General features: G+C 41.4%; 1 protein-coding gene across 1 annotated transcript; it reads right to left on the reverse strand.

The window, feature by feature from the left end:
- Positions 1–6,037: 6,037 nt before the first annotated feature.
- On the reverse strand, positions 6,038–55,393 carry LOC136866877 (calaxin-like). The gene is made up of 3 exons (XM_067143972.2): positions 55,034–55,393; positions 20,692–20,802; positions 6,038–6,244 (listed from the first exon to the last, which is right to left on the reverse strand). Exons 1-3 carry the CDS (start codon positions 55,391–55,393, stop codon positions 6,038–6,040), a joined length of 678 nt encoding a protein of 225 aa, XP_067000073.2.
- Between the last annotated feature and the right edge of the window lie 16,696 nt (positions 55,394–72,089).

The raw sequence follows: 72,089 nt of genomic DNA on the forward strand, positions 1-72,089 counted from the left end.
TGTAACGTTTACTTGTGTTTGAACAAAGATTTAATTGTTTAAAGTTATTCCCCACTGTAAAATAGAACATTTGATCGTGTACATATGTATATTCAAATGCAAGGAGGTAATTTTTCCTTTTTGCAAGTAGTGAATTAAGTCCTGACATGCACAATTGTGCGGATGCTGTTTTTCAGATGTTAATTTTTATTTTGTAGAATAAACTAAAAATATATGTATTTAAAAGCATTTTAGTCAGTTTTTGACGTACAAACAAAAATTCACACCGCCAGTTTTCTTTGAGGTACATCTTTCTGGACAGGTTAGATTGCGACACAATGCGCGCGAACTCACTTGAGGTGACAGTAGTGTGTTCCCAACTTTATACTCACACCACACGACGTTCAAGCCTAGTCGTTAAATGTTGCATTTACTATGAAAGAGAGTTCAGCACAGCCAACAAGTTTCAAATCTTCAAATCTTCTTGGTAAGAAGAGTATTTGATACTTCAAGAAAATAACACACACGTTTTAATATGTAATAAAATACTGAATCACATTAAAAATTTAATCTGCAGCGGCCATGTTCCTTATGCCATTTCAACAAGTCTGATAAATATGAAGGCACAGCGTTACTAGAAAACTTTAAAATAACACATATGAGGATGTACGTACAATTCATATTATTCTCTTCAACTATACTTATAATGTTTGATAATTCCTCAGAGATGATTTATTTAAGCACCGGTTTGTATTTAACGCTATTGTTCATATCGTAACATTTCCGAGCGGCAAGGAGAATACCGGAACGGTATGCAACCCGCCTGTCTGCTGCTCTCTTGTCATGTGACTGACAGCCGTCCCGAGCGGAGCAAGTAACACCGGCTCCCTAGAGCAACTGAGGGATGACGTCTGGTCTAAACGGTCTGACATTGCGGTCAGCCGGGTCGAGTCCCGTTGATCGAAAACATTTTCACCATCAGAATATTGGCCGGCAGGGTAGGGGAGGTGGTGGTATAACTTATGGTCTAATCACTACTTTCCATGTCAAAGTCCTGGATTCATTTCCAAACCTCTCCGTAGTGCTCATATGACGCTGTTGATTTTGATTCGTCCGTCGGATGGGGACGTAAAGCCTTGAGTAGCCCCCCTGGTGATATTCGACAGGAGTAGTCTATGTGCCCCCACCGAGTTTCACCCTCTCCCTTCCTACTACCGGCGCGGCCTTATGTCTACGGGCATGGATAGATTCCCTGCTGTGACTGTGGTGCTCAAGTGCAGTCTATCAAGCACATAGTACCCCCTACATTCATTTCCTGGTTCCGTGGATGAATTCTATGAAGTAACACTGGAAATGATTACGTGGATGAGGTATTTGGACACTAAAATATAAAAGCGAAGTCCTGATCCTGTTACAAACTTGTATATTTGTATAATTTGTACTATTTTTGTATTGTGATAAGCCTACGCGAGGAAGAGTATCCGGTTTTAAAAACTCGCTACGAAGATCCATTTCATTTCATTCACGACCCCGTGAAGAATCCAGGCATAGTAAGGATGCAAAGGAGAGGGCGCGTAAGTCTCTGGTAAGACCTCTATTAGAGTGTGATTGCAATGTAGGAGACCCTCACCACGATTACTTGATTCGAGAACTGGTAAAGATCCAAAGTAAAGCAGCTCGATTTGTTCTGGGTGATCTCCAACAAACTTTGCGTTGAGAGGACTTAGGTGTAAAGAGACAAGCCTCTAATGATATCAACTCACCTGCGCCGCATTCTGCTATTTTCTTCCCGGCGTTTGAACTGCACAATCCACCCCATGGCACCTGAACGGGGGAGCGTGGGTTGGCGACCACGGAGCCATGACCTGACCCGTAGCATTGTTCCTACTTACTTGCGCCAGGCTCCTCACTTTCATCTATCCTATCCGACCTCTCTTGGTCAACTCTTGTTCTTTGTGACCCCGACGGTATTAGGTTTGCGAATCGTAGGGTGTCCCTCATTTTCACGCCCTTCGTTGCCATGTCTTTCTTTCACTGACACCTTCATTTTTCGAAGTGTCGGTCTTCTTCCATTTTTTCTCGCTGATCAGTGTTATATAGAGGATAGTTGCCTAGTTCTACTTCCTCTTAAAACAATAATCACCACCACCACACTCCGCTTCTACTACGGGAATACTATCAGCCGATCACCCGTGTCAGACTCTGATGACGTCATTGACTCTAGACTCTACTTCTTGGATATTATCTGCGTTTCTAGTGCCGTGCGTCATGATTCCCCTGTACCTCCCCTCTCCAACTTGCCTATATAACTAGCTCTGTTTGCCTTCTAGTTTGCGGCGTTCTTCAGCTGTTGGAGAGACGGAAAAGTCTTTGCGCTCCGCTGGTGTAAATTTTCACCTCAGTATGGTATTACAAACTTGACATATGTTAACTTCGCATTAATATCTTTTCGAGTAGTAACACTCGATCATTATCGATAAGAGAGCAGGTGGATCTCTAATTCCTTTAACTTATACGCTACTGGAATATATGTGAAGATGAGCATTATTTTATCAATTCGCTCGAAAACCTTTTGTACTCTTGTGCTGTAAATATTTCTCTACTTTGAAGATCTCTTTCTACTCAACTTGTGGACTGGTAACTTCATAATTACGGGCTATTTTCTTGAATATCTTACAGTCAGGTCGATTTCCATTTATGCCCGGACTTTCTAATTTAAAATGTTGTGCCTTGATTCATTCCCCAGTTACCGAGCAAGCTGGCGTGCGGTTAGGGGCGCGCAGCTGTGAGCTTGCATCCGGGAGATAGCGCTTAACTTGTAGGATTCCAGCAAGATATAGCAGATATCTTGGATTCAGGAGGTCAAATGGACTGTATCGCGATTGACCTGTCTAAGGCATTTGATAGGGTGGATAATGGGAGACTACTGGCAAAAATGATTGCAATTGGACTAGACAAAAGAGTGACTGAATGGGTTGCTATATTTCTAGAAAATAGATCTCAGAGAATTAGAGTAGGTGAAGCTTTATCTGACCCTGTAATAATTAAGAGGGGAATTCCTCAAGGCAGTACTATCGGACCTTCATGTTTTCTTATACATATAAATGATATGAGTAAAGGAGTGGAATCAGAGGTAAGGCTTTTTGCGGATGATGTTATTCTCTATAGAGTAATAAATAAGTTACAACTGCAACGTGACCTGAAAATGTTGTGAGATGGACAGCAGGCAATGGTATGTTGATAAACGGGGTTAAAAGTCAGGTTGTGAGTTTCACAAATAGGAAAAGTCCTCTCAGTTTTAATTACTGCATTGATGGGGTGAAAGTTCCTTTTGGGGATCATTGTAAGTATCTAGGTGTTAATATAAGGAAATACCTTCATTGGGGTAATCACATAAATGGGATTGTAAATAAAAGGTACAGATCTCTGCACATGGTTATGAGGGTGTTTAGGGGTTGTAGTAAGGATGTAAAGGAGAGGGCATATAAGTCTGTGGTGAGACCCCAACTCGAGTATGGTTCCAGTGTGTGAGACCCTCGCCAGGATTACCTGATTCAAGAACTAGAAAAAATCCAAAGAAAAGCAGCTCGATTTGTTCTGGGTGATTTCTGTCAAAAGAGTAGCGTTACAAATATGTTGCTAAGTTTGGGCTGGAAAGAATTGAGAGAGAAAGAAGAAGAGGTGCTCGATTAAGGGTATGTTCCGAGCTGTCAGCGGAGAGATGGTGTGGAATGACATTAGTAGACGAATAAGTTTGAGTGGTATTTATAAAAGTAGGGAAGATCACAATATGAAGTTGGAATTCAAGAGGACAAACTGGGGCAAATATTCATTTATAGGAAAGGGAGTAAGGGATTGGAATAACTTACCAAGGGAGATGTTCAATAAATTTCCAATTTCTTCTTTTTTTTTTTTTTTGCTAGGGGCTTTACGTCGCACCGACACAGATAGGTCTTATGGCGACGATTCCAATTTCTTTGAAATCATTTAGAAAAAGGCTAGGAAAACAACAGATAGGGAATCTGTCACCTGGGCGTATGCCCTAAATGCAGATCAGTATTGATTGATTGTGGGTTCGAACCCCACTGTCGGCAGCCCTGAAGATGGTTTTCCGTGGTTTCCCACTTTCACACCAGCCAAATGCAAGGGCTCTACCTGTAAGACATATCTGTGTCCGTGCGACGTAAAACCAATTGTAAAAAATAAAAATCCCCAATTTTATTTTTTCCTCTTATCCTACTAATTTCTTGTTACTTTTTGTACAGTTGGTTGGGAAACGTCTGTTCTGTTTAATGTATGTATTTGTTCATTTTATTTGGACAAAATCCAAGTCAAATTGCTGTTAAATTCCTTCCTCCTCTGCTGTGAAACGTGTCGTAATCTTTCTATTCTGTTCCGGTCTTTTACCTGCTAACTGCTTATATTTATAAGAGAATACACCTGTTTCTTTCACCCGAAGTTGGCGATTCTTGTTCATCCCCTAGTGTCCTTGTATTTTCCTACTTATTCGTACTTATTGCTGTTTTAATCTTTCCCCCTTTGTACCACCCACCGTTATACTCACGTTGCCCAGCATTTGAATGTGTCACTTCCACCGTATCTACTCTCTCTAATACACAGAGTGACCCAAAAGCCCGTTAACATTTTACTAGGCAAGACTTAACGGAATATTGGAGGTAGAGTGGTAATAATTGACACACATGATTGGCATGGGGTTTTATTAACACCAAAATAAAGTACACAAAATGGCCAGCAGGTGGCTCTGGACAGCAACACATCAGATACAAATGGTCACGCATTCTTGACATGGCAACGAGTGCACAAACAGGCCAACAGATGGCGCTGGACTGCAACACGTCAGTGATGCCGGATCAAACTTGTGTACGGTATAAAAAGAGCTGTCGTGAGAGAGGGCTTCAGATGTGCCTGCAATCGCGGCATATTGGCGTTACTAGAAAAGGCACTGTTGGTGAAACTTTATTTACTCTATTTTGGTGTCAATAAAACCCCCATGTCATGCCAGTCATGTGTGTCAATTATCACCTCTCGACTAAGCGGTATGTTCCGATCTGCCAATGGAGAGGTAGCGACGTATGACATTACTAGAGGCAGAGGTTATTCGTTTTAAGGAGAGGAATTAGCCATGGGAATAAGGCAGATTTTTTTAAAATTTCGAGCCTCTTTGAGATTATTTAAGAAAAGACTAGGTGAAGAACGAATAGGGTATCTGCCACCTGGACAACTGCCCTGTATGCAGATCAGTGATGATCGATGGTGATTGAACTAAAACGCAGACTAACGCAATACATTGACAGACCTTTATCAAGCATAACATGAGCACATATCTTAACAATTAACACAATAAGACACAACAATTCACTTTACACGATACCGACCTCAAATTACACCAGAAGAGCCACACAGTGTTTAGAAACCATTCTATTTATCTTTTAATTTTATAACCAGTGGCCTCAAATCAAAACTGTGTTCTCGATCAGAAGATGAAAGGGAATATGAGCAGCAATTTTCCTTCCCCGTTTATTACTGTCTTCCGTCTTGGAACGTCCTCTCTTCTTAGTAGCAGTTTCTATTCAGTTGACCAGGTTCCAGATTAGGTAAACAAAATTTCCTCTTTCAAGTGAGTTTCAGTGGACATCAAGAGGAATGAATACTGTAGAATTCATTTCGATTCATAATTTTCTCCACATTGAACATCTTCGGCAACAGAGTATATACTTCCGTGTTTAATTTCGGGGAAGAGGTTTGTGCGTTTCATCAGTCCTTTGTGTCCATTATGCCCCATTGTATCTTTGTGTATGAAGTGTAAGATACTTTACGAATATTTGGATTATTTTAAAATTATGTTGGAGTTTGAAGTATACCAGGCGCTGTCCGCACAATAGAAATCCGATGTGCAGATGGATTGCCACAACAGGGAAAGCTTAGTGAAGTTTAGCATTCGCTCCTTCCGGAGTAACTGTCGCAGGCTTCAAGTCACTTGGCTCATGCGATCATGAAGATGTTCACTCCCCAAGATCACTACAAACTGCTCCGTGTGCTATTCTTTGCCTGTGCAGGTTCGTAACACTCCGGTCTTGGGGTCGAAGGTGGTCAAGAAGGCCTGTACTGCCTTCTTGGACGGGAGACAGTCCCCCAAAGCTTCAAGCAACAAGGGCGATGCCAAACACGAGTTGCGGAAGTCGTTGAACGATATCCTACCGTCACGGTCCAAGTCCATCCTCTTCAGCATCATTTCAACCAGGTCCTGTAAGGAGAAACATAGGAGGTATGTAAAACTATGTTCCTTTAACGAAAAGTATTGTGAAATAATCCGAACTGGGCGAGTTGGCCGTGTGGTTAGGGGCGTGCAGCTGTGAGCTTGCATCCTGGATATAATGGGTTCGAACCCCACTGTTGGCAGCCCTGGAGGTGGTTTTCCGTGGTTCCCGTTTTCACACCATGCAAATGCTGGGGCTGTACCTTAAATAAGGCCACGGCCGCTTTCTTCCCACTCCTAGCTCTTTCCTATCCCATCGTCGCCATACGACCTATCTGTGTCGCTGAGACGTAAAACCAATTGTAAAAAATAAGAATACTCCGATGGTTGTGAGATAAGGTAGGGGGCCCATATTTTGTCCCTTTAGCAGATTTGGACTTGTAGAAATTCAGAAATATTATGGACAACGTTAGAAATGGGTATATATATTGTAACCGTTCAATACCATGCTAGGAGACATATCATGATGCCCAGCAAGGCATATGTGCCATTTTCCGCATCATTCTACGAAATATTTGGTTGCAACAAGTATTTTATGCCCGCTCCGGGATACGAGCGACGTTTCGCGAGCTCGGAGGTTGAAGCTCTAAATGCGCGTACCGAGAGAGCGAGAGAGAGAGAGAGAGAGAGAGAGAGAGAGAGAGAGAGAGCTCAGTACAGCGAGACCTTGCTTGGAACTGCGCTCTCTCTCGTGCAAGCGAGCGCGAAGTAGGACGCCACGCTCAACTACAGCCTACGTTAGGAGGCGGAGTTAAATTTACAGGATTATAACTTGAGAACTGTATATTCTCACCGATTTCCCTGTATATTCTTAGATACCAACCCAAAAATTTTGCACAACAAGTAATAATAATAATAATAATAATAATAATAATAATAATAATAATAATAATAATAATAATAATAATAATAATAATAATAAAAATTCGTCACGGGCCTAAGAAATTTACAAGTAAGGACTCAATAAATTCAGCATAATTTGCGGATTTTGATAATGTAAGAATGTGAATTACTTACCGAGCGTATTCTTAATGACGCACTTTGGACAGACGTGCGGTGATGGGAAACATATGTCTCTAGCACTTATCTTGACTCCGACTCGTTGGCTGAACGGTCAGCGCACTGGCCTTCGGTTCAGAGGGTCCCGGGTTCGATTCCCGGCCGGGTCGGGGATTTTAACCTTAATTGGTTAATTCCAATGGCACGGGGCCTGGGTGTATGTGTTGTCTTCATCATTTCATCCTCATCACGACGCGCAGGTCACCTACGGGTGTCAAATAGAAAGACCTGCACCTGGCGAGCCGAACCCGTCTTGGGATATCCCGGCACTAAAAGCCATACGACATTTCTATTTCTATCTTGACATAGATAGGGGTTCCCCATTCCCCACCTCTTCGCGGACTGAAATGCAAGAAGACGCTTGAGAGATTACCAGAAATCCTGCGATGCGATTTGAACTAAAGTAGATCAGTAAATAGAGGACGTTAAGGTCTACAAAATGAATATCTATACGGCTCTGAGAAACAATTATTAGCGGAGCGATTTTTACCATGGGGACGGAGTTTACCCTCTCCATAGTTGACGACCCATGTCTGCTATATACAGACAACCAGGACAACCCTCAGTTACTCAGTATATTCGGATTTGTTGTTAGCCAAAGGTTTACTCCATCCCAGTCTGACACACAGTCATAGTACACTTACATTTTCCTTGTGTGAAGTGATAGTTGTGGTGTGTGAGGATATGTAAAATACTAACCCCAGTACGCAATAAGGAAGTGCATACAAGTTGTTCTATTGAAGACTAAAATGAATAGGCTTATCGAAAACGCCATGACGTAGTGAGGTGCGGAAGATAGAAATCAGTAGTTATAGTAGTGTGATTAATGTATGTGCAGCCGTCAAAGACAACCAACATAACGAATAAACGTTGCCATTGTACCCAGGAAAGTATACCGTAAATGAATTGTGACGCTCACGTAGAAATAAATAAATCAATAGATGTTTCTCCCTATAACGAACGGAAGTAGAGTAGCGTCCTTCAGGGACAGTAATCGCTACTTGAGTACTCCATTCGAGTCTATGAGTGGATCTATCAATGTAATGTTATTTGAAGACATCTAAGCAGTGCTTCAAATAACCGATTCCTAATATGTTCGCATGTATATGAGTGCTCATCGAATCCAGGGTTCACCACTACAAGAACGCACCTATGTGCCTGCAAAATTCCTGTTTGAAGGCAACGCAGAACTTCCAGCAGTATGAGGTAGCAGATCAAGACACATATGATTTAACCCCGAAGAAGATGAAGCCAGGACTTCCTGCTAACGAGACGCCAGTTATGGATAACGAAGTCCATATGGTTACACGCAGATGACAGCAGGTTACACACAACAAATGAAAAGTACATTCCCGTAATGTTCTTAGCATGCAAGTAAGCCGTGTCGCATTAATATGTAAACTTAACTTTATAAATGTAATATATCCGTATGTATTTCGATTTTGATGTTTATCATAATGTGTAGGTGACGCAATATACGTCTTTCAATGGGGTGAAGTGTCTTTATTAATTTTAATTTGTGTCTTCTGTGATTATTGGTTAATCGCAAAGTTATTCCGTGGATTTTGCGTGAAGTAGTATATAAAGCCTTATAGTTTGATATATTTGAATGAAGCATTCGTAAGGATGGACTTAGATATTTTAGCGGACTTCATAATCCATTACAATTTCAGTCAGCTGATGTAGATTCTCTCAATTTTCAAATATAGATTATTCAGATGTTTCACAGCTTTAAGGCGTGGATACAGTTACTGTCCCTTTTAGTCTAAGGATGCTCACGACTGGAGAAAGGAAAGTTGACTCGAAGCGCGAAACATGACCTTAGATGGATACGCGAGTAAGTGATATGTTAAATCCCTGACGATTAGGATCATCTCATTGTGTGAATAACGTGGATACTAGGCACACGTGTGTGAAAATGAAGGGTGAATCGTATATGTGAAAATGTGCAAGGCGACGGGTTTATACTACTACTACTACTACTACTACTAATAATAATAATAATAATAATAATAATAATAATAATAATAATAATAATAATGTGGTGAACCAATATTGAAAGTGGGTGAAATATTGAGGTGAAATGATATGTGAAGAGTGTCCATAAATGGACATATGCCCGGCGGAATGAGATAGTTGAATTAAGAATTACGTTGTTTATGACAGGGTGAGATTGTATGTGTCTGCTCAGCTGGGGTTGTAGCCGAGGCTGTCGTCTAAGTGAGAGATTTATGACCGCAGAAGGAGAAGCAAGAGGGGTGAGAGCCCGACTCTCGGCTGCTTGTCCTGCTAACCGTCTGTCGACCGCCTGTACCAACTGCTTAAAATGTTTCCCATTTCACACTGTACTGAATGTTCACGTGTCAATAACTTGTCACCACGCTGTGTGCTTTCCATTGAACCAATAGGTGAAGTAATCCTCCAATTTATGTATTTAAATAAGACCGTAGTAGGGACTTTCAGATAGCACCTTGAAGTCAAGCTGGCGTGGTTCGACACCCAATTGTTATCGACGTCCTTGGATCGACACCAGGAGATCACAAAGGGGTCACAGGTTTTTCAGAAAGCTTTAAAGTGTGTGGATTATGTATTGTATTTATGTATTTACAGGGTAATGCTTCATTGTAATATGTGCATAGAGTGTTGTGTATTGTGTCAGTGTATGTTGATTTCTATGGAGTTACAGGCTAACCAGCGTCGTCTGTCCACTTTGTAAATATTAGAATAAGTGATAACCCAAGAGAAATGCGTATATTTGATAGTGTGCTGATTATTAATGTGATGATGTAGACCTTATTAGCGATAAGCAAAGACATGATTTTCATGTTTGGATAAATATGCGGAAATGATCTTTTATACTGTAAAACGTTATTGTTTCCTCACGAGAATGCCCCATCCTTTTCATTTCATTTCATTTTGTGGTGTTATATGATAATATAGTTGATACCCACGGGTATCAATGTTAAGGTAGAGGGACACAACCCTAGTGTTTAGTAATTAAAGTGTGTACATGCAGTGTTAATAAGTTGATTTGGGAATGCCAGAATGAGATTCAGGAGTGATCAGCGAAATGATACAAACATTTAAGGGCATTACGCATATGATAATTTTCATTGTTTAAAATTGCCACGCAGTAAAGTATATGGCATTTCTCGTGTATGTGTGTGTAAATATTTTCATGTGACTCTCTCAGTAATTAAAATTGTGTTTCTGAATTGGGAACAAACCATTCTTATCATTTAGTAGATTAGCGTATTCCTCTTGCTATACCACCCTACTTTCAATATGTTTAGACTGAGTGCCCACTTTTATTTAACGAACAATGATCCCTATGCTCTTGAGCGTAGCCGTTGCGCCAGTTGAAAGTAGGAGGATGGGACTTCGACGCCCGTTTTTGAATCTTCCGAAGTTCCTCATCCAAAAGATTTCCATCCAAATAGATATTTGCGAATTAAATATTATATTCAGCACTCTGTCGAGCCCGGGACTGTTGCAATATATATATATATCATAATTACTTGAATGCATATACATTCTATATATATATATATATTCCGCTTACGAGCAAGTTACAATGAAACTATTATAATGTAAGGTAGTCAATATTTGACATAAACATAAACACTACAAAAACTAAACTTCCAAAAATGTGTTCGTAATTTCCGCCCTCACCAAATTTATGGAAAGTGCCATAAATTTTAATATATTTTTCCTTTCTAACCTTACCAAACACTTTCCCTATAATGGATTACTTGAAGGCCATTTATGAACGTTTTATTTTTAGCATAGTCTTTCAGCGATGCTCATGGTATGTTAAACGCTTTACTTGCACGTTTGTAACCCATTATCTTGTCCCTCACTGCCTTAATAGCCTTTTTCATAGCTTCCTTATCGCACTGCTTCCGTTTTTCCATCTGAAAGTGATAATACACTTCATAAATAACAAATAAAACGAAAGGGGACGAAATTACGAACATTCCCTGATTTACCATAATGGCCGCTGCTGTAACTCACGCCAACCACCTCTCTGTAGGAATTACACTACAGGTACTACACCATACAACTGAAATGCAGTCCAGTATTTCATGCACATATCAGTGCTCACTCTAGGATTAACAGGCTCTTAATTGGAATGCTGCACTAACTCAGTTCAGCATGAGAAGTCAATCCTTCTTGAACACGGAATCGACACGTGATGCACACAACCAACTCTCACAAGAAGACAAATGCTGGGGCTGTACTGCACCCATCAGATGAGTCTGATTGGCGAATTAAATAAATTATAAAAAAGGAGTGGATAATAATTTCCGTAGGCGCTGTGATAATTATATTATTGGGACATTCAAGAGGCTGAGTGCGTGAGAACAAAGCCTTAGTAGAAACCCACGCTTCTTTTCTTTCTAGAACAAGTCGTTATCTAAAGAACACCTGGTGTTTCGTCAGCTTTGTAACTACGCAGTAACAGTGGAAAAATACCATGAAAGAGTGAGACAGAAAATGATGAGAGGAACTACCAGATTTCCCTTGATGTGAAATGGATTCGTCCATACAATTGAACATCGTATATATATGCTCCAATCAGGTCACAGTATTTGAATATTTTTTAATGTAGCGGGACGAAATTGTATGTAACTTATCAGCAATCCAGAACAATAATTAAAGAAGACTCTGTCACAGCAAGATGTCGGTATTTACAGAGAAAATTTTGGAACAAGCTAATGGCTTATTGAAAATGAACTGGAATAGTTACGTATTTAATCGTTGAGTAATGACGCGACTGTGAAGCCCCCGCCATCATGGATTGTGTTAGGCAGCGAACGACGAGATGTAATCCAGCTGACGCCACTGATTTTACTAAAGAAATTACGAACAATTTCGCGAGCACACTATTTTAATATGTTGGCGAGCAGTTATCGAAATGTTGTGTGGAAGCCACTTCCTTTATTAAGCAAATTTTATTTGGAAGCTGTTCCAGTGCAGCCAGTTGGGATTTTTAGGTGTCATAGTTTGTATCACTCCGCCAAGTAGTGCGCCAACTTCCCTGCAACTGCAGCTTTGAACCCTCAGTCATCATCGGGAGTGTCGTGTTGGGGACATAGTTCCTCAGTTTGAGCAGTGTTCTAACGAACAAAGAGCTTCATCATTATATTCAGGCAAAGTTAAGTTTATAAATGCTAGTTGCCTATGAAAGTGTTTTATAAGAACATCATCGAACTGAACAACAGTTTAAGGTACTGTGTAATGTCAGATTTACGTATTATTGAAGTATGACTTGGAACTACGCAATAGTTGAGTCTGTTGTACGCGACTTTAGTATGCCAGTCCGTACGAGAAGTTCAACGCTAAAAACAGTCAGTGAGACTACAGTAGATTTGGAATATTTTGTTTGCTACTGGCAATAGTTAGGCAGCTGTAAGAACGGTTCTCCAAGGGGGAGCATACTTTCCCTCTCTTCCAGTATTGAGGTCAGAGCCGCAGGCGAAACCCCAACACACAGCCGTTTCTTTGTGTAGATACAAGGGGGTGTTGAATATAACTTTCACTGCACGTGAAACAAACGTGGAAGAATGTCTAGGATGGTCAATTACATTTTCAATCTTTAGCATTTGAGCACTGTATAGGCTGTATAGACATCAGAAGTGTTTCGTGTTATAATAATCTTTGTATCAGTGTTATCGTGTAAAAAGGAAACCGTGTGCAAGTGTGCAAGTGACAGTGAGAATTAGTAATTAAGCGATTCGGGATATTACAAGGAGCAAGATGAAGATAAAATATTCTGCCATGGGTCTCTAAATTACCATGGCCGCTCTCTGTGACGATGACATCAGGTTGCTGGTAATGTGAGTACTGCCCTCATGTAATTTTTAGAATCTAAAACTTTCCTTTAATATAATCTAGATGTAATAATGCGCGAGTAGTTACTGTATAGTCCCAGGAACATAGCCAAGTAATTTAGGATATTTTATCACCATGACGTGCTTATATGGTATTTTTATTATTATTATTAGTCTTCGTAACGTATGCATGAAGCACGATTTTAACCACTTACCTTGTCACAAACATATTTACTTCGAGTTATTCAAGGGATCGTCGTTTGTGAAATTATTATTTATTATTATTATTCTTCTTGCTAGGGGCTTTACGTCGCACCGATACAGATAGGTCTTATGGCGACGATGGGATAGGAAAGGCCTAGAAGTTGGAAGGAAGCGGCCGTGGCCTTAATTAAGGTACAGCCCCAGCATTTGCCTGGTGTGAAAATGGGAAACCACGGAAAACCATCTTCAGGGCTGCCGATAGTGGGATTCGAACCTACTATCTCCCGGATGCAAGCTCACAGCCGCGCGCCTCTACGCGCACGGCCAACTCGCCCGGTATATTATTATTATTACTGGTAATTAAATATATATTGTTTTTGTAGGCAAAGTTACTATATTGTGGTGTAATGATGATAATATGGTTAATCTTGGAAATCATAATTTATGCGGTCACTATCAAAAAAAATTATGATGGACGATGGTGATAGTTATTTCTTTCATATAAATTAATTTTTTTTTGTGCTCGCAGCAAGCACCGTGTGAAATAATTGGGTGAGCAATATTGATAAATAATTTTTTGTTTGTGTAATTAAAGTGTTGTCGAGTAAATATGCACGATGTTGGGTGAAGATAATAATATAAAGCGATTTTTGGTAAGGTCTACATACAGGAGACATGTCGTTATTTGTACAGGAAAAATGAGATATCATTATAGTGTAGCAAGCTGACTGAAATGATAGTGGTCAGCGTGAAAGCTGAGAGATATTATTGAAATGATAGTGGTCAGCGTGATAGCTGAGAGATATTATTGAAATGATAGTGGTCAGCGTGATAGTGGAGAGATGATACCGGCAAAATGAAGCCGAAGGGATTAAATATGAGACAATCAAGGATTATTATGTGTGTGTAAGGGACCTAATAACGTGCATACGAGTAAATTGGAAGACAACATCGTTCATAGATATATATAAAATTTTCTAGGTACTTTTGTCTACTATTAAAAGGTTATGTTATTGCATAGAGAACACCCAATTAATTTAATATGTATGCTTGCTATAGCTCACTTTCTGGTACTACTTTTCTAGGACACCACGTAGTTATTATTATTATTATTAATCAGTTATTACTAATATTTTTTTTGGTTTACTACGATCCTTATTAACATAACGAGATGCACTTCAGATAGTCAGGATATTGTGTTATGTGTGAACCACAAGAAAAGTTGTCCGGGCTGTGGAATATGGTTATTTCAGCGAATTAATATTTATTTGGACGCTGGAATAACCAATAATCATTGAGACAACTTGTATAAATTGTGTGAAAACAAGGTATTCTTTTGGAAGAATTTGTGGAAGATGCCGAATTCTCATTGTATATTTTGTATATAATTAGCGTTAATTTACACGATAGGCTATTATTTTTGGCTGTGTTTTTCCTGCTTGGTGTAAATATTAGTATAAGTTAGGAGCTATTTTATTCATATGGGAGAGTACATTTCTCCGACATTTTTAAATTAAGATAGGGAAAATGCTCGCCCATAGTTTAAGGCAAAGTTTTAGATTCTAAAGCAACAACAACAAATATACAAGGAAATTATGAGGTTACTCTACTCGTATATTTAATTTAACATTTTTTCGCATTTGTAAGAGAACATGTTATGTAACACGAATTGCATATGGAAAGTACAGTAACGATGTGGTAAATGAATTTATTATTATTATTATTATTATTATTATTATTATTATTATTATTATTATTATTATTATTATTATTATTATTATTATTATTAATTTTGGGATACAGGTTTCAGGCAGCTAATGTTACCGTCTTTGCACAGTGAGCAAAATATATTTTCTACTAATTGTAACAATGTCATGGTAAAAGAAAAATGGTTGTAAGCAAAGAAATTAAATCAGTTCTGTAAACGAAAGTAAAATATATCGACCCAATGGAATAAATTGTTGAAATGTGAATGTTCTGAGTCAACAGACTACACATACACAATGGTATTAAGTTAGGGTGGATACTAGTGGCTACTTTTCTTTATTTTATAAATTATTATTATTATTATTATTATTATTATTATTATTATTATTATTATTATTATTATTATTATTATTATTATTATTATTATTATTATTATTATTATTATTTTATTAGTATTTCAGTACGTTACCAGTATATTTTACAGTTTGATTAGTAGGCCTAAATAATCATGATATCAAGTGTTTATGATGGTCGGTTATGTATTAAACGGATTAATTATATGGTAATTAAATTAATTAACTATTAATATTTATAATTTTATTGTAATTTCAATATATTTGGTAATCCATTTGTTGGATTGAGAGAAACATTATTAGTATTTCTGAATATTGGTTTATGAATATTTGTTACAATTTCATTTATTATTATTATTATTATTATTATTATTATTATTATTATTATTATTATTATTATTATTATTTTACTTGACTTTCATTGAGGCTTTCCAAGGATAAATATACAAATTTGAGATAGTGTGGAGGCATATTATCAATCTCTCAAGGTAGTTATATGTATATTTTATTAATATAATTATTTTTATTAATTAGTCATCATTATGATACATTTGCTTATTTACACATTTTATAAAATATTTCTATTGCAGTCTACATTCAATATTATAGATGACTACTGGTGTTTCAACAGTCTATTTGAGTTAGCCACTAAAATTTTTTTATTCAGATAATATTTATTATTATTATTATTATTATTATTATTATTATTATTATTATTATTATTATTATTATTATTATTATTATTATTATTATTATTATTGGGGTCCACCAATTATTTTATAGGAACACTGTTACCCTGTGAGTATGTATAAATACACTGGTATTTATTGAATCTTATGAGCTAATCTGGTAATTAATATTCCATCAGATTATTTTTTATAATTAATTAACGAAATGATTAGGTATTTTATTTGGTAATTATAATTTGGAACAATGTAATAATGTAACGACATGGTATTAATTTAAAATTTACTTCATATTAGTGGATATTTAGGGAGTTTTTCTTCATCTTCTTTGAGTTTGGTCAATAAATTTTCTTATTTCACACAAAATGAAAAATCAGTCTGTGTCATAATTTATATAGTGTGTAGACTATCCTTGATATGGTATCCCTATGCATCCTTATCTGACGACGGGGACTGAGCGCGCCTGAGATGGAGACCTCACATCTTCGGTGTGTATATTTTTTTTTTGGGGGGGGGGGCAGCCGTGGCAACGTTGGATAAGAGGTAAACACCGACGAGGCTCTGCAAGGGTGCAGTACCTTAATTAAGGCCACGGCCGCTTCCTTCCCACTCCTAGGCCTTTCCTATCCCAGTGTCGGTGGGACGTAAAACCAATTCAAAAAAGGACAAGGGGATGAGGCTACGTGTGTGTGTGTGCGGCTAAACATTAGGTACCAACCGTGCAAAGTGGAAATCCCTAGGGGACGAAATTAAGTGCGGGGACGGAAGATGGCCCCCTACCGTATTAGTATGTTCAGTGGTTCAGTGAACTCCCTAGAAATACTGTAGATAATTCTTAGTAAAATCATTCATCAAGAGCCCATTCCTTTAATTAGCTCTGTATTTTCGCGCACTTAGCACTAATTTTGGCACCAATACTCAGTCGTTATCCAGAACCCGCGAGGATATTCAATTTCAGGACTAGGGCGCGAGGCCGTGGGACGTCAGGAGGGTGCGCAAGGCGAGGGGCTATGAGGATGAAGAGCAAGGAGGACGTAGCCCAAGTGTCGTTGGAGAGTGGACTACCAACAGGCACGAGTTACAACGAGCACCCCCGAAATTAGCGAAAGCACTGTTTCAAAGCACGCGGATAAATTTTGCCGTAAGTGGTTTAAATATTCGTACCTGTCAAGAGCAATAATGGTCTTTCCTATGTAAATCAACAAATTGATATTTTTCTCAAATTTTGTACCTGATTTTTGGACTTCTAAGTCCCTGTTATTACTAGAGCTGACGAGCTCATTAATAATATTTTCTATTTGCTTTTTATTCGTTCAGATTCTCTATCAATTTTAAACTAGAAAGAAAAACAAAAGTAAAGAAATAAATTGTCCTTATCTGTTGTGTTAAGTTTTGATCTAGATAATTCCTTGTCCAGCCATTCAACCGAGACCCTTGTTATTCCTCTGTGAACCACGGTAACCCCATATTAATAAAAATATTAATAATAATAATAATTATTATGAGAAGAAGAAGAACCACTGGAAACTGGAAACCAACTCAACTCGGACGAAGAAAAGATGACATTAAAATCAGTTGCTTGGCTTACTCAGACGACCTTGTAATATTTGCGGACAGCAAAATTACAGCAATCAAACAGATATATGTTTTCAAGTAATATGCTGAAAATGTTGGGCTACACATTTCATATGGGAAAACTAATTCTATTTGTACTAGATTGAACATATAGAAACTAAACACAAAATACGGTCAGATAAAACGGGTTCCACACTTCAAATAACATATTACAATGAGGCATTACCCGGCAAATACATAAATGCAATACATAATCCACACACTTTAATGCTTTCTGAAAAATCTGTGACCCCTTTCAGGTCTCCTGGTGTCGATCCAAGAGCGTCGATAACAATTGGGTGTCGAACCACGCCACCTTGACTTCAAGGTGCTATCTGAAAGTCCCTACTACGGTCTTATTCAAATACATAAATTGGAGGATTACTTCACCTATTGGCTCAAATAACAGGTACTTAGAAGTCCAAAAATCAGGTACAAAACTTGAGAAAAATATCAATTTGTTCATTTACATAGGAAAGACCATTGCTCTTGACAGGTACGAATATTTAAACCACTTACGGCAAAATTTATCCGCGTGCTTTGAAACAGTGCTTTCGCTAATTTCGGGGCTGCTCGTTGTAACTCGTGTCTGTTGCTAGTCCACTCTCCAACGACACTTGGGCTACGTCCTTGTAGAACCAACAGAGTTAGAAAAGAAAGCACAGAAAGTTCGCCTACAGAAACTCGAGAGAGCGTTCTGGAGAACATGCAACATTTACAACATAAAGTGCATGTCTACACACACAAAGATCAGGCACTTCAATATTGGGATCAAACTTGAAGTTCAATACGTGAGAGAAACTCTGGTTGGCAGTAGAAAGGGGATCTAGAGAACATTCTTAAGAAAGGACGAAAGATTATGAATAACATTCTTATTCCAGAAAAAACTGGAGACGGATACAGACTGAAATTCCGTAAAGCAACAGAGAAACTGTCCAACCCGGCAGCACATATTAGAAAAATAAGATTGAAATTTTATGGACACATTCAAGGACTCAAGGCTTGCAAGCAAGATCATGACATACAGCAGAAAATTGAAGAGTCTGGCACGGATCCAAGAAGGCAAACAAGGAGAAATCCCAGATAAATATATCAGGAGTATTAGACAGAAATCTGTTCCTCAAAAAAGTAAACAGATGGGTAGAACAGCCAGAGAATGTTCCAAGGAGACCAGGAACGAAGTGGACTCAAGAAAGCCCACGGAGAAAAAATGAACACCGTATGGAAGACGAGAAATGCGAATCATAAAAGCACTATGTGATCGAACAGGGTTCATGGACAAATAATACTAATGTTGGTAATACTAACAACGACATTAATAATAACAATAATAATTGTAACGCAAGGGTACACTCGTCCCGTTCATTCAAATGAAGCGCCTTAAAAAACGCCATCTTCAATATAAAATTGCAACCACTTGCGCAAGAAGTTTGGACTTTTCTTCACAGATGTCTCTACCAAAAGGACGTATGTTATGCCTTCTAGTGTGAAAAGGAACTATTAAAATTCTAAAGTAACTTGTTATTTTAATGTTTCCTAAACTGAGTTGATTTGCCTTTGTTTTTTGGAGTAACACAGTTGTTAACACTTCGATCTCTTTCCGCCAACTTCAAAAATAATCAATAAGAAATTTTGTATGTATATTTTTTCCACTAATTAGCGTTTACTTCTACATATTTAATTATCGAGTAACATTTGGGATTGTGTCGGGTCTCAGTCTAGATCTCTCTCGAACTTTCCTCTCGGGTATAAAAGCTGGCAAGTTTTCGAGCTATCTTGTCTTCTTGATCGTCCAGTTACTGAGCGTGTGATAATAATGGAAGTAGGGTGTCTCGCCCTTTATCGAACAATCCAGCGCAATAAGGTAATGGCAGCCATTTAATAACTAGCTGATAGCCTCTGAAAGCTAACTCGAGTGGAAGGTTTCCTGTATTTAATTATGTAACCTTTAATTTCAAATCTTCAATAATGTAAACTTCATCTTCAAATGAAAATCTCAAAATTAAGCCTAGAAACTTAATCGAAATTCGGGAATAGAGAGTGTGACGTCCTCTCGAGTTCTCCATCAACTTTCTCCTACTATGTATTTAAACTACTGTACCTGAAAACTTAGCCAACGGCCGTAGCCGTGTTGAAACACCGGTTCCCGTGAGATCTCTCAAGTTAAGCAACATTGGGCGTGGTCAGGAGTTGGATGGGTTGCCACGCGCTGTTGGTGGGGGGTGAGGGAATGGAGGAGCGGAAAGGACCTGGCCACTCCACCGCACGTAAACTCCGGCTCAGGAGCACCTCTGCGGAGGTTCGGACCTGCCTTCGGGCAGAATAACCCTTACCTTACCTACCTGAAAACTTGTTCCGTCCCTGAACGATCTGTTTTGTTAATATTTTGCATTAAAGAAAAGAGAGACTAGAAAAGAAATAACTTTAAATTTAAAGCTTTTAATTAATCTTTTGATTGTAGTAGATAGACCCATTCATGCCCGCGCCTTCTTTTACCTCTGTCCACCATGGAATCTCCGCAATAATAATAATAATAATAATAATAATAATAATAATAATAATAATAATAATAATAATAATAATAATAATAATAATATAATAATAAATACTGGCTCGTGTTAAGAAATTCCAATCCTAAATAAGGCCTAATAATCAATCGCAGTGGAAGTGTTCCGTATTTTCATGCTTGTAACCTGGCCACCTCTTCTATCCTCCACTGATGAAGCCTGCAGTGGAAATTTTTGGATCTGCGTTTGTCTGTTATGTGTACGTTCGATAAATTTCCAAGTTCTTTGAAAATGTTTAGGGAAACAACTGATAGGGAATCTGCCACCTCTGTGGCAGCCCTAAATGCCGATCTGTGATGCCTGACTAATTCATATAGTATAAATGGATTTTCTGCGCATCCTGTATGTGAGTCTCCACCCGAAAAAATCCTGACGAGTGAGGGTGTTGTATTGACAATGGTAATCACTCACCCTAATACCTTCGTCTGCATCTTCATCCTGGGATTGTCTGATGAGCGACTTGTTCATCAGCACGAACATGATGTCCTTGGTGATCATCCCGTCGTGATGTACATCGTACACCTAACACACAGAACAACTACGTTAACAATAATCTTTCTTTCATAATCTGTTTGCACCTCAGGGTTGGGTTTCCCTTGGACAGACCGATGGATCTCACCTCTACCGCCTCAAGGCAGTGTCCTAGAGAGTGAGAATTTGGGTCGGGAATACAACTGGGGAGGAGGACCAGTACCTTGCCCAGGTCGCCTCACCTGCTATGCTGAACAAAGACCTCGTGGAGGGGATGAGAAGGTTGGAAGGGAAGCGGCCGTGGCCTTAAGTTAGGCACCATCCCGGTATTGGCCTGGAGCATAACTGGGAAACCACTTCGAGAATGGCTGGGCATCGAACCCCCCTCTACACAGTTGGCCTCCCGAGGCTGAGTGGACTCAGTTCCAGCCCTCGTACCACTTCTCAAATTTCATGACAGAGCCGGAAATCGAACCCGGGGCTCCGGGTGTGCCAGCTAATCACACTAGCCACTACACCACAGAGGCGTAATAATAATAATAATAATAATAATAATAATAATAATAATAATAATAATAATAATAATAATAATAATAATAATAAATAGTAGCCCATGGTTGATATTTCATCTGATTGAAATACAGTTTCTTTCACTCCCATGATCTTAATTTGATATTCTTTTAGTACTTTAACCAGTTCGGTTTGTTTGCTCATTCTAAGAAATGAATTTACGTCAAAGGTGCAAAAGAATTTGCGGGTTGATGGATACTCCGACCTATACAAGCATGATGGGTTAGGGCCCCCAGAATGCTGTGACCTAGACCGAGGTGATGTTAGACAAACGCCTTGGCCCTGGATTTTAATGGCTGGGGTACAAGTTTTTTTAACTTGAAATCAAGGAAGAAACTGTATGCGAAGTTCAAAAAAATCACAGCCGTTATGAAAATACGAAGGCCAACACTTTACGGTCATCTGAGGAGAATGAACCCGGAGCGTTGGGCGCACAAATTGCTCACATTCCAGAAAAATAGAAATATCAACCCCGCTGGCTGAAGGAGGTGCGGGTAAATGATGTAAGACCAGAGGACGCAATAGAGAGGACCGTCTTCAGAAAGCAAGTTACGGGATTGAGGGATGATCCAGAGAAAGAACCTGCTAAACCGAGGAAGATCTCGGCGGAAGATCGGCTGAAAGGAGCGTGAGGTTGTAAGCCTAAGGAAGAGAGGCAGATAGTTTGTATAACAGCAGTCCACAGTTGGCTGTGTCGGTGTGGATATGGTTCATGTTTTTGGGTTACTGTAGTCACGTCCTAGTTCGTGAGCCATGGGCAACGGCTGAGTGGCCTAGTAAGTGGTCCTGAGAGTCGGGATACCAGTTGCTACGGAATGGGATTGGACATCACGGACATATTCTGAGTCATGGCCTTCCTTGTGCTAGGACTATACAATCCACTGGAGGTCCCTAACCCGTTACAGGAGAGATCCTCACTTGGGCTATGTGTAAGTAGGGCAGCATCCTGCTTCAGAAATTTACCGAGCTCAGAAATTTTAAGCAAGCCTTGGACCTATGGTAGTAACGGAGTCCCACTCTCATTTGGCAGGCGAGAGACTCCTTGGAAACAACTTGGCGAACGAAATGGAATTCGATGGGGAGCTATCAATATTAATGGGGCTAATGGAAGAAATAAATTAGAACTGGCTACGTCAGCAAAGAGGATGCATCTGGATGTGCTAGGAGTGGGTGATACTCGGGTATGGGGAGATACCGAGGAAGAGATAGGAGATTATAAAGTGTACTTGACGGGTGTTAGAAAGGGAACGGCAGAGTATGGGGTAGGACTGTTCATCAGGAATACCATTGCACGCATCATAGTTTCTGTTAGGCACGTAAATGAGCGAATGATGTGGGTAGATTTGGCTGTTGGAAGAATTAGGACGAGAATTGTCTCAGTGCAATCACCATGTGAGGGTGCAGATGAGAATGAAGATGAAAAGTTTTATGAAGCATTGGGTGACATCGTATTCAGGATCAAAAGCAAGGATAGGATAGTGCTAATGGGCGATTTCAATGCGAGAGTTGGAAATAGAACTGAAAGATATGGCATGGTGATTGGTAAATGTGGTGAAGATATGGAAGCTAATGGGAATGGGAAGCGTTTGCTGGACTTCACTCCTACTATGGGTTCAGCATTTACGAATACATTATTCAAGTAGAAGGCTATCCATCGCTACCCATAGATCTATAATAGACTATATATTAACAGACTTTGAATTTAGCAAATCTGTGAGGATGTGCGGGTTTTTAGGGGATTTTTCAATGATACAGACCACTATCTGATCTGTAGTGAACTAGTATCTCTAGCCTTAGGATAGAGAAAGTGAAATCTGTCAGTAAAGGAATAAATGTAGAATATCTCCAGGACGAGGAAATTAGACAGAAATACATGGATATGATTAGTGAGAAGTTCCGAACAGTGGACAGTAAGCAGATACAGGATATATAAAGAGAATGGATGGCATACAGGGATGCTGTAGTGAAACAGCAAGGGAACGCCTAGGAACATCTGTGTGTAAAGATGGAAGAAAGCGAATATCTTGGTGGAACGACGAAGTGAGAGCAGCTTGTAAACGAAAAAAGAAGTTTTATCAGAAATGGCTCCAAACAAGGGCTGATGCGGACATGGAAAGATGAAAGAAACACAGCGAAACAAATAGTTGTCCAATCCAAAAAGAAGTCGTGGGAAAATTTTGGTAATAACCTGGAAAGGCTAGGTCAAGCAGCAAGGGAAACCTTTGTGGACAGTAATAAAGAATCCTAGGAAGCAAGGGAAAAAGGAAATGAATAGTGTTTTCGGTAATTCAGGTGAACTCATAATAGATCCTAGGAAATTACTGGACAGGTGGAGGGCATATTTTGAAAATCTTATCAACGTAAAAGGAAATGTTCATGGTAGTGTCGCGAACAACCAAGCTCATGGGGAGGAGGCAAATGATTATCGTGAAATTACGCTTGAAGAAGTGGAAAGGATGGTAAATAAACTTCATTGTCATAAAGAAGCAGGAATAGATGAAATTAGACCTGAAATGGTGAAGTATAGTAGGAAGGCAGGGATGAAATGGCTTCATTGAGTAGTAACATTAGCATGGAGTGTTAGTAAGGTACCTTCAGATTAGACAAAAGCAGTAATTGCACCTATCTATAAGCAAGGGAACAGGAAGGATTGCAACAACTACTACAAGTATTCACTACCATCTTGGAAGGGAGGGTGCGATACAGTGGTTGAGAGGAAGCTGGATGAAAACCAGTGGGGTTTCAGACCACAGAGGGGCTGTTAGGATCAGATTTTCAGTATGCGCCAGGTAATTGAAAAATGCTATGAGAGGAGTAGACAGTTGTGTTGATGTTTCGTAGATCTAAAGAAAGTATATGACAGGGTACCGGTACTGAGGGAAACAATGTTCGCCATACTGGGGGACTATGGGATTAAGGGTAGATTATTAAAATCAATTAAAGGCATTTATGTTGACGATTGGGCTGCAGTGAGAATTGATGGTAGAATGAGTTGTTGGTTCAGGGTACTTACAGGGGTTAGATAAGGCTATAATCTTTCACCTTTGCTGTTCGTAGTTTACATGGATCATCTGCTGAAAGATATAAAATGACAGGGAGGCATTCAGTTAGGTGGAAATGTAGTAAGCAGTCTGGCCTATGCTGACGACTTGGTCTTAATGGCAGATTGTGCCGAAAGCCTGCAAACTATTATCTTGGAACTTGAAAAATAGGTGCAATGAGTATGGTATGATGATTAGCCTTTCGAAGAATAAATTAATGTCAGTAGGTAAGAAATTCAACAGAATTGAATGTCAGATTGGTGATACAACACTGGAAAAGGTGGATGATTTCAAGTATTTGGGATGGGTGTTCTCCCAGGAGTGTAAGTGAGAATAATCAAGGTGTAGTGAAGCTAATGCAGTGAGCTCGCAGTTGCGATCAATAGTATTCTGTAAGAAGGAAGTCAGCTGCCGGGCAAAACTATCTTTACATCGGTCTGTTTTCAGACAAACTTTTCTTTACGGGAGCGAATGCCGGGTGGAGTCACGATATCTTATGAATAAGTTAAAAGTAACAGACATGAAAGTAGCGAGGATGATTCCCGGTAAAAGCAGGTGAGAGCATGGCAGGAGGGCACTCGGAATGAGGAGATAAACGCTAAGTTAGGAAGGAACTCGATGGATGAAGCTGTACCCATAAACCAGCTTCGGTGGTGGGGTCATGTGAGGCGAATGGAGAAGGATAGGTTACCTCGGAGAACAATGAACACTGTTAATGGAAGGTAAGATAAATAGAGGGAGTGTAAGGCGTAGATGGTTAGACTCAGTTTCTAACGATTTAAAGAGGCCACAGCACTAGTTGCAAATATAGGATTGTGGCGTCGTTTAGTAAATCCACAGAGGCTTGCAGACTGAACGCTGAAAGGCATAACGGTCTGTAATGATGATGATGTATGTAATAAATAAATAAATAAATAAATAAATAAATAAATAAATAAATAAATAAATAAATAAAATAGGTCCGCCTCTGTCGTGTAGTGGTTAGTGTGATTAGCTGCCCCCCACCCCCGAGGCTCGGGTTCGATTCCCGGCTCTGCCACGAAATTTGGAAAAGTGGTACGAGGGCTGGAACGGGATCCACTCAGCCTCGGGAGGTCAACTGAGTAGAGGTGGGTTCGATTCCCCCTCAGCCATCCTGGAACTGGTTTTCCGTGGTTTCCCACTTCTCCTCCAGGCAAATGTCGGGACGGTACCTAACTTATGGCCACGGCCGCTTCCTTCCCTCTTCCTTGTCTATCCCTTCCACACTTCCCATCCCCCACAAGGCCCTTGTGCAGCATAATAGGTCAGGCTACCTGGACGATGTACTGGTCCTCCTCCCCAGTTGTATCCTCTGACCCCAAGTCTCACGCTCTAGGACACTGCCCTTGAGGCGGTAGAGGTGGGATTCCTCGCTGAGTCCGAGGAAATACCAACCCTGGAGGGTAAACAGATCAAGAAGGAAAGCATGAATTAAATAAATAATACATACATACCGAAGTGTGACCCGCCCGGTGGCCAAGGTCTTTAAGGCGTTGAAACGGTCTGACACCGAGGTTAGCCGGTCCGAGTCCCGTTGGTCGAAGAAAGTTTCACCGTCAGAATGTTAGCCGGCAGGGTAGGGGAGGTGGTGGTATACACTAGATTGCGTGCGAAAAGCCTGAATTAAATTCCAAACCTCTCCGCAGTACTCATATGTTGATGGTGATTCATCCGTCGGATGGGGACCTAAAGCTTTGAACACACCCCTTGGTGCTATTCGACAGGAGTAGCCTACGTACCGGCACCGGGTTTCACCCTCTCTCTATCACGTCATTCATTTCATTAACTCCTCTAATGAGATTGACGTCACGAAGGGCAACCCGCCACGATAGATCCATCTCACCGAAACTCATACCCAAGTGACCCTGGTTGATGGAAATAAACTAAGATCTGCACGAACTGGGAGGAACAGAATGATACTTAGACCGGTCATCTTTCAAAAGGATGCTTAAACAAAAGCGATTGCAGCAAGGAGTAAGGCAGGTACCCTCTGGACTAAAGAGAGGAGAAACAACACTGCCAGGGCATGCGCAGTAACCGGACAAACGTCAAAACCCACCCAAAACGCAATACTTGAATATCGTGGTCCGGAGTCGGTCTATACAAAACAACAACAATACCGGGTGGTACACCTCCACGTCGCTAATTCGAACTTTGCGCCAGTTGAAACTCCTCTACTGGAGGAAGTCTGAACTTTATCTACTGTGTTAATTTTCAAGTTTCTCTGAAGATGTCACTACTTGGAAATTTTGAAGTTTTTGAACTGGGTCGTTTTCGATGTATTTTTGTTTTGTCTGTAGTAAGAAGTGTGGACATTCTCTTCCAGATGGCACTTCTGAAGAAATACAATTATGCACCCTAGTGCGAAGTGAAAGAACTATGTTTTTGAAGAAATTTTGTGTTCATAAGTTTGTTCTTTGTTAAATTTCTTTCATTTATTGTTTATGTTGGCAATATTAACCCCTTCTTTCCGCCAGGTTTGAATTTAGCCAATCCCGAATTTCTTTAATTAATTTATGACCAATCAGGGGTATCTTCTTCAACTTGGATATGTTGCTTAACCCTAGCCAATGAAATTCTTGTGGGAGGGTGTTCTCATTCCTGAAACGCCTCGAACTTTCCGCGAGAGTATATAAACTGCTGATTTTCGATTCTCCGCGCCACTTCAGTAACATCTTTCAGTGTGTAAAGTATGTAGCAGGGGACGGAAAGCGCCTCTTTCTTCGGGCAGCAATTCATCCACAAGGTAATGGCCGTTTAATAACTTCTTTTCTTGCTAGCTCAGCAGTTTAACTCTCGGGGCGGGTCCGAAGTTTTTCCATAATGTAACCTTCCTTAAAATGTAAAGACCCTTGGTATCTATTCTATCTTTAAACTGCATATCGGGATAGAGAGTGCTTAACCCTCTCGAGCTCCCACTCATATTGCTTTGAGGTGAACTTATTTTCTCAACCGTTTCTTCCAGTCTAGCGTAATGTAAATTGTCTTCTCATATAAGTCACCTCTTTAGGATGGGATTAGCCCTTGCATTAACGGCCTAGTGCCAAGTAGGTTTTAAACAAAATGTATTAGGAGTGCAAGAACGCCTCCTCTCAAGTTGATATTTTAGAGGCCATATAATTGACCTGTTTCCTTACATAATAGGCCTCAGTAGGTCGGGTATTTTTTTTACCCCTGTTTTCATGTCCTTCGAGGACAACTTGAAAGTGGAGTTTGGTGTGGCCTTTGATAGGCCCGAACTTAAGAACAGGTAGCTCTTTCTTAAATTTTGTTTCTGCGTGCCTCGAGAAGGCTTTACGGTGTAATTTGGAGCAAGTGCTCCTGGGCATGATTGGGGTCTTCTGCCCCTTTGTTGAATTGTGTATATTGTAAAGTTGGGCTTATAGCTCAAGAATTGTGTGTCTGGCTCTCGGAGCCCAAATGCTGTAATCATTGTAATTGTACATTTTCGAATTGTGATTCGGCTAGTGAGTACCTGTTCTATTTGTTATTTCTTAATCTTTAAAAGAAAATATAACCTTGTTAAATTTTATCTTAACTTTAATTTCGTATTTTGGGACCTGTTCACCCCCGCACCTTCTTTCACCTCTGCCGTTCCACAGGTACCTCGGAATAATAATAATAATAATAATAATAATAATAATAATAATAATAATAATAATAATAATAATAATAATAATAATAATAATACGTACATACACAATGGAACCGAATCACTAAAGGCAGTGTCACAGAATCATACTTTCCCAACATTCAAGACGGACTAAAACAAAAGTTAGATTTAAATCCATATTTAACCATTACGCTAACATGACATGGTCATATCTAGTCGTGTTTAATACACGTTCAAAATTATAGACAATTCAGTGTAACCAGGTGAACAAACTAGAGACCATATTGTTTTCGAATGTAAACGTAATAGATGAAGGAAAAGACATGTTAATCGGAGTAATACTGAAACAAGAAAACTGACCAGTGAATTGAAATATACTTATAAGTACCGGGCGAGTTGGCTGTGCGGTTAGGGACGCGCAGCTGTGAGCTTGCATCCGGGAGATAGTGGTTCGAACCCCACTGACGGCAGACCTGAATTTGGGTTTCCGTGGTTTCCCATTTTCACACCAGGAAAATGCTGGGGCTGCACCTTAATTAAGGCCACGGCTGCTTCCTTCGCACTCCTAGGCCTTTCCAATCCCGTCGTCGCCATTAGACGTATCTAGACATCTTGAGAGGTCACACCACAATGCATTTCCGGTTCTCTGTAACACGATAGAACCTGTCGTCATGTTTAGACTTGTTCATGAGGAGAGGGCAGGTTACGCTCCGACGTCACGTTATTTTCCGTCAGGTGGCGACGTAAAGCCATGTGAAGAACTCTTGTAAAATTACTGATGGTAACTGTGTAGTTAGGCCCCTCTGAAATGGCGGCTGGAGGGGAGGCCCTCCAAAATGGTGTCGAGAAAGGGCATATGGTCATGAAAACTAGGTTAGGTGATATGTGCCCCCTCTGGCGGGAGGATCAAATGGCGACGGTGTCGTGAAGGGCATCTGGCTATAAAACTAAGACTATATGTGCCCCCTCTAGTGGGAGAATCAAAATGGCGATGGGAAGGTCATCTGACCGTAAAACTGAGCCATGTGTAGTTACGCCCCTCCAAGATGACGTCGGGAAGGACATTTCGCCATAAATTTATGCGCTGTAAGGTAAGGCTCCTCCAAGGTGGCGTCGGGAAGGGAATCTTTGCAAGATGGTGTTCCATGGTTTCCCATATTCACAATGGCATTGGGAAGGGCATCTTGCAAGATGGCGTCGAGAAGGGCATCTAGCCGTAAAACTATGGGCTGTACCTGGTGAGTTGGCCGTGTGGTTAGGTACGCGCAGCTGTGAGCTTGCATTCGGGAGATAGTGGGTTCGAACCCCACTTTCGGTAGCCCTGAGATGGTTTTCCGTGGTTTCCCATTTCCACACCAGGCAAATGCTAGGGCTGTACCTCAATTAAGGCCACGGCCGCTTCCTTCCCACTCCTAGCCTTTTCCTATCTCATCGTCGCCATAAGACCTATCTGTGTCGGTGCAACGAAAAACATCTAGCCAAAAAGCTATGCGCTGTAAGGTTAGGCCCCTCCAAGATAGCGTAGGGAAGGGCTTCTTGTAATACTTCCATGGTTTCCCATTTTCACACCAGGCAAATAAGATGACGTTGGGAAGAGCATCTCGCAAGACGGCGTCGGGAAGGGCATCTCGCCATAAAACTATACGCTGTAAGGTTAGGCCTCTCCAAAATAGCGTCGGAAAGGGGATCTGGCAAGATAGTGTCAGGAAGGGTATCTCGCCACCCTCTGAGGTTAGGCCCCTCCAAGCTGGTGTCGGGAAGTGCATGTGGCCGTAAAACTAGGCGCTGTGTAGTTAGGCCTTTACAAGATAGCGTCTGCGAGGTTAGCCTTGCACTCTTATTCAAATTCCGCACCTCACACTGTCAAACAAGAGCTTGTGGTCGTGTTGACACCTGTCAAACAAGAGTACGTGGTCTTCTTTGTAAACAAAAGCACGTGAAGTGTGGTTAGGTCCCTTCAAGATGACGTCTGTGATGTTAGCCTTGCACTCTTATTCAAATTCCGCGCCTCACACCTGTCAAACAAGAGCACGTGGTCTTGTTTTGTACACAATAGCACTTCGTACTAGGGGTCAATGACCTGGCCATTTGTCAATGACCTCGTGGAAAAATGCTGATTTAGCACCCATTGTTTCTCAATCCCTGTTGCTACACTACTTCGCAGAATTATAGTGGGATTGCCTTTTTTGTTCTTTAACTTAAAAATCCTAACCTAAACTTAATTAGCAAAATTTTATAGTTTCACTCGCGACGTATGGCACAGAACGCGCGAAAACTTTAGCTATAATCCAAGAGGAACGCTATAAAAGTTACTATATACCACCACTATAGGCAAACCCACTCGTATATTGCAACCTATACAAAATTCTTGTATTTCACGCTTGACTCTGTGTTCATGCGGGGCAACTAAATATTTTTCCGCGAGTATCGAAAAACATAGTCTACACGTGCCATCAATGAATCGCTCCCAAAATTTCATACATACCGAAATCCAAAAATAAAATAAATACTTTAATTACAACTGATTTCACAAAATTGCTATTTTTATTAGCAAGACTAAGTGCAAGTGGCTATACTGTCTTTCTTCTAGCCTCTTGTGTGTGGTCTGAAAACCTCGAGTATTAACTATTAGCGATATGTTGCTCATATATCACCTTTCATAAGGAGCTGTCGTGGCTTCGAGTGCACCAGCGCCGCGAACTTGACATGTTATCGCTTCTCCATAAAATACTTTCCACTAATACTCTCAACTATCTGTCTTCATCTTTTTCTTACCTCTCGTCCTATCATGACCACAATACAAGATCTGGCTCCTCTCTTGTCATACCTGTAAACCGCACTGCTGTGTACAACCGCTCCTTCATAATCTCTGTGTCTAGGTCATGGAATTCGCTACCTGAGAATATTAGAGACAATCCCTCTCATCGCAAGTTTAAAGTGGCTTGGCGCGAGCATTTGCTGAGTAGATCCCGCTGACTTGCTGGCTAATGAATGAATGAATGAGATGAATGAATGGATTACTGTAGTTACGTCATTTAAGTGTACATTATGTTGTGTATTTTAAAATTAAGGATTCTATTATTATTATTGTTACGGGGCTTTCCGTGGTAGGTAGAGGTGAAAGAAGGTGCGGGTGTGAACGGGTCTCAAGCTACGAAAGTAAAATTAATTTAAAATTTAACAAGGTTATATTTTCTTTTCAAAATAAGGAAATAACAAGCATGGCAGGTACAAAGTAGCAAGTCAAAAGGGTAGTTACAATATTTACAGGATTTGGGCTTCGCGCCCTGACTTCACAATGCTTGGGCAATCAGCTCAGTTTTACCCCAAACACAAGTTTCAACAGAGGGGCAGAAAACCCCATTCATGCCTAGGAGCCCTTGCTCCAAATTACACTGAAAAGCCTCCACGAGGCATACAACACTCAATTTTCAAAAAGAGCCACTCGCTCTCAACTTTAAGCCTCTCAAAGGCCACACCAAACTCCACCTTCGAGTTGTCCTCACTGGACATAGACACAGGGGTAAAATACCCAACCTACTGAGGTCTATTAAATGAAAAGAAGGTTGATTACATGACCTCCAAAATAACAATTTGAGAGGAGGCGATCGGCACTCCTAATACACTTTGTTTTTAAAACCTAATTTGGCTCTTAGGCCACTGATGCAAGGGCTAATCCCATACTACGGAGGTGACTTTAGAAAAGAAACAAATTTACATAATGTTAAGGAAGAATAGGTTGAGAAAAAAGTTCACCTCAAAACAATATGAGTGGGAGATCGAGAGGGTTAAGCATTCTCTATCCCAATACGTAGTTTAAAAGGTAAAATAGATACCAGATTCTTTACATTTTTAAGGAAGGTTACATAACGGAAAAACTTCGGACCCGCCCCGAGAGTTAAACTGCTGAGCTAGTAAAGAAAGAAGTTATTAATTGGCCATTACCTTGTTGTTGACCGCTGCCGAAGAAAGAGGCGCTTCCCGCCCCCTGCTATGTACTTTACACACTGAAAGATGGAACAGAAGTGGCGCAGAGACCCTAAAATCAGCAGTTTATATACTCTCGCGGAAGGTTCTAGGCGTTAGGGGAATGAGAACACCCGCCCACAATCACTTTATTGGAGAATAAAGAGAAACCCCTACACAAGATGAAGAAGAAACACATTATTGGTGGAAAATTAAGTTAAGAAATTCGGGATTGGTTGAATACAAAAGAAGGAGAAAGAGAGGGGTATACAGCCAACTTAAACCACAACAGAAGGAAATTTAACAAGAAACAAACTTTTGAAATAAAAATTTCTCCAAAGAACAGTTCTTTTTCTTCGCACTAGGGTGCACTATTGTAGTTCTTCAGTAGTGTCCTCTAGAAGAGAAAGTTTACACTTCTTACTTCAAGCAAAACAAAAACACATCAAAAATGACACAGTTCTAAAACTCCGAAATTTACAGGTAGTGACATCTTCTGAGAAAGTAGAAAATTAATACCGTCAATAAAGTTCAGGTTTCCTCCAGCAGAGGAGTTTCAACTGGCGCACCTTTTGAATTAGCGGCGTGGAGGTGTACCGCCCGGTACAATTATTATTATTATTATTATTATTATTATTATTATTATTATTATTATTATTATTATTATTATTATTATTATTATTATTATTATTATTATTCTTGCGTTCCGGCCTTCTAAGGACCACGTACAAATTTCAATTCTTCCTCCTTAGTTCTTTCCTTTTCTTCCAGTATTCTTTCATTGTTTCACTGTGTTTCTTTTTCCTGTCTTCAGTCCACTTTGTGCCTGTTTTCTTTTCCTTCCTCCCTTGGAATCCTTCCATTTGTAAGACTTTCTTCCTAAAAATCTTTCTCTCCAATAATTCTTCTTCTCGTATGTTGTTTCTTTCCAGGTCTTTCTTGACTTCTTGAATCCAGTTAGTAGTTGATTTCTTTTCCCAAAGGTACTTGAAGATTCGTTTAGTTAGTCTATTGTCATCCATTCTGTAAATGTGTCCAAGAAATAGCAATCTCCTTTTTCTTATTGTTTCTGATATGTTTTCTATGTTCTGGTAAATTTCATTGTTACTTCTTAATTTCCAAAACTCTGCAATTCTTAGAGGACCTAATATTTTCCTTATAATTCTTCTGTCTAATATTTCTAATTTATCGAGCTTGTAGTTCAGTGCTAGACATTCGCTGGCATAAAGGTATTCTGGTTTCACTACTGTGTTGTAGTGCTTTATTTTAAGCTTTCTTGATAAGCACTTTTTGTTATAAGTATTCTTAGTTATACCGTACGCTCTTTCCATCTTTTGTATCCTCTCCTCTATAGCAGATTTTTTCTAAACCATTTTCTGGAATTGTCTCACCCAAATATTTGAATTTCATTACCTTTTCTTTTTGGCCAATATCCGTTACTAAAAACTTTGGGGCACTTTTTATATTCGTCAAAAATTTTGTTTTCTCGGCAGAGATTCTCAAGCCTGTCATGTTGGCTGTCTTTTCAAGGAGACTGACTTGCATTGCTGCATCTGTAAGGCTTTCTGAAAGTATGGCAAAGTCATCTGCAAATGCTAGGCAATTTATTGCAACACCTTTGTTCTTCTTCCCCAGCATGAGTGGCAATATTTTGGATTCTTTCAGTTTTTCATTCCAAATTCTTACAATTTTCTCCATGACACAGTTGAAAAGGAGTGGAGATAGACCATCGCCCTACCTGACACCTGTATTTATTATGAAAGGTCGAGATATTTCACCCATAAATTTTACTTTCGAGATAGTGTCTGTAAGTGTTTCACGAATTAGGTTTGCCAATTTAGTTTTAACTCCAAATTCCCGGATTACTTCATCTAGGGTTTCCCTATCAACAGAGTCAAAAGCTTTTTTAAAGTCAATAAATGTTACAACGATGTCTTTGGAGTTTATTAATCTGCGTCGAATTATAGATTTCAGGTTGAAAATCTGTTCAGAGCAAGATCTTCCCTCTGTAAATCCACCTTGATATTCACCCAATTCACTGTCCAGTGTCGATTTTACTCTGTTGAGTAGTATTGTTGAAAATATCTCGTAAGTAACTGGCAAGAGAAATATCTCTGTAGTTGTTGACATCTTGCTTGTTACCCTTCTTGTGTAATGGGTGTATTAGAGCCACTTTCCAATCCTCTGGGATCTTTCCTGTTTCCCAAATTTCTTCAAAGATTATTTGTAGATCTTCTATAACTTTTGGTTCAGCCCATTTTAAAAGTTCAGCTGTTATGGAGTCTTCCCCACTAGCTTTGTTATTTTTAAGATGTTTTAATGCTTCCTTAATTTTTTCCGCTGTTGGAGGTGAATCAGCTTCTAGATTTTCGTGAATTTCTGAACGTTCTAATTTATGATTTGGCTCAGGGCAGTTCAGCAGGTGTTCGAAGTGTTTTTCCAGAATCTCACAATTCTCGGCATTGTTAAGGCCAATATTATCATTTGCATCTTTGAAGCAAATACTCCGGGATTGATAACCTTTCAGGTTATTCTTAAAGGTCTGAAATTTCGGGAGTTATTTCTTACAAAATTATTCTCAATTTCTACTAGCTGCGATTTTTCAAAAGATCCTTTAACCTGCCTTATCATTCTTGTTGTTTCTTTTCTTTGTTGTTTAAATAGCTCATAGTGTTCATTCTTTTCTGAACATTTCCATTTTTTCCACTTTTTCGTTCTTTCCATAAGTGCTTCCTCACATACGTTATTCCACCATACTTTCTTTTTAGTTTTAACTGATCCAAATACTTTCTTCGCTGAACTATTAATCTGTTTAGATAATTCTGGCCATTTGCCATGCTGAGTTATTTTAATTTCTTCCCGAAAGTATTCTATAGTTGCTTGTGTAATGTTGAGCCTATCTAAATTGTATTTCATTAATTTTCTCGAACTTCTTTGATTCCTGCGAGGTAGAAGCTTTAGCTTATTTTAGAGAGGTAGTGATCGGAGTCAAACTCCCCACTTCTTATTACTTTAATATTCATAAATCCCTTAATACTTTTTTGAGAAATAGCTACATGGTCCAATTGAAACTCACCTAACATCGGGTTTGGGGACACCCATGTTTTAGCCTTTCTTGGAAGTTTTTTAAAGAAGGTCGACATTAATTTTAGGTGAAAGGATTTACAGAGATTAATTAGTCTCATGCCATTTTTGTTTGTTCTTTTGTGTACGGGATATGCCCCTACTGTTTTGCTGAAAACTTGATCTTTGCCTAACTGTGCATTAAAATCACCTAGTAGAATAATAACATTTGATTTTGGAATTTTTGACATTTCATCATCTAGAAGACTCCAGAATTCTTCAGTTTTACTCGGGTTCTTGCTATTATCTTCATTTATTGGTGCATGACAGTTAACAAATGTATACTTTGTTCTTGCATTTAAGTGTGAGAAGGGATAACCTTTCTGAACTAGATTTGAATTCCATAACATTATCAACTATTGCTTTATGGACATAAAAGGTGGTACCTAGTAGTGGCATTCCTTTCATAATTTCGATTGCTGGTTTACCTTCAAAGATTCTATAATTTTTGGTTTCTGTTGCATTCTCATCCATAAACCGTGTCTCTTGAGATGCTAAGATCTGGATTTCATGTCTATCTAAGAAAATTTCCAGTTCTTTCTGTTTGCCGGTTTTTAGCAAGGAATTTACATTAAGAGTGCCTGCAAAGAATTTCCTCTTAAATTTAAGTCTGAAAGGATTCCAAGGATGCTCCGATTCACCCTTATTGCAGATGTTGGGACTCCCCAGAACCCTAGGTCCCGATGCATTGCATAACGCAATGGTGGATTTCTCTTCCGAGCTACCACCTGGGGTAGTGCTTTCATTCAGCGGACTTTCCATTCTGCAATTGAAATTGTACATTGTACAAGGTAGGAAATTAATTCCAAGATAAGATCGGATTGTTAGTCCGAAATTATTTTTTATTCGTGCTTTACTCCACTAGGTTCTTCCGCTCTCTCCGCCGTTGGGACATTAAATTCCTCATCCGCCTTCGAGACCGTTGACCAGGTTTCACCTGTAACCCTAGGCAAGGGCCCTTACAGGGTGCTACCATCCGGAGCCAGATGGACCCAGATTTTTTTACGAGGTTGTTACTCCTCCCCCTCCTCCTTCCCCATCACTTGCAAGATGAGGCCCCGGGCTTGGGACCGGCAATGGCGGAGTTATTATTATTATTATTATTATTATTATTATTATTATTATTATTATTATTATTATTGTTGTTGTTGTACTGAGTTTACACCCGATAGCTTTCGAAGCAAGAAGCGGTGGGCCAAGGGAATGGGGCTTGAAGGCACATAAAGTTTGCCAGATAGTAATCTAAAAAACTTAACATGTTACAGAAGTGAAAAATGGTATTTTTTATCTCTATTTAACATAAAGAAACGTGTATTTTTAGTTTTCGGAAATATCACCTGGGTGGAAGGGGGGGGGGTTAAAGTGACTGAAAATGGTGTTGAATTCTTTTAATTAGGCTACTGATATATCAAAAATGAAGATTTTACAGATGTGAAATTTGATATTTTCAATCTGCTTTAAAAGTAAAAATACACGTATTCTCTTAAAATCCAATGAAGCGGGGGGGGGGGTGAAAGAGTTGAAAAATTAATTGGCTTAATTGTATGAGAATACATACATCTAATAAAAACTAAAGTTATTACAGATGTGAAAATTCGTATTTGGATCTCCTTTAAAAACAAAGAAAAACGCGTTTTGGGCGGGAAACCATCTTGGAGGGCGGGAGTGTAAAGGAGTTGAATTCCTTTCATGAGGACACATAAATCAAAAACTGAAGAAGTTAGAGTCGTGATAATTGGTATTTAGAAGATCCTTTACTATTAAAGAAACAAGTATTTTTTTCGGGAAAGTTCACTTAGGGGGGGAGGGAGGAGTAGTGTGAAATGAAGTGAAAAAAGTAAATTACTTTTATGGGGATACTTATATCTCAAAACTGAAGGTAATAGACGTGAACATTGGTGTTTGGAATCTCCCTTAAATATAAAGAAACAAGCCTTCTTTTCATTTCTTTTTGTGGGGGGGGGGGGGGGGGTTGGCGGTAAATAAACTTAACGGCGGTGGGGTGTAGAAGGAGGTGAGACCAATTGATTTTACTGTTATTAATGTAGTTACAAGGATCCTCCGTTGCTCAGGCGGCACCGCGCCGGCCTCTCAAAGCTGGGTTCCGTGGTTCAAATCCCGGTCACTCCATGTGACATTCGTGCTGGACAAAACGGAGGCGGGACAGGTTTTTCTCCGGATACTCCGGTTTTCCCTGTCATCGGCCATTCCAGCAACACATAATAATAATAATAATAATAATAATAATAATAATGTTCCGGACCGTCGTCAAATGTGCGGGCCGCGCTGGCAACGGCTCATGGACGGGTAATGACTAAGAATGCAGTCCGGCCGCGGGTTCAGTGCCGCCAAATCACCCAATATGACACCACGCCGGATCTCCTGAAGGATTTTATCCATATTAAAAATGATTAAAGGAAAAGATGGCAAAGATTTACGGACCCAACTGACCAGGAGGAATACCTGAGCCTAGCCCGGGAAGTACGAAATCGATTGCTGGAAAGGAATATTGAAAAATGGGAGGAAACGTGCTGTAAAATAATAGAAAACGAGTCAGATAGCGAATTTCGACGGATTATATATCTAAAACAATAAGCATTCAATTATAAATTTCAGTAACTTATAATACCGTAGCGAAGCACGGGTATCTTGCTAGTTTATTATATAAATTAGTTTGCGTTTCTTCGGTATACAAAGTTAAACAAGACCAGGGACGTGTTTCAATTTAAAGTACCATACTAAAAGAAATTAAACAGATGTGACCAGCACAATATACTGATTAATAGAACATTCATTAGAAACCGGGGTCTAGCCCTGTAAACAATACATGATTTAGTTTACCAACACCTAACTTAGGGTCTCTTGGTATGCCAATCTGCTCAATAGTACCAAGATTCTAACTCTAACCAGTATAATCTTTACTAGAAAATACGCAAGAGCGTTTGCCACTAACGTGTCATACATAACAGCAAGAACTCTAAATACATACTGCTTGCTCAATACATCACAGCCTTCTGTTCGCCTCTCGTTCTCAATTATTTCACACATTGACCAAAACTCTTTAAAGTTCAGAGACCGGAATAGTTCACGCTAAAACAATTTTAAAACATTATCCGTCCCATACATAAGGGCAACATAGCAAACGAACTCAGGTCTACAGATCTTAAAATACCTCTATCATACATACTTTATTTTAAGTGAAACTTGCCCGGGGCAAAGAACTATTGAAACCTTACATAGGCTAAAGCCTTAACATGAAAATCTTTACAATTGCAATCCGCTTCCTCAACTTTCATAACGCGCTACACAAGGGGTTCCTGTCTTAACGTCTTACCTCCACGTCTGGTGAGTCCTCAGTTCGAGGCCGCGGCGGGACCGGCTGCGAATGCAGCGAGCAAGTCAAGCAGACCGGAATCAGAATGACGGCAAGGAGCCGCGAGCGCTCGCCTGCCCAGCAGGGAGAGGCGCGCGCGCACTCAAAGGGGAGGGGAGTTTGGTCACCAGACGTGCAGGCAAGAGGAGGATAGCCAACCTAAGGTTGAAAACACCCCAGGACGGGAAGAAACTTCCCTTTATCCTGGGGCCATGAGGGCATGAGGACAACGTTTATTTAGGAAGGGCAATGCAAAACATAATACAACATGACATATATAAATAACATCTAAATAAAAGAGCTTGCAAGCACAATTACACTGATAAAATAAAACGAAGAGTGAAAGGAAATCTTCTTCACGGTACAATTGTTACGGAGTTATCCGTGGTAGTTAGAGGTGAAAGAAGGTACTGGGATGAATAGGACTCAATCTACGAAATTAAAGTTAATTTTAAAATTTAACAAGGTTATATTTTTCTTTTCAAGATCAAGAAATAACAAATATAACAGGTACTCAGTAACCTAACAACAAATCGAGAATGTACAATTACAGTGTTACAGGATTTGGGCTCCGAGAGCCAGACACACAATTCTTGAGCAGTAAGCCCAACTTTACCCGTATGCAAGATTCGACAAGGGGCAGAAAACCCCAATCATGCCCAGGAGCACTTGCTCCCAATTACCTAATAAAGCCTCCTCGAGGCACACAAAATCAACTTTTAAGAAAGAGCAAACCCGCTCTCAAAATTCAAGCCTATCAAAGGCCACGCCGAACTCCACCTTTAAGCTGTCCTCCAATTACAATAACACAGGGGTCAAAAATACCCAACCTACTGAGGCCTATTCAGAGAAGAAACAGGACAATTACATGGCCTCCAAAAATACCAACTTGAGAGGAGGCGTCCTTGCACTCCTAATACACTTTGTTTAAAACCTACTTGGCACTAGGCCGTTAATGCAAGGGCTAATCCCATCCTAAAGAGGTGACTTATATGAGAAAACGATTTACATTACATTAGAAGGGAAGAAACGGTTGTGAAAATAAGTTCACCTCAAAGCAATATGAGTGGGAGCTCGAGAGGGTTAAGCACTCTCTATCCCAATATGTAGTTTAAAGAGAGAGAATTTTTTCCAAGAGCCTATTACATTTTAGATGAAAATTACATGGTAAAAGATTTCGAACCCGCCCCGAGGGTTAAACTGCTGAGCTGGCAAGAAAATAAGTTATAAAACGGCCATTACCTGGTGGTTGAACTGCTGCCCGAAGAAAGAGGCGCTTCCCGCCCCCTGCTACATAATTTACACAATGATAGGTGTTACTGAAGTGGCGTAGAGACCCGAAAATCAGCAGTTTATATACCCTCGCGGAACATTCGAGACCTTTCATGAATGAGAACACCCGCCCACAAGCCTTTTATTGGACGACAAAAAGATTACATGTCAGAATTGAAGAAGAAAACCAGGATTGGTGGAAAACTAATTACAGAAATTTATGATTGGCCAATTTCAAAACTGGCAGAAAGAAATGGTTAACGTTGCCAACTTAAACACAAGCAGAAAGAAATTTAATAAGGAACAAACTTATGCATACTAAAATTCTTCAAAAAAAAGTTCTTTCACTTCGCACTAGGGTGCACCGTTGTATTTCTTCAGTAGTGCCATCTAGAAGAGAATGTTCACACTTCTCACTACAGACAAAACAAAAATACATCGAAAAGGACACCGTTCAGAACACTTCAAAATTTACAAGTAGGGACATCTTCTGAGAAACTTGAGAATTAGCACTGTAGTTAAAGTTCAGGCTTCCTCCAGTAGAGGAGTTTCAACTGGCGCAATGTTTGAATTAGCGGAGCGGAGGTGTACCGCCCGGTACAATTATTATTATTATTATTATTATTATTATTATTATTATTATTATTATTATTATTATTATTATTATTATTATTATAGTATTCGTTTCATTTGTGTTTGTAATTATGTCAATGTATACTCTTCTAGTGGTTAAGTGTACGAGAGGGCTTTGAGCCCTAACTTCGCCACCAATAAAGGCGTTATCTATCTATCTATCTATCTATCTATCTATCTATCTGCCTATCTATCTAGCTACTTAACAGGCGTAAGATGCTGTGAATCTCGAGCCAGGCCAACAGCTATCACGCCGCCTGCGCAAGAACACTAGGCTTAAAAAAGCTCATGTGTCAACCAAACGACCTCAATATCGCTGGGGTTTCGCGCCGATAAAGAAACCCAGCTCGCTTGGGAGACCTGGTCTGCGGTAGAGCGAACGGGTTATCGAGGCAGCTGTACTTGCCTTGACTTAGCTGTTTGTAGTTTGTTTTAACTTGATAAGGAAACGTTCCCAGATAAAAAAAGACAATCTAAATACAAAATTATTTGCCCCAGCAGCGCTGGCGGAGCTGGGGTTCAACGCACGCCACTGGGAGTATGGAACTTCGAATCGCACAATTGTACAACTTGTGACAATAAAGTTCAGTGAATGAAGGCAGGACTGTCAATCCGGCAACACTGGCGACACACAACGCTGCACCTCCGTAGCAGCAGGTTTTGACCACCTGCGCCCAAGGTTGTTGAGTTGAGCATCGTGTGTGTGCCATGTAAGACCTGTTTGACACAGTGCGTGTTTAGTGCGTTGGTTCTGAACTGCGAACAGGGACATCAACGACCAAAAGATCAATGTACAGTCTTGTCTTAAGCTTGGCAAGACACCGAAGAAATGCGTGCGATGCTGGCACGTGTTTATGAAGATCAAGCACTGTCCTTGAAGTGTGTGTACGAGTGGTTCGCCCGTTTTCGAGGAGGACAGGAAAGAGTTTCTGACAACCCCCGTAGCGGAAGACCGGCGACCGCCGTCAGTGACGAAAACATTGAGAAGGTGAGGACATTATTCACGAACGGTCGGCGATTAACTGTGCGCATGATAGCGGATGAACTGCAGATTAACCGTGAATCCATGCGACAAATCGTTACCCAGAAGTTAGGGAAGAGGAAAACGTGTTTTCGTCTTGTACCACATCACTTGACTGACGATCAGAAGCAGGCACGTTTGCAGGCTTCACAGGATTTTGTCGAAATGGCTCTTAAGCATGCCAATCCTTGGGTATGTGCAGCATTTGTCAACAAAAATAGAACAATAGAACAATAGAATGAATATTGGCCTATTTTCCCCGTGTTGAGCTAGGTCTCCCCCCTTAACAGTAATCAGAGGTAAAAAGTGGAAGCGGTCCAACACTTCGAAAAATTAAGGTATCTGCCAAAGAAAGGCAAGGGACACGAAGGGCGTGAAAATGAGATCCCCTAGGCCTTCGCACTTAATACCGGTGTGATCGGAAAATAACATGAGTTGACCAAAGGAGGTTTGATAGGATAAATGAAAGTGAGGAGCCTGACAAAGTAGAAACAGATAAGAGTCTCGTGGTCGCTAACCCACCCTCCGAAGTGATGATGATGATGATGATGATGATGATGATGATGATGATGATGATGATGCTTGTTGTTTAAAGGGGCCTAACATGTAGGTCATTGGCCCGCCCACCCTCCCAAGTTAAGAGCCCGTTGGGCACCTTATAGTCGCTTTTTACGACAGGCAGGGGCACCGAGGATTTTTTCTACCGCCATCACCCTCAACGGGATACATATAAGAGGAATATGAGTTGAGACATTTGGTGACACGCTTTGCAATACACGGCTTTCATCACCGTATCTGTGCCAAGAAGTTCTACCACCGGGCCAGCCAGGAGTGTGTGTGTGTGTACTGTGCAATGAACAGTGTGATACATATCACGTAATGAAGTGCAAGAAGAGAACAATCTCTCTGAAGCAATTTTGCTCTGAACAAAGTGCTCCTTGAGTGAATTGTAATTTACTTGATGTAATATGTAAATTTTGCACATTGTGCGCAGTAAAATTTATTATATTTCAGAGATGGTAAGTAAGTCTAACCTAAAAATTCTTACGAAATGTGGACAGTGCTTATGGGACTCCGAAATACTAGCACAATAACAATGGAGGTATTATAACATACTGTACTACATATTATAAGCCATATTTAGAATATTATCTGTGAAAAGTTACTCCAGGAATGTTTGTTTTTTAGCTAGTTGCTTTACGTCGCACCGACACAGATAGGTCTTATGGAGACGATGGGACAAGGAAGGGCTAGGAGTGGGAAGGAAGCGGCCGTGGTCTTAATTAAGATACAGCCCCAGCATTTGCCTGGTGTGAAAATGGGAAACCACAGAAAACCATCTTCAGGGCTGCCGACAGTGGGGTTCGAACCTACTATCTCCCGAATACTGGATACTGGCCGCACTTAAGCGACTGCAGCTATGTTCGGTTTTCCGATTTGTGCAACCGTACGCACAACACGACATTATAATAGCTACATCACTAATTCAATATTAGTAACTCTTTTACGTTTTAGTGTGTCATACAGTGTTTATGTCTGAAAAATTACAATTTGCGTTCACCTCATTCACTTCAGTGGGATGTATGGGTTCGACTGTCAAAAAAAAAAAAAGCAACAACATGCATTCTCGCGCAGTGGCGGCTTGCAGAAAATCAGTTGTTTTGCTGTAACCCATCCCCACTCCAAAAAATGTAAAAATAGTTAGAAGCATGTGGTTTTCAAGAGGCCCTCCGCTGAGTTTTTCATACCGAAGAAACACGCAGACAACCCGACACATATACACTTTCCTCATACAAAACTGATTAAACACCTGCAATGACAAAACATTCGCGAACTCAGAAACACTTGTTGTGAGCGCGCAAAAGCAGAACTTCTCAACGTTATCAAAATCACTGAAATAAAACCAGCAACGTCATAATGCAAAATTACATGTTAATTTGCTATAATAAAATGTATACACTAGACATTTTGTAATTAAAGGAAATCACAATATCATGTCCTTATTTCGAGAACATAAAAAGTACATTTTTTATAGTTCATCGGTTTACAAATGTGGCTATGGAATAAGCAAGTTGGGAGTATTAAAAGACCTGGCGGGAACAGCTAATGGCTTGCTCTACAGTATTTAGTTTTCCTCTATGTGCTCGAACGAATGCTCGCTGTGAAGTGTGATGTCTTGGCTGTTCTTTCCACAGCACATCGAAAAAGTTGGGCACACATGCGCAAACGGCAGAGTTCCTGCTTCTGGCAAAAAGCTTATAAATTCTCGCTGAGCTGTGATCTCCACAGCACCCGGCGTGGAGTGGTTGACTTGTTGCCTGGTTGTGAAGGGAGTTGAATGATTTCCTAATCTTTGGCTGGTGTCTTTTTCATGGCACTCTATTTGATTGCAGATTATATTATTAAAGTAATTTATTTTTCAAGTAGACAATGTGCTGCAGTACATAAATACGGCCGCCCCTGTATACGACCACGCCCCCTACGCAGAACATGTCACTGGGCTTTACTCTCAAAGCTCCAAGGCGTCTCCCTGTATTCCTCCCTGGGTGGGTCACAAGGCTGCCAGCCTGTCTAAGCTCTAAATGACCTTTCTTCTTGCCGTGTGGACAGTATGCACCGCAGCCACTCTCGAAGGGAGTGTGACCCCGAAGAGACCACTGTGCTCAGGACTATGTGCAAAAATAGGTTACATTTACTAAATGACCCTTTTCTTTCTTACCGGGTGGACAGAATACTCCTTTACAAGTTATATTTACTTGTGCTTGCATTCTGCGGGGGTTGGTAAGGGAATGTAATTCTCATCATTGCTGGGATTGACGTCACATCCGATTATATGTTAGCCAATAACAATGCTAGTAACTACTTAAGCAATAGAGAATGCCGTCTGCTGCTCTTCATTAGGTTATACAAGTAAATGTTACTGGTAGGTTCCTGGGCATGACAATGAACACGTCTCTCCTCTGAAAGGAATTCTACGTAAGATTTGCATAATTTCTAGTTCTCTATAATGTTATAAACCTAAATCGAAAATAGGTCTATTGACCAGAACATTTCGTTACAGTTAATCAGGGTGGAATTTTGAAAACTATAAGAGCCATTCAAAAAGAAACGAGCAGGAGGCTATGAAATGAAAACCTGTACCGTTATTTCAAAAGTATTGTCCAGCACTGTTGAGGCACTTGGCCCACTGCGACGTAAGGCGGTGACTGGCCGTGTCGTAAAATTCCTGGGTCTGCTTTGTGAACCGGTTCCAAACGTACTGTTTCATGTCGGTGTCCGAGGTAAAATCGTTTGCCTCTCAGAGCCTTCTTTGGCACAAATTGGATTTTTTGGGTGGCGGAGACCCTGCATGCTTCCACTGGATATTTTATCGTTTTGACTCGGGTTCGAAGTGATGACATCATGGCTCGTCTCCAGCGACCACCCGTGACAGGAACTCATTGACTTTGACTTCCTTGGCACAGCGCAGCAGATGTTCAAGAGAGAGGTCCATTCCTGTGCTGGTTGAAGCCTGTGAGGCAACCATTGGGCGCACTTTTAGCGAAATTTCAATCTGTCCTTAATGGCGTGAACACTTCTGATGCTCACTTCGACCTCTGCGGCAATGGCTGCTACCGTAACTCACTGGTCTTGCAATATGAAGGCATCCACCTGCTGGACAATGGCATCGATAGATTGGCGTAGCGTTCCAGGCCGTGCATCATCAACGAACGAGATCCGTCCTTCACTCAATCGCTTGTGCCATTCCTCGATGATTTTTTTCCCCCTCGCTCCTTCTGCTGTCAGGGAACGCTCTACACCCATTTGCTCTTCTTTTGAAGCCTCCATTTCACTGTTTTCAGCACGACTGGGTGCAGCGGACGATCAACGCGTGTGCATGCTCGCTTTTTCGTCACGTGGTGTGCACCCATGTTCCTGTAGCGGCGAGTTTAGGACCTCAGCGCTCTTATAGGGACCGCACGTTCTTCCGCAGGCAATTGCATTGGGATCCTTTCCGCGGTTTTCATTTTACAGACTCCGGCTTATTTCCTTTTGAGTGGCCATATTAACACATATAATTTTGCGATTCAGAGTTTCCCTTCACTCCATGAAATGTCTTAGTTTGTATGTATGAATAACGTAGGAGCTGCCATGTTTGGAAGTACATCAGGGAGCGTGGCCGTTGGCTTCAAGAGATTGCCGCAGAGAGCAGTGTAACGGGCATCTCCCTGTGTTCTCTACTACATGCATACAGTACCGCTCAAAAGTTTAGGACCACATTAAGAAATTACGAAATATCATCTAGAACCTAAAATTGTGCCACTAGACCTCTTTAATTTTCTACCTGAGCTCCCACATCGAATAGGATGCATGTCACCTGATTTCATTGAGTTAGTCCATGTACTGTAGATGTTATGAATTTTTAACTCTTGGAACGTCACACCAAAAATTAAAAAATGGGTAATATAATGTCCTGTACACTCTGACTGGTTACAAGTATTGCCATCAAGATATTTTTGTAGACTTAACAATACGTGGGGGCCATTTCAGTATTAATATAAAAATTCAGAAAATATGCGACACCGGTTTATTACGTGTTTTATTTTTTCAAAGCAACCCCAAAATGGTCGATTTTTCTTTGTCTTTGTCATGTATTGCCCAAGGTCTCGGGGCGAACTATCGGCGTCAGACTTATCTGCCCTGATAGTTTCATTTGCACTCTGCGGATGGCATCCAAGAACACATTTCTGTTACCGATAGCTCACACTGAGACCTATGGCAAGAACAAGGAAAAAATGACCATATTAGCGCTAGTTTGAAAAAAAATGCACAAAAATGGGTGCCGCATTTTTCGGAATTTGTATATGTATACTGAAATGACCCCACCTATTGCTCTACAAAAGAATCTTGGTGGCGATACTTGTAAACTATCAGAGTATATCGTACATAATATTTCCAAAATGTTGACTTTCTGATGTGACCTTCCCAACAATTTAACATGTGTAACTTCAACAATACTTAGCGTAACTCAGTGAAATTAGGTGACGCATATCATATTAATTGCGAGAGGTCAAGGGAAATAAATACAGAGGTCTAGTAGCACAATTTTAGTTTCCAGATGACACTTCAATATTCTTTTATGTGGTCCTAAACTTTGGACTGTTATAGACTGTTATGCCTTTCAGCGTTCAGTCAGTAAGCCTCTGTGAATGTACTAATTGCCGCCACAATCCGCTCTTTTTGTAACTAGTTCTGTGACGTCGTTTAGTTCTATACCTTTTATCTTTAAATCGTTAGAAACTCAGTTTAATATAGTCGACTTAGGGCCGGTATTATAGTAGAGGTTTAAACTGTTGGTTCAGTTTAAACTTCGGTTTATCTGTTAGTCGCGTATTATAAAACTTAATCTTAACTAGAAAATAATTTTACTGCCACTCATCTACCGTTTAAACTGAAGTTTTAGAATACGTAACGAATGGATCTCGAAGTGTTTGAAGAAATACTAAGCGATGACGAAAAAGTGGTAAAAATTATTGAACGACCACGGGCACTACGAGTTTTCCGAGCAAGGGGACGTCACTTTCATGTATGGAATCAAAAATAGTTTTTAAATAGGTTTAGGTTTATAAAACAAACTGTCATAACCCTATTTCAGCAAATTAGTGCTAAAATAAAACATTCAACGAAAAGGTAAGAATGTAAGAATGACTTTTTGAACTGTTTGAATGTCAAAAGTGTAAATTTTAGAAAATAAAGTAACTTCCTTCTATTTCAGAAACATGCTGTAGAACCCCTCAGTCAGCTACTAACAGCATTGCGGTTTTATGTCTCCCGTAGTATGTTTATTTAAATGGGAGATTTCGGAGGAATTCATAAGGCCGCTGTTTCACGGCCTATATAAATAATTTCTGTACTAATTGCACAAGCAAAATTAGGTCAATGTTTATTGATTTTATCCGCCAATTTACCTACAAGAAGTAAACAAAACATTATCGATAGTCATCTTTTCTCGCAAGTCACTGTTACCAAGATCGTATATTTCCTTCTTCACCTCAGTTTAACTTAGGCCGGTCATTATAAGACTCAACATCGGTTTAAACTCAAGTTACAGTTCAACTCAATCTTCAGTTTAAACCCTCATTATAATACCGGCCCTTAGTCTCCCTCTACCAGCAGCGTAGGCAGGATCGGCCGATGGAGGAGGAGGGAGGGTTATGGTTACAAATTGATGATATAATATAACGAAGGTGCTTGTGCGTGTGTGATGCGCGCTCGCACGAGTGTCATAAGGACACTGATACAAGTAAATTATCACTTCGAAGGCAAAGCTTACCCTCATTCGAACTCTGATCTTCCCTATCGCGACCTATACAGCAGAAACTTGGACGATGAAGATGGCGGATCGCCGCAGGATTGATGCTCTAGAAATGTGGTGATATAGGACATTACTCTCTCCGTGTGTGATTTGTGCTGGACAAAGCGGAGGAGAGACAGGTTTTTCTCCGAGTACTCCGGTTTTTCCTGCCGTATTTCATTCCAGCAACACCCTCCAACATCATTTCATTTCATCTGTCAGTCATTAATCATTGCCCCAGAGGAGTGCGACAGGCTTCGGCAGCCGGCACAATTCCTATTCTCGCCGCAAGAAAGGGGCTTCATCAATTCCATCCCTGACCCAGTCAATGACTGGAAAGCAGGTTGTAGGTTTTCATTTTCAGGAAATTATTGCAAATACCATGGAAGCACACCGTACAAATGAATCGATCCTGCAACAGCTCGACATCAGGACAAGACCGTCGACCCTTATCAACCAAAAACCACTCAGATATTTTGGCTATATCGCCAGAAGACAGGAGGTTATGGAAATGTTTATCATAGAGGGGAAAAGTGGACGGCCGAAGACCGAGAGGACGTGCACCGTTACGATGGATGGTCTAGATCAAGAACTTCAGGATGAGTTTACAGTAAGCAAGTCACCATGCCCAAAGCAGAGACTCCTGGACGAAGACCACCAAAAGGCTTGTCGCGTGATGCCACTACACCCTTACGAAGGGTTGGACTCAAAGAAACAAATAAATTATGTTGATATTTAGATTTCAATACTGGTACCTATATATATAAAATACGAGTTTTGTCTGTACATTGCTCAGAATTTAAAAGGGATGGTATTTCTGTATCGGTCGTGTCCATAGTAACAAGGAAATGCACTTATTTAATTTTCCGTAATTTCTATCTGTCTGTCTGTCTGTCTGTCTGTATGTATGTACACGCATCAACAGAAAATGGTTGAAGAGAATTTAATGAAATTCGATATGTAAAGTCGGTAAATAAGTCGCTACAATCTAGGCTATAAATAATCTTACTCACGCTGAGAGAAAATGGTAGTTTAGGGGAAGGCCTAAAATTTAATTCTCAAATATTTATGTTATTAGTGGCCCTATCTTAATAAAAGTAGGTATGCGAAGTCAAGAAATAAGTCGCTACAATCTAGGCTATAAATAATATATTCACTCTGAAAGAAATTGTAGTTTAGGGGAAGGTCTAAAATGTAATTCTCGTTATTAGTGGTCCTACCGACAAATACTACGTTACTAAAGTTATACAGTATTACATTTCCGATCATTTATGTCATACATTTTTCCCGTACAGGCTATGATAACAGAGATGTTCATGAATTTGGATTTTTGTTGCTAAGTCCATATTAGCGCCAAGTCACGAGAAAATGGGTAGACAGAATTTAATGAAAATCGTTATGTAAAGTCGGGGAATAAGGAACTACAGTCTCCGCTATAAATAATTTCGTAAGACGCCCTAATATCACAGAGTCGAAGGAAAACTAAATGTGAAGGTCTACAACCAACGAGCTAGAATAACATAGAGAGGCGGAAGCGCTGCCCGGGTGAACCTAATAGAACGAACGTCCGCCATGTTTCCTGTTGTCACACAAGCAAGGGGGCATGGCCTTTAAATGACGAAAAGTGTAGAAAATGCGCATTTTAGAATCGCTGGGGGAGAATTAAAGTCCGTTGCCGAAAGCTTGAAGCATGAAAGCGAATACCGCCACTTCATCATATTGCGGCACGAGGCCAACATCACGATCAGTTGATTGTAGGGTAGTTCGAAATCATCGCACAGTGACATACGAATAGGCCTCGAAATATTAATGACTGGAAACCTTAAAATCATAGGGACCTATAATAGGTTACAACCTCATTCTGTTAATATTTTTAAAATTATTGCATCCTCATGAGTACTGTGTTCCTTTCTTAATCTGTTTACCCTCCCAGGTTGGTTTTTCCCACGGACTCGGCGACGGATCCCACCTCTACCACCTCAAGGACAGTGTTCTGGAGCGTGAGACATTGGGTCGGTGGATACAACTGTGAGGGAGGGCTGCACCTGCTATGCTGAACAGGGACCTTGTGGGGGGGGGGAAGGAAGCGGCCGTGGCCTTAAGTTAGGTACCATCCCGGCATTTGCCTGGAGGAGAAGTGGGAAACCACGGAAAATCACTTCGAGGATGGCTGAGGTGGGAGTCGAACCTACTTCTACTCAGTTGACTTCCCCAGGCTGATAAAATCCCGTTACAGCCCTCGTGCCCCTTTTAAAATTTCGTGGCAGAGCTGGGAATCGAACCCGGGCTTCCAGGGGTGGCAGCTGCTCACGCTAACCAGTGCACCACAGAGGCGGCCCATGAATACTTTACCACAATAATCGTTTAGTGTAATTATTTATTATAATATAGGGGGGATATCATGTTTCTCCCATTACCATATCATACTGGGATTACTAGCTTGAAAGTTGTCCATTATGAAGTGTGGCTTAGTTTTAAAAACCAAGGCAACAGACATCTACAATAAAGGCTGTATACATTTCAAAAATAGCTCTAAAATGCTGTATTTATCATACTTGGTGTACGTTTGAACGAAATAAGTTATTTTTTGTGGTTACGTTTTCTTGGTGGTGGGCGTTCCATTTCCTTTATTTGTAAATGTGAATGAAAATTAAATAGGGCTGGAAATGTACAGAGCATAAGCAACTGAATTGAGTGGGATACCATTTTATCTCTTTTCGTCCTCACAACGCATTGTTCCGTTAATTCCTTGTTCTTTAAACGAAATCTGAAACAAAATTCGACAAATAATTCGCTAAGTAAACAATAAAATGGATTTAATTACAAACAGAAATTACAAAAAGGAATCTCGGCTATAATTCAGTACGGTATATCCTTGGTTTTATTACACCGATTAGTACAACCATACGCTGAGCTTACGGCTGGCATTCTTGAAAGCGAGAATCTATCTTTTCACTTCTTAAAACTTAGGGAATTAAATTGGCATGCACGATCTCCCTGTCCCCTCAACATATGCTCTCGCGCCAATTCGCTTTGTTTTGACAATCGTTAACAACCTTTATCAACCTGCTTCAAGCAGGGAGCGCTGATGTCAGGTATACAGCCCCTCTATGTTATTCTAGCTCGTTGTCTACAACACAGAAAGCTCATAACATTGAACAATAACATTACGTTGGCCATTGTTTCTTGTGATGCGCTTTGTGTCTTCAGTTGCCAGTCATGTCCGATAGATGGGGTTACTGCTGTATACCGAGTATTTTTTTTAATCTGCTTTACGTCGCACTGACACAGATAGGTATTATGGCGACGATGGGATAGGAAAGGGCCAGGAGTGGAAAGGAAGCGGCCCTGGCGTTAATTACAGTACAGCATCAGCATTTTCCTGGTGTGAAAATGGGAGACCACGGGAAACCATCTTCAGAGCTGTCGACAGTGGTTTTCGAACCCACTACCTCCCGAATGCGAACTCACAGCTGCGCGCCCCTAACCACATGGTCAAATCGCCCGGTCTTACCGAGTATAGCAGCCTGCCTGAATATTGGCGGGAAGTAGCTGGAGAGTTAGATAACTTTCTTCTTTAGCATGCCATTCATCTGGTTCATACATTTTCTGATACTACTGGTACGTAACAAACTGGTTCATCATAGCATTCGAGCTATTCAATCCCTACCCTGAGGCACTGATTGGAATGAGCAGTGTGCATATTTAACGGAACACTGGCAAAGGAGTGTTCACGGCTGTCTGTGGCCTGGTCATTCCAGCACTGGAACTCTGGACTGTTAGATCGGCATCGTAGTACTGTTCGTTAAAAGTGAGAAAATGTGCAGTTTTTCATTTGAGCGAGTATTTTATATGGTAATATTGCTTTTGATCCCTACATTTCTACTGATGATTTTGCAATGGCCTAAGTTAACTGTAGTTAGGAAAACCACAAAGACAGTCTTTCTGAGAATCAGCTAGTCGTACACTACAATACAGAACAAGGAAAATACGATCGAAGTAAATAGTTTTACGGGGAATAGTATGTTCAGATTACATTCTAAAAATCCAAAATAGATTCAAGAAATCCGTTGGTTTTACAGTTTTGTCTCTGTGAATGTTGTAAAGAGCAACTCCTTTGAGTTGGCTGTCACTTGATTAAGCCTATTGCCAGTTTCTCTTTACTTTCTTTATCTTCTTCTTCTCCAGGGTTGGTTTTTCCCTCGGACTCAGCGAGGGATCCCACCTCTACCGCCTCAAGGGCAGTGTCCTGGAGCGTGAGATTTTGGGTCGGGGATGAAACTCGGAAGGAGGACCAGTACCTCACCCCGGTGGCCTCACCTGCTATGCTGAACAGGGGCCTTGTAGGGCGATGGGAAGATTGGATGGGATAGACGAGGAAGAGGGAAGGAAGCGACCGTGGCCTTAAGTTAGGTACTATGCCGGCATTTGCCTGGAGGAGAAGTGGGAAACCACGGAAAACCACTTCCAGGAGGGTTGAGGTGGGAATCGAAATACCCTTTACTCAGTTGACCTCCCGAGGCTGAGTGGACCCCGTTCCAGCCGTCGTGCCACTTTTCAAATTTCGTGGCATCGAATGAGGAAAATTCACACCACCTAGATCGTTATCTACCTGCGAACGGTTTTCCCGTAATCCCCAAATATTTACGCCAGGACAATCCGTACCACTTGATGTTAGATTGGAATTCCATTTCCACGCCAGTGGGCGTAATGAGCCTGACAGACACACTTTAGAAATCAGAAACAAAAATAATTTACACATTTGCTGAAGAAAACTTCTGTATGATTTTAATAATTGCCTTTACACTATCTTTATCACTTATGTTTACGTAAATATTATCATAAGAAAGTCGATTTTTTGAATTATAAATCCTGAAACTATTCAATAGAAATATACATCATGTTCGGACGCAATGTGCCTGACGAGCATAAGGATGAATAATATTACTATTATTTTGAATATTTATGTCCGACTGCTTGAACTGAATGGTCAGTGTTGGGACCTTCGGTTGAGAGGGTCCTGGGTTCGATTCCCGGTCGGGTCGGGGATTTTAATCGCGTGTGATTAATTCTTCTGTCTCGGGGACTGGGTGTTTGTGTTTTGTTCCAACACTCTCCTGTTCATATTCAGACAACACACCGCAGTACCAACCACCACAGAACCCCTCGACATAGGGTTGGCATCAGGAAGGGCATTCGGCTGTAAAAACAGGTTGAAATCCACATGTGCGACCCAGTTCGCATCTGCGACCCCGCAAGGTGTTGGAAAAGCGGTACAAACAGAATAAGATTGTGAATATTTATCAACTACTGCATTATTTCATTATCAAGTAAGTAAAATAAAAGATTCTGATGAACTGGCCGATATGAAAGTTGGAAGTAGCTAGGTCCCCGCAAATGACGAATACGAGATAAGAATTAACACGTGAGCCATTCAGATCAGCTGCGCCCGACGGAAGGTTAACACCAGTAGTGGTCACACCATGCGGCGGCTTCTGCTGCACTAGTGGACACTGGATATACAAATTAATACATGCAGTAGGACATCGTTTTTACTTCACTTTACTTCAAGTGGTACGAAATGTCCGTGTTACGAAATGTCTTACAACCCCTTGGCAACACCTCTGCCCCTGCCCTCTACATCTCTTACCCTCCATAACAGAGTCCTCATTTTCCTAGGTATCTTATCCTAATCCATTGCCCTCACATGACCTCACCACCGAAGCCATTTTATGCGTACAGCTTCATCCATCGAGTTCATGCCTAACGTAGCCTTTATTTCCTCATTCGGAGTACCTTCCTGCCATTGTTCCCACCTGTTTGTACCAGCAATCATTCTCGTTGGGTAGGACAGCAAAGATTATGGGCACCACGTTAGTTTGTGCTAACGTACTTCCCAAGTCCACGTGGATTCCATATACACTATGTGAGTAAACTGAGCCCAATAACTTTTAAAAATTCCATCCATGAAATAACTGGTTTCATCTCTTGTAACTTCTTTTTCTTTTACCCCAGCAAAAATTAATATCCTATCCTGCACACCATCGTCAATCGAAATAAAACTGCTCCCGTCGCTCATTTTAAGTGTTTCTTCATCAAAAACAACTTCCGCTGAATGCTTTGATTCTTCCTGTACTCCGTGTGCCTGGTTTCTAATGGAATACAATGAGATTCGTGCATTATAATACTGAAGCAAGCAAGTGAAAAATTCATAGCCCCTATTCTGTAATTAATGAAACTCTTGATTGTAAATCTGACGTTCCTGCGTATCGCTGTCCTCGCGGGCCCGCTTCTTTGCATTGTAAATTGCTTTCTTCGCATCTACGCTGGCTTCGTCCAGAACACACTGGTGGTCGATAGTCGTCATGCTGACTCATAAGCTTCCCGTTGCACTTGGAGGTTTTCTCCTAGAGATAAAGTCACGTCACTATACCTTCTTTATTTTCCCTTAATTTGCGATATGTCCGCCTCTGTGGTGTAGTGGTTAGTGTGATTACCTGCCACCCCCGGAGGCCCGGGTTTGATTCCCGGCTCTGCCACGAAATTTGAAAAGGGGTCCACTCAGCCTCGGGAGGTCAACTGAATGGAGGTGGGTTCAATTCCCACCTCAGCCATCCTGGAAGTGGTTTTCCTTGGTTTCCCACTTCTCCTCCAGGCAAATGCCGGGATGGTACCTAACTTAAGGCCACGGCCGCTTCCTCTCCTCTTTCTTATCTATCCCTTCCAATCTTCCCATCATCAGCAAGGCCCCTGTTCAGCATAGCAGATGAGGCCGCCTGGGAGAGGTACTGGTCATCCTCCCCAGTTGTATCCCCCGACGCAGTATCTGAAGCTCCAGGACACTGCCCTTGAGGCGGTAGAGGTGGGATCCCTCGCCGAGTCCGAGGAAAAAACCGACCTTGGAGGATAACCAGATTAAGAAGAAGGAGAATAACCTATTACTACTACAACTCTCTCTAATCCACCATATATAACCACCCCTCTAGTTTTGTTGTACAATAAAAAGATAATAATATTCTAAATGGTAAGATAACCTCAAACTAAATTGTTAAACATTTGCAACAAGAAGAATATTTTTAAAAATATGGTTAGGTTGTCGAAAACATCAGTGTACCAGTTAATGTTAATATTGCTAGAACAAAAATTAAATATGAGACAGTTTTGAAAATTGTATCTGTTTAGTGCATCCCGCTAATCTCTTGTCCGCAATCTGGACAGGGTATGTTTAGTTGTTCGCAATCAAGACACAACCCAACACAATGCATTAATTCGTCTCTTGAGCAACTATATGATAAGTAGGGATACCGTAACAGACCGAAAATGCGTATTTTATCTTCTCCTCTTGAGTGCCCCTAAGAAAGAGCGAGAGGGCGCCAATCCAGGACTCCATAGTGATGTTGCCTCTCCTGCTGCGATCCACGACGGTGAAGATTCGGTCCATGAGGGTGTCTGATGTCATATCGAGAGCAGCATGCAACACCGCCCTGAAGCGTTTCCGATCCATTGTGCCGCCTTGCGTCAGCTTGTAGTACATGAGCAGCAGAGTTTCGGTCTCTATTAAGTTGAAGTGACTGCTCTGAGACAAAGCCACGCTTAAAGGGAAGGTTTTGTGCTTGAAGCGGATCTCCTCTAGCGGATCCAAGAGACTGTCGCTATTTGAGGGTCTACTCACCATTTTGTGAGCTACAGTTAACTGGACAATTTAGTAGGAACCACAAGCAGAGGCGAAACCAAGGAAATAGCAATACGTGATGTAACAATACCATGATGTTTTTTGTTTCATGTCCTTTCCAAGAGCTAAGGCCAGGCGCGCACTTGCGATCAGTGTCACAGCATTTTATCCTGATGTACGAACTGCGACTGATAAATCGTTGATTCTTTGCAGTGGTACTTCTTCTTCTTCCTCTTCTCTTCTTCTTCCTGATACGTTTCTGCTTATGCCAGTCGTTCACAGAGCCTCTTTCCAATCTCCTGTTTTTCCCGCAGGCTATCGTTCATCAATGTCTCCCACTGTACAGTCGAACCTCGATATCTCGAACCTCTATTACTCGAAATTTCAATATCTCGAAGTAACTTAAATTTCCCGGACGTTTGTCCTATTCTTCACGTGTATTTATTTCTCTATTACTCGAAATTTTCTCAAAGCAAACATTTCCTCCCTTGAAGCAAAATAAACTCTGTAACTCGAATTTTGTCGAACATTTACTGTACAATACAGCATTTGTGAGGAATAGTTAACAAGTAAAGAAAGATTAAATAGTGATGGCGAGAGCTAACATAACGGGAACCGAAAAAGTGAAACTCCTAGTGATCGGAAAATCGGCGAAGCCTCGCTGTTTCTCGGATGTGAATTAATTACTGATCACGTACGAAAGCAACGCCCGAAGTTGCGAATGATAAGCTCCATTTACGAATCTCGGCTGCGTGGTATCGACGAGAATTTCAGCGTGAAGGGAGGAGAGGTTAAAGGTAACAAACAGAAGAGACTAACGGATATTTCCAAAGGTGTTTACCGAGGTATGTTTCTTGTTTCACTACTGTATCCTGTCTTCTAAAAAGTTCCTATATTAAGGGTTATAATTAAAGTGATGCCGTAAAATAGTTTGCCTGCATATTTTACATACTGTTAAAAATAATGTATCTTATATATATAAAAGAGGATGCTGGTATATTTGAGATTAATAGACTCAAAAACTACTGGACCGGTTTCGCTGAAGATTTCACAGCTTGTTCTTATTGCTTGTGAAAGGGATTATCAAGTGATTTGAACGAAATCCGATCGGTAATATTTTTATGATGAGACAGATTGTCGCTAGGTGACAGCAGTTTACGCTATATCATGACAGTCCGATAATAAATGCTGTATATAGGAGGATGGGAACACGCCGCCATGTTTTATAAAGTAACTTTCACGATAGGAGGTTCATTCTTTTGCCTGTTATTTGGAAACAACAATCGAACATGCCGTGATCGAGATGTACTTTCATGTCATAGGACTAACTTTGATATGTCTGCCCAGTTTGAAGAATGTGGCTGTCTGTTAGATGTGTAAAATATTTAAGAAACTGTGAAAAGTATAGAATATCAACAGTGCAATGACACGAGTCATCACACACACTCCTAACGAAGAGCAACAGGGGTTCCCAACGTGCAAAGGCGAGTTTACGTAATCTATCTACAGGTCTATACCAGGGGTTCTCAAATGGGAGTGCCGTGAAATTGTTGGACTGTGTCGCGAAAAATTTGCTTGTGTATTCAATATTTTACTAATACTATTTATTAAAATTACAAAACAGCGTAAGCCTACTTGCAGTAAGAACTCTTTTGATGCCCTGCCAATAATATTACACTATTGATGCAATTTAGTGGGTAATGTGGGCTTGTTTACTTTTGCATAACTGTTGGCTTGGGGGAGGAATCGTAGATAAACACACCTGTAATTCTTGGTCTACAGAAAGAACTCGCTCACGTTTCTTCATTTCAATGCAGGTTAGTGCCAAAAATCCCTGTTCGCACAGATATGCTGTTAAAAACTGTATTAATGATGGTATGGCATGCTCTAATAACATTGAGAACTCCCTTTTCAATGTAGTAGTGTTTCTTCCCTAAATTTCAGCTTCAAAGTTCGATCGGCTTGAAGTTCAGCCAATTCTTCTGCCTTTAATGACGGTAGATGTTTTGTGTACTCAGCAGAAACGGCAAAGGGATTGCGAATCTAGTCGCATTCATTCTCGTTAAGGGAAGACAAATATTCTTGCAGTTTATTCTCCAAGACAGAAATCTGTTCTAAATTCATACTGGAACAGATATCGGTATCAGCTGTGAGAAGAAGCACTTCAATATCAAATTTTCAAATTTTAACTTCCACAGTGGAATTTTTCCTAAGAATCCATTCAGTTTGTCAGTTGATGTAAGAATATTCTCTTTTTTCCCTGCATACTGGCATTTGAGATTTTTCAAATATCCAAAAATATCAGCTAGGTATGGAACTTTGGAAGACCAAGTTTCGTTGCTAATGAGGTCAGCAAACTTAGGTTTTTCTGTGGCAAATATTTGTAATAACTCATTTTTAAGTTCATAAAATCTGGAACGTACACATCCATTGGACAACCAGCGAATTTAGGCGTGAAGGACCAGAGTTTTATGAACAGCTGCTGCTTCCTAATATATTACTTTGAGAAGTCTAGTTTTTAGAGTTCTACTTTTAATGTGCCAAGGTTGGAACTTAAATAGAGGCAACTATTTATTTACAACAGATACAAAAGAGTTACATCTTAGCAACTTTTACTCTCCTTCAATGTAGTCACCAGAGTTGTGTATAACCCGTTGCCAGCGATGTGGAAGTCGTAGTATACCTTTAGAAGAGCCTGTTCTGTTGATGGAGCGAATGGAGCGGTCTACTGCCTGCCGAATCTCTGCAACAGTTCTGAGCTCACTAATCGTCTGGTTTCGATCACTGTCCAGTAACGCGGCAAGAGCATGCACTTCTTCTTCACTCGTAGGCCGACCTGCACGATGAATGTCCGCCACAGTTTGCCGACCATCGTTGAAGGCTTTTACCCAACGTGCCACTGTTCTGTAAGGCAATGTAGATTCCCCGCAAGCCTCTTGAACACCTTTATGACACTGTCGTGCTGTACGACCTCTGGCACATTCAATCTTGATCCAAGTCCGTTGTTCCTGTTTGGAAAACATAGTGACAGCGTTACGTTAGACCGCTAGCTCATAAGTGACTGTGTTTCTCTCGCTTGTGCGCACGCACGTGATGTGAGAAGGGCGAGACCATTTGCTCTGGGGTAAGGTAGGAATGTAACCAACGTGTGCTCTCAGCGACAATATTAGATTCCATTGCACGGCAGTGTTGCCACTATTTAAGTTCCAACCCTCGTAATTAACCATGGGAACTCATTACGTTCCTTAGATCTGAAGGAATGGCGTTTGCCACCAAAGCTTCCGAATGTATGGATCCAATGTGCGGAAAATCTGCTTCAACCTTGAAGTAAAACCTCTCATTCGACCAGTCATTGCTGGGGCCCCATCAGTGCACACTTAAATACAATTGTTCCAACTCAATCCATTTTCTTCCAATGTCACTCTCATAGAATTATATGGGCCGATTGCAAAAACGATGATTAGTTTTAAGGCTTAGACAACGTCTACCTACACAACGACTAAGTTGTGTACGGTCTTCCATTGCATAAACAATGTTCAGCCGGTGTTTAACTAGACATCGTTTAAAGTTCCTTTATTGGTTCGAAAATGGAGACAGAACTATCTTTCACGTAACTCTTTGCTTGTCGCAACCAATGAAAGTCGTCGGTGGGCTCGCTGAACGCTCGTCAGCTGTTATCTTCCTACACATTACTCAGATATGGCTAAGCATGAGCATGACTTGCTCGCAGATAAGAATATCGCTTTCGGAGGAAATTTAATCTCATAATATCACCGACACTAAAGCGACTCGCCACCGCACGAGGAGGTAGGTAAGGGTTATTCTGCTCGAAGGCAGGCCCGAACCTCCGCAGAGGCGTTCCTGAGCCGGAGTTTACGTGCGGTAGGGTGGCCAGTTCCTTTCCGACCGCACAAGGAAATGTAGCTTTAATTATAGTGTTGTTACGGTAATGAAATGGCGTATGGCTTTTAGTGCCGGGAGTGTCCGAGGACAAGTTCGGCTCGCCAGATGCATGTTTTTTATTTGACTCCCGAAAGCGACCTGCGCGTTGTGATGAGGATGAAATGATGATGAAGCGACACATACACCCAGCCCCAGTGCCCGACCCTGCCGGGAATCGAACCCGGGACCCCTGTGACCAAAGGCCAGCACGCTAACCATTTAGCTATGCAGGTTGTTACGGTGAGTGTTATATACTCGTAAATAGCTTTGACGAAGGGAAGATGAAACAATATTAAAGTGTAACCGAATAAGTTGTACGGGCCATATAAATGTAGCTTGCATTCTGATCACAGGTTCGAAACGCATCATCGGCAGCCCTGAAGATTGTTTTCCATAGTTTCCCTATTTTTACACCAGGCAAATGCTAGGGCTGTTATTATGGCCACGGGTCTTCTTGCACACCACCATCACCACCAGTTGCCTTTTCCTATCTCACAGTTGCCGAAAAATTATCTGAATAAGTGCGACGATTATAAAAACCCACATAAATCCTATGTCACTATTATGTGTGCTTACTTGGCAATAAATATAAGTGAATCCCTCCCGGTTGATGTATGTGACAGCCCACTGACGACTGAGATAAGTCATTCTGACATTTATGTAGTCGAAGTGACCTATAATTCCATGGAAATTATCCAATGTATTATAAAACATATCGGTTGACAAGAATTGTAGGCAAGTTGATAGTTACCGGACTGCCCCTTTGTCAGTCACAAGAAACAAGTCTCCTGAAGAGCGAAATATTATTTTAAGCTCTACCTCCTCGTACATTTCAAATAAATTGCTGCGATTTCGCAGCGGAAGACCCACAAAGAGGCTGTCGGACTAACCTTTCTTCCCGGAATCATCTCAACATGATAATACAAATACATGTTTCATAGTACACAACACATTTGAGGTTAAACACGGCCGGTTGAACATCGGTTTTAGCAGTGTCTAAGTGATAAAGAACGTCTCTGCGGTGCGGCAGCCATACTTAGGCAGTGTTTAACCGTAGACATCGTCTAAACACAGTTTCTGCAATCGGCCCTATATGTCTCATCCTTTTGCAGGATAGGAACTGTTCAGTAAGTGATTCTTCGTTTAAAATTCTTATGTAGTTCATTAAGTGAAATTTTCACTTGTGTCTGTCAATTCATTCAGTTAAAGTGCACATTTTTTACCATCATGTAATTTTTCCACTACTTTTTTAGTATCATTTGACACGTGATCTATGCGGCGAGTAATTGTATTGTTTGACAAAGGTCCCTTTGATATCTCCCTCTCGGCAGCCTCTCATAACATGGAGTATTTCTTTACAAGCAGGTATAATCAAAGTTTCTACTGCTGTAAGTGACTGCATATTCTTGGCAATTATTTCTGCTACCGGTACTTTATAGCTGGCTATTAGCGCTTTTTTTGAAATTTTATTTATTGCTTTCCTTCCTTATCTTGAGAAGAGAGTAAACGATTTCAATAAGCTTTATATTAATTTTCCAAGTTACTGTGTTTTGTTTTCAAATGTCTCTTTAGTTTGCTTGGAATTATACATTCATTGTTTATTTTTTCACAACATACAACACATGGTTCATGTTTGTGGGTTACTGTAGTCACGTCCTAGTTCGTGAACCATGGGCAACGGCTGAGTGGCCTAGTAAGTGGTCCTGAGAGTCGGGATACCAGTTGTATGGAATGGGAGTGGGCATCTCGGACATATTCTGAGTCATGCCCCTCCTTGTGCTCAGGCGGCTAGGACTATACAATTCACCGGTGGTCCATAACCCGTTAAAGGAGAGATCCTCACTTGGACTATGTGCAAGTAGGGTAGCATCCTGCTTCATGAATTTACCGAGCTCAGAACATTTTAAGCAAGCCTCGGACCTACGGGAGTAACGGAGTTCCACTCCCATTTGACAGGCGAGGGACTCCTTGGAAACAACTTGGCGAACGAAATGGAATTCGATGGGGAGCTATGAATATTAATGGGGCTTATGGAAGAAATAAAGTAGAACTGGCTGAGTCAGCAAAGAGGATGCATCTGGATGTGCTAGGAGTAAGTGATATTCGGGTGAGGGGAGATAATGAGGAAGAGATAGGAGATTATAAAGTGTACTTGACGGGTGTTAGAAAGGGAAGGGGTAGCGCTCTTTATCAGGAATACCATTGCACGCAACATAGTTTCTGTTAGGCACGTAAATGAGCGAATGATGTGGGTAGATTTGTCAGTTGGAGGAATTAGGACGAGAATTGTCTCACTGTATTCACCATCTGAGGGTGCAGAGGAGGATGAAGTTGACAAGTTTTATGAAACATTGAGTGACATCGTGGTCAGGCTCAACAGCAAGGATAGAATAGTGCTAATTGGCGATTTCAATGCGAGAGTTGGGAATAGAACTGAAGGATACGAAAGGGTGATTGGTAAATGTGAGAAACATATGGAAGCTAATGGGAATGGGAAGCGTTTGCTGGACTTTTGTGCTAGTATGGGTTTAGCTGTTAGGAATACATTCTTGAAGCATAAGGCTATTCACCGCTACACATGGGAGGCTAGGGGTACCAGATCCATAATAGACTATATGTTAACCGACTTCGAATTCAGGAAATCTGTTAGGAATGTACGAGTTTTTCGCGGATTTTTCGATGATACAGACCACTATCTGATCTGTAGTGAACTAAGTATCTCTAGGCCTAGGGTAGAGAAAGTGAAACCTGTCTGCAAACGAATACGGGAAGAAAATCTCCAGGACGAGGAAATTAGACAGAAGTACATGGATATGATTAGTGAAAAGTTTCGAATAGTAGACAGTAAGCAGGTTCAGGATATAGAAAGTGAATGGGTGGCATACAGGGATGCTGTAGTAGAAACAGCAAGGGAATGCCTAGGAACAACTGTGTGTAAAGATGGGAAAAGGCGAACATCTTGGTGGAATGATGAAGTGAGAGCAGCCTGTAAACGTAAAAAGAAGGCTTATCAGAAATGGCTCCAAGCAAGGGCCGAGGCAGACAGGGATTTGTACATAGATGAAAGAAACAGAGCGAAACAAATAGTTGTTGAATCCAAAAAGAAGTCATGGGAAGATTTTGGTAATAACCTGGAAAGGCTAGGTCAAGCAGCAGGGAAACCTTTCTGGACAGTAATAAAGAATCTTAGAAAGGGAGGGGAAAAAGGAAATGAACAGTGTTTTAAGTAATTGAGGTGAACTCATAATAGATCCCAGGGAGTCACTGGAGAGGTGGAGGGAATATTTTGAACATCTTCTCAATGTAAAAAGAAATCATCCTGGTGGTGTTGCAAACAGCCAAGCTCGCGGGGAGGAGGAAAATGATTATCGTGAAATTTAGCATGAGGAAGTGGAAAGGATGGTAAAAAAAATTCCATTGTCATAAGGCAGCAGAAATAGATGAAATTAGACCTGAAATGGTGAAGTATAGTGGGAAGGCAGGGATGAAATGGCTTCATAGAGTAGTAAAATTAGCGTGGAGTGTTGGTAAGGTACCTTCAGATTGGACAAAAGCAGTAATGGCACCTATCTATAAGCAAGGGAACAGGAAGGATTGCAACAACTATCGAGGTATCTCATTGATTAGTACACCAGGCAAAGTATTCACTGGCGTCTTGGAAGGGAGGGTGCGATCAGTCGTTGAGAGGAAGTTGGATGAAAACCAGTGTGGTTTCAGAGAGGCTGTCAGGATAAGATTTTCAGTATGCGCCAGATAATTGAAAAATGTTACGAGAGGAATAGGCAGTTGTGTTTATGTTTCGTAGATCTAGAGAAAGCATATGACAGGGTACCGAGGGTAAAGATGTTCGCTATACTGGGGACTATGGAATTAGAGGCAGATTATTAAAATCAATCAAAGGCATTTATGTTGACAATTGGGCTTCGGTGAGAATTGATGGTAGAATGAGTTCTTGGTTCAGGGTACTTACAGGGGTTAGACAAGGCTGTAATCTTTCACATTTGCTGTTCGTAGTTTACATGGATCATCTGCTGAAAGGTATAAAATGACAGGGAGGGATTCAGTTCGGTGGAAATGTAGTAAGCAGTCTGGCCTATGCTGACGACTTGGTCTTAATGGCAGACTGTTCCGAAAGCCTGCAGTGTAATATCTTGGAACTTGAAAATAGGTGCAATGAGTATGGTATGAAAAATAGCCTCTCGAAGACTAAATTGATGTCAGTAGGTAAGACATTCAACAGAATTGAATGTCAGATTGGTGATACAAACCTAGAACAGGTCGATAATTTCAAGTATTTAGGTTGTGTGTTCTCCCAGGATGGTAATATAGTAAGTGAGATTGATTCAAGGTGTAGTAAATCTAATGCAGTGAGCTCGCAGTTGCGATCAGCAGTATTCTGTAAGAAATAAGTCAGCTCCCAGACGAAACTATCTTTACATCGGTCCGTTTTCAAACCAACTTCGCTTTACGGGAGCGAAAGCTGGGTTGACTCAGGATATCTTATTCACAAGTTAGAAGTAACAGACATGAAAGTAGCAAGAATGATTGCTGGTACAAACAGGTGGGAACAACGGCAGGAGGGTACTCGGAATGAGGAGATAAAGGCTAATTTAGGAATGAACTCGATGGATGAAGCTGTACGCATAAACCGTCTTCGGTGGTGGGGTCATGTGAGGCGAATGGAGAAGGATTGGTTACCCAGGAGAATAATGGACTCTGCTATGTATTGTAAGAGAAGTAGAGGAAGACCAGGACGACGATGGTTAGACTCGGTTTCTAACGATTTAATGATAAGAGGTATAGAACTAAATGAGGCCACAACACTAGTTGCAAATCATGGATTGTGGCGACGTTTAGTAAATTCACAGAGGCTTGCAGACTGAACGCTGAAAGGCGTAACAGTCTATAATGATAATGTATGTATGTATGTACATACAACACACTCAGGGAGTTCACGAATTCCAGATTCAGTAAATGTAAATCGGAAGCATAAACAAGAATCCTGATAACTGCGCATAGCACCAGACGATGCGGAAGTAGCTTCTCACTGAAACTTGATCCGGGTTATTCACTTGTTCTATTTTCACTCGGATGTTCTTCACTGATGTTTAATTGTTGGTGTTTATTTAAAAACTTGTGCATATTACAACACAACATCTGTAGGCTATATTTACTTCAGTTTTATAATAACACCAAATATTGCGACTTATTCAACAATCAATTTCACTACATTTAACCATTTCCCCAAATCCAACTGAAGTACTGAACTGATTGCAGATGACCATTGATTGGTTTATATATGCTCCACTATGGTTTGGGAGTGATCGACATGTTTCTATACTAACGTTCTAGCGGTTCGTGTACCCTCTGCTAGGGTTATCAATCCTTCGGGACTGTTCTGTAGCTTTCGAAACTCCTCTAAAGCAGGCAAAGTTACTGGTACGTTGGGGTGTGCCGCTATACCAAGCACAACGAAACGGTGTGCCGGGAACGAAATAAGTTTGAGAACCCCTGATCTATACCGTATATATAAATGTCGTATTTGTGTATGTATTACATCTCTTCCTAAACCACTGGAGAGATTTCAACCAAACTTGGTACACTTATTACTTAGTATCAGGGGACAAACCTAATGCGGGTAAGACACCACAAGTGCCCTTAAAGGCCGGAGGGGGGCGACGGGATGATATATAAATTTAAACAAAAATAGTGTCGAATCCAAAATGTTCGAGGTCGCTGAGATGTATAGTGATACTCCGAAATTTTTAAAGTCCATGTTCAGCACCCTTTGAGGTGGGGGTGGGGGTGGGGGCGAGGGGAGTTAGATATAAAAATAATCGAATAAATTGTCGAATCCATAGTTCTCGGGGTCCGTAGTTGTGGGTGCGAGGGGGTAAGATTTAAACATAACTGGCACTCCGGATTTTTTATAAGTTCAGCTCCCTTTGTGGCAGGGAGGGGGGCTATGCGGGGTACTACAGCTAGTTCAGTATAAGCCCGTATATACATATGATTCAGTTATGTGCTATACATGCTCAAAAACGGTATTCCCTATATCTAGAAATTTCGATAACTCGAAATAAAATTTAGCTCCCGAAGTGATTCGAGATATCGAGGTTCCACTGTAGTTGTCACATCTATAGACTAAATGGAAAGCACCCATCACTTTGTGTTAGTAGGAGAGCACTGGCGTTACTGAATCATGAGTCACCATTTTTCTCCTGAGTCAGCACCAGAGGTTATTGACCCCATGGCGTCATGACCACGTGACCGCGACGTCACTACCACGTGCTATAATTTACAAACAAAGCCACGTGCTATTGTTTACAAAAAAGCCACGTGCTTGGCCACGTGCTTTTTGACAGGTGTCAACTTGACATCTGTCATCTTGATGGACCTCAACCTCAGTTTTAAGGACAAGTGAACATCGCTAACCTCACTGCTGCCATCTTGACAGGGCCTGACCTCATTTTTGCCACCTTATGCACATGGTGGCGTGCCATTTAAAATCCACGTGCTTTTGACAGCTGTCAAGATGACAGGTCTTAACCACGTGGGCGCGGAATTTAATGAATTGAACATCGCTAACCTCACTGCTGGCATCTTGACAAGGTCTAACCTCATTGTTGCCACTTTATGCACGTCTTGGCGCGCAATTTAAAATCCACGTGCTTTTGACAGCTGTCAAGAAGACAGGCCCTAACCACGTAGGCGCGGGATTTATTCAAGTTAAGGACGCTAGCCTCACTGGTGGCATCTTGACAGCGTCAAACCTCACTGCTGCCACCTTAAGCACGTGATGGAGCGCAATTTGAAATCCACGTGCTTTTGGCAGCTGTCACTGTAGTTGTCACATCTATAGACTAAATGGAAAGCACCCATCACTTTGTGTTTGTAGGAGAGCACTGGCGTTACTGAATCATGAGTCACCATTTTTCTCCTGAGTCAGCACCAGAGGTTATTGACCCCATGGCGTCATGACCACGTGACCGTGACGTCACTACCACGTGCATTTGTTGAACAAGTGTCCGGGTCCATGGCTAAATGGTTAGCGTGCTGGCCTTTGGCCACACGGGTCCCGGGTTCGATTTCAGACAGGGTCGGGAATTTTAACCATCATTGGTTAATTTCTCTGGCAAGGGGGCTGGGTGTATGTGTCATCTTCATCATCATTTCATCCTCAAGTCGCGCAGGTCACCTAAGGGAGTCAAATAGAAAAACCTGCACCTGGTGAGCCGAACATGTCCTTGGACACTCCCGGAACTAAACGCCATACGCCACTTCATTTGCTGAGCAAGTGAATGCAGCTAACCTCACTACTGTTATCTTGACAGGGCCTAACCTCATTGTTGCCACCTTAAGCACGTGGAGGCGCTCAATTTAAAATCCACATGCTTTTTAACGGCTGTCAAGATGACAGGTCCTAACCACGTGCACTTGTTGAACAAGTGAACCGTGGCTAACCTCACTGCTGCCATCTTGACTGACTCTATCCCCACTGCTGCTACCTTAATCACGTAGGAGTGCGGAATTTAAATTATCTTGACGAGACTTAGCCACGCTGCGGATTTTTTGAAAAATTGAACGATCGCTAACAGGACATAGCGAGGGGGCCTAACCTTAGAGTTTCAAGGCAAGCTGCCCTTCCTGACATGACCCTTCCCCGACACCATCTTGGACGGAGAAGTGAACGATGCCTATAACTTCACTGTTATCATCTTAACAGGACTTAGCCACGTGCAGACGCGGAATTTTTGAAAAAGGGAACGATCTTTCACAGTGGGTTAAGGCTAGCTGCCCTTCTCGACATCACACTATCTTGCTAGAAATCATAATTTTGTCATTAATACAACTAAAGAGATAATATCGATCTCGCAGTCTAGTTAGCAAAGAATAACGGATAAGAGGATTAGACAAATATTTTTCGTTAATATTACCTCTTACCAGATACAACTGGAAAGCATGGTGTAGGGTTGTCCTCTTGTTCTTTTACCTCCTAATATGATGAGACGCATAAGATTTTACTTACCCTTTTTACTATTTTCGATTGATAAAAAGAAGAGGAGGGAGCGGTAGGAGGAGGATGCGGTAAGAAGGTAATAATTTTATTACCCTTTTTCAATTTTTTACGTGTTACAGGTTTTGTTCTAAAATCATAAATAGATGGACAAAGGAACAGGAATAGATGTGTGATGATAATTTTAGTAATCTTAATTGGTTTCTTAGGCAATAATTCCACCTCATTATATAGTGCAGGCTACGGTGCACTGCTCGCCTATTGCTCCACCATGTTGAAGGGGCGGTCGCTGATTGGCTGTCTTCGGCCAATGATTGAGGCATCAAGGAGCCCGATGTATGTCGACCTGCATTGGCGGAGACAGGCAACTGAACACCCGCTGCTTTTCCTGGCCTGCCATCGTGTCCTCCAGGATTTGAAGGTTTCAGGACTGGAAACCAGGCTTTGTTTACCCGTTCAGATTCCTCTTACGGTTGAAGCTGTTGGTATGCTGCAGGATTCCAATTGCTTCCCTTTGTAGCGCAACTGGGGCAGAGAATTTTGTATTTACATTTTCTTATTATTCAAGTTTAAACAAGTGCAGACAGCTAAGTCAAACCAATATGCTCGCTCTACAGCACCAGCTCTCTCCAGTGAGCTGGATTACTTTGCCAGCGCGAAAGAGTGTTACCTCAGTGAAATCCATGTCGCTGTGTTGACGCATGCCCTTGAAGCCTTCTTGTGCTTGGAAGGCGGGGTGTGTGGGCTATGGGTTGTGAACCTAACTCGAGATTCACAGCGTCATACGGCGACAGGCCAGCTATCTTGGGTAAAGGTATGTTATTTGTAACACTTTACACTCGAAGTTTTCATCGCCACGCATCAGAGACTACAAGAAAAATATCATCAATATGTTACGCTATAGCAACTTGCACATCGTCTTGCCAGTAAAAACAGAGCTATTTTTTGAAATCAACTGGGATAAACTGAAGAGGTTTAATTGATATATATGCAGCGTGATTCAGCCGCCCCTTCCAATGTAGTTTTATGCAACCCACAATATTCATTCCGTCCTGAAAACATCTGCCCTGACACTATGCTCAGACAACACAACCGGATATCTTGGTGTTTACCGCCTCACCATGATCGGACGCCGTAATGTTATACTCGTTTTAACACTGGAAGACATGCATGTGCCTTCTAGATCATATGAACCTGAGAAGCCGGCGAAAGACTAAATTGATATTGTGACCGCAGTAGGCTAAACCTAATACTGTACTTGCTATAAGCTGCCCAGTGTGCCGTACTGAACCGTAGTGCAGTTGGTACATGCGTGGCGGAGCGGGCTAGCATGTTGGATGGGAGGTGCGAGTCCGAGGCGATGATTAGAAATTTTGAAATATTTGTTTAATCCGTACGATGCCGCACACAATGTAAGTTCAATACCCACTTTAATGCAAATTCTGTGTGAATGAATGTGATTGTGGCCCCAAGAAGGACCGATTAGTTAGCAGGCCAGACACATACAGACCGGAAATGGAACACAACTGCCCTGACAATGTTTTATCGTAGCAAATGCTGGATGTGATGACCGTTTTGGTATATGCACATTCGGGCCCGGTGTCCAATAGATCGTCTTGCGCGCTGAATCATTTCAGGTGTACTTGCTCGGCAGGCGTCCGTGACAATTTGCTGGAGCTGGTCGGAATTTTCCGGAGCTTGAGTGTAAACGACGTTCTTCAAATGCCCCCCCCCCCCCAAAGAAGTCTAACGGCGTTAAATCCGGTGATCTGGCGGGCCCAGAAAAAGGGCCTCCTCGTCCTATCCATTTCCCTGGCAGTTCCTCGTTCAGATGGTTTCGAACGGGCAAAGTCGAATGTGGTGGAGCTCCATCCTGCTGCAACCACATCTTCAAGCGATCGTGTAAGGGCACATCCTCCAGCAGCAGTGGGAGTTCCTGACGCAGAAAGTGCAGGTAGTGTAGACCCGTCCAATGGCTCTCAAAGAAATAAGGTCCAGTCAGGCGATCCCCCGAGATTCCACACCAAACATTCACTCCCCATCGTACATGATGGGCCGCCTGTCGCATCCAGTGAGGATTGTCGGAGCTTTAATAGTGCATGTTGTGGCGATTCGCGTTCCCATTATTGTAGAAGCGCGATTCTTCCGAGAATAAGATGTACAGTACGTGTATGTCCAGTCTTCAGCCTTAAGGCTGGTTGGATCGTTAACAGCTCTGCCATCAACTGTCATAAATGGCCTAGGTATCACTGAAGAGGCGAACTAGGGAAATGAGGAGTGAGGTAGTTTCCAGTTGCTTCCCTCACCGAGCCAGAAGTTACTATTACATATCAGTCTGCCAATCCCACTGAAATGCATGCATCAACCAACCCTATGAGCAACATTTTCACACCATTCATAGCAAGGACTGGCTGCAGAAGGAGTGGCATTACCGGCATCGTTCGTACCTCAGTCACTTTCATACTGTCAAAGCCAAGGATAAGACAGAGACAGATCAATGAAAGTAACAAAATTGCTCTAGCCCATACCAGAATACATACATCCCCCCCCCAATGGTACTACAGCCCTTGAAGGGCCTTGGCCTACCAAGCGACCGCTGCTCAGCCCGAAGGCCTGCAGATTACGAGGTGTCGTGTGGTCAGCACAACGAATCCTCTCGACCGTTATTCTTGGCTTTCTAGACCGGGGCCGCTATCTCACCGTCACCACAACAAGTAGGGTTTTCTGTTTCTTCTGCACACAGAGGTAGAAAGCTGTTACACATCAAGCCGTACAGGTTTAGCCGGGCCTATTGTTTAAAACCTGCTGATCCAGCCACAAGAATGAAATATTGTGAATGGTATCATTGAAGGATCGTTTATTCAACCCGCAGCTTGTGTTCTTTTCGGATGAGGCCTGGTTTCATTTTAATGGTCGTGGAAACTGTCATAACTCTCGCTATTGGTATGCAGAAAATCCGAATGGTGATTATGAGGTCCCTCATTGTGAAGGATGACACTTCCAGCATATTTCATAAGATTGGCGGCCGCGCGCGACCTTAGTTGGGCTGAGGCAGCTGTCGTAGCGGAGAGTACAAACGCGGTCTTGGTTTATAAGGGAGAACCTGTATATGTTGACTAGTGTGTTATGTTTTTAGTTGATACAGTAGACATGCACACACACACACACACACACACACACGCACACACACGCACACACACACGATACCCTGAATCAAGTGACTACACTACGTACAATGATCTTACCTTTGTTTCGTGACGAAGTGCTCGGAGTGCAAGATTAACCTGCTCCTACATAATAAGGCCATGACACAACAAGCTAAACCTGCGGCCACTAGGCACGGATTCCCAACGCTGACTGTACATTGCTGTCTAGTCGAAGCAGGACAACTCCAGGTCTACGTATTCTTTAAAGTAGTTCTTTTTCTTCTTCTTCTTTATCAGTTTACCCTCCAGGGTTGGTTTTACCCTCGGACTCAGCGAGGGATCCCCCCTCTAACGCCTCAAGGGCAGTGTCCCAGAGCTTCAGACTCTGGGTCGGGGAATACAACTGGTGAGGATGACCAGTAACCCGCCCAGGCGGCTTCACCTTCTATGCTGAACAGGGATAGACATGCCAAAGGGAAGGAAGCGGCCGTGGCCTTAGGCTAGGTACCATCCCGGCATTTTCCTGGAGGAACAATGGGAAACCACGGAAAACCACTTGGAGGATGGCTGAAATGGAAATCAAACCCACCTCTACTCAGTTCACCTCCCAAGGCTGAGTGGATCCCGTTCCAACCCTCGTACCACTGTTCAAATTTCGTGGCATAGCCTGGAATCGAACCCGAGACTCCGGGAGTGGCAGCTAATCACACTAACCACTACACCACAGACTGTGTAAAACACGTTTCTATCAATTTCGGCGTGATGAGACTATATAAAATGGCGGTGAATTGACATGTCCGTACCTGGTTCTAACGTATCCCGTGATACAGTGACCACCCTTTTCTATCAAAAGAAAATGGCCGTCCGCCTCTGTGGTGCAGTGGTTAGTGTGATTAGCTGCCACCCCCCCCCCCCCCGGATGCTCGGGTTCGATTCCCGGCTCTGCCACGAAATTTAAAAATGGGTAGTACGAGGGCTGGAACGGTGTCCACTCAGCCTTGGGAGGTCAACAGAGTAGAGGTGGGTTCGATTCCCACCTCATCCATCCTGGAAGTGGTTTTCCGTGGTTTCCCCACTTCTCCTCCAGGCAAATGCCGGGATGGTACCTAACTTAAAGCCACGGCCGCTTCCTTCCCTCTTCCTTGTTTACCCCTTTCAATCTTCCCATCCCCCAACCAGCCCTGTTCAGCATAGCAGGCGAGGTCGCCTTGCGAGGTACTGGTCATCCTCCCCAGTTGTATCCCCAGACCCAATGTCTCACGCTCCAGGACACTGCCCTTGAGGCGGTAGAGGTGGGATCCCTCGCTGAGTCCGAGGGAATCACCAAACTTGGAGGGTAAGCAGATTAAGAAAGAAAAAATACTAGAATATTCTACTCCAGTCTACATAAAATGGTACAATGTTTTTGAGATGGGCCTCACTTACTCTGTCTTGTACCAGTTTTGTACTGTGCGGGGAAGACTATATCGGGCTAACTCCACATAAAATATCTGAAGATAGGACTATGAGACATATAATTCCTAGCTGGTTGCATAAATTCGAAAAAATAGGGGCAGCTGTACCACCGGTATAACTGTGGAGACTTTGCTTCCGC

The sequence above is a fragment of the Anabrus simplex genome, chromosome 3 (genome assembly GCF_040414725.1).
Source record: "Anabrus simplex isolate iqAnaSimp1 chromosome 3, ASM4041472v1, whole genome shotgun sequence".
NCBI classification, from domain to species: Eukaryota; Metazoa; Arthropoda; class Insecta; order Orthoptera; family Tettigoniidae; genus Anabrus; species Anabrus simplex.

Excerpts from the sequence above, each read along its gene's own strand:
- LOC136866877 (XM_067143972.2), bottom strand. The coding sequence starts at position 55,393 with ATGGTGAGTAGACCCTCAAATAGCGACAGTCTCTTGGATCCGCTAGAG. Across the intron at positions 20,803-55,033 it reads AGATAAAATACGCATTTTCG|GTGTACGATGTACATCACGA; the intron begins GTCTGTTACGGT and ends TCTGTGTGTTAG. Across the intron at positions 6,245-20,691 it reads ATGCAGACGAAGGTATTAGG|GACCTGGTTGAAATGATGCT; the intron begins GTGAGTGATTAC and ends TTCTCCTTACAG.